Genomic DNA, 72,089 nt, shown 5'->3' with positions numbered 1-72,089 from the left:
TAACACAACTATAAAAGGATTCGATCCAATCAGAGAAGAACTGAGAGCTGTAAGACTAATGGCTCTCCAGAACAGATATGTCCTGGATATGATTACAGCCATGGATGGAGGTGTTTGCGCCAACATTGCAGAATCATGTTGCACATTTATACCTTCTCTCGATGACGAGAATGGAACTTTGACAGAGGCCATAAACATGCTGACAAAACTCCATGGCCAGATGATAGAAGAAGTAGAAGATATTGCTGATGACTGCTGGTTTGGAAATCTTTTTTCATGGGCTCAACAATGGATGACAGATATGTTCACACTTCTTGGAGCCTTGCTATTATTAGTAATGCTTGGATTTTTTGTGATAAAGATAATAATCTCACAATGCAAGAAGACAACAAAGAAAGCCATAGGGATGAAGATCATGATCAGTGTTCAACCAGGATGGACGCCGAAAGACTTGACTGATGAAGACATCAGAGACTTTGTGAAGTGTAGCATCCATACACCCGAGGGAATGAAGTTTCTGTATCCAAAGGACCCCAGAAAATATGTGGGAAGATAGATATACTGCAGTTCAAGCGGACAGTGCACGCTCATGATGTGGAACAAAGATGAACATGTGAAGTCAGCTGGATGCCTGAAGGGAGTCATAAAAATATGGTCCCTAAGAGGCACTTTTTCAGACCAGGATATCTGGATGTGGAAGAAGATGTGAGAGTGGTCGATAAATTGCCCAGAGGGGGGAGTGTAGAGGAGAAGCCAAGTACCCCCACTCTACCTGCCCCGCCTACATTTCCTGAGAAGTATGAACCAAAGTATGTGACGTATACTACACCAATCAGAAAGCAGGAAGAAGAGAAACAACTCTGTGCAGTACCCATAACAATACCCATACCTAAGAGAATATGGGAAGTGAAGTACCCATTGAGGAAACTTTACCTACATCCAAGACAATATGATGGACATTTGAATGCGATTCCTGATGAAACAAAGAAACTGAATGATCAGGATGAATGATGATGTCATACTAGACTGAATTGACTCCATATAAAAGATAACCAGACCAAAGAGGCAGACGGTTTATGAAGAACAAAGCAGTACCAAAGATAAATGACATCTTTGGATCAAGATGAAGGGATTCATGCCATAAGCATGATAACAATATTTAGTTACTTTAAATGAAACACAAGCAGCAAAGCAATGATGAAACTAGCCAAATGCTTATAGTAAATAGATTGCGGCAAGCACCAACGTATACATATATACTTCAAGATACAGATTAAATAAAGAATGTATGTTCCACTACGTATATAGCAGTCTTGAGCAACGAGGAAGGCCTCAATTTAGTGTTGCAGTTACAAAAGCAATTGAATTAAAAAGAATATATTTCAGCTAAGGTGTTGGATGAGCCAAGAGAGCCAAGGTCTTATCAGAACTAAAATGGGCTGACATTGGATACAATGAATGTGAAAGAACAGAAACTCCTGTTCAAGAAGGTTAAGTGAAAAAAAAGACATCAGAGGACTATAAGAAAATAAAATCAAATACACGAAAAGGCTCAAATCGTGGTGTCCAGTCATGTGATGGGAGAATGTTGGACGCATGAGGAGATCACACCAATACAAGGAAGCCACACAGTACCCATACTCCTTCCAAAATCCCAGAGAACAGTACAAACTCAAGGCCAACTCCAGACACTAATTGACACTGAACCATTGAGGTGATGATGGAGTGTACTTTTAATTGGTGGGAAGCAGGTATAGAGACAAGCTCATCCGCACCTGGTTGTTCAGTCTGCATGCTGCTCATGTAGGTGGAAAGTTATTGACGATAGTTAGTAGGCAACCTATTGTAGAGGACCACATAGTTGGGGCTCCTATAGTTGTGTAGCCAATTGGTGACGTTCATAGTGGCCATTTTGAAGGGAGGGCTTAGTTGCCCCACCTGTTGTTGACTATCCAATTATTTCTCTCTGTTACTATATACAGATATTACACCTATACTTCAAGAAGTTTGCCATGCAGAATGACATTGGTAAAGACGCAGGTCAACACGTCAGCGATGACCAATTGAGGGTTTAAGAACCCAGCATTTTTATGAAATGATTGAGAGTTCAGTATCGAGCCATTGCTGATGTTTGTTGTACTCCCTGTTTTACTTACTTACATTAAAACAGACAAACCTTTTGCCAAACTATTTGTGTTGTCTGAATTATTGATGTTTGATTAAAATATGCATCCCCATCTATCTCCAGGGTATTGCTACTCAGCTGGAAGTCTCCAGTTCAGTCAAATATGTCTATTTTCAAATGATACTCCTGAAACCTATTTTACCTCTGGTCTCTGAATCAGATTGTGCAACAATTGTGGGTAGTATGGTAAACTCCAGATTGGACTACTGTGGCACACTGCTATTTTGAGCCTTGGATTATGAACTGCAACGACTCCAGGTAGCTCAGAACACTGCAATTCATTTAGTGTGCAACCTCAGGATTTTCCATTTCCAAGTACCGTCAAAAATTGCACTAGTTGCCACTACTGTGCCTTATTTTCAGGTGAATTCAAGGAACTGCACCCAGGTATCTGATTTCAAAAATTAAGATCTGTCAGTCAGCGCATACTTTGTGCTCTTCCTGAAAAAATCTCTTGGCTGTCGCCTCACCCAAATACATCTTGCGGGGAGACTGATGAATCAGGGGCCCCCAACTCTTGAATGCTCTTCCAGCAGAACTACGGAATATGTCATCTATTATTCCCTTTCAGAAAAAAAACAAAAAAACATATCTATTCCAGTGATTGATGTGTTCTGTCACTGTGTCCAGATGTGAGCAAAGGATTTCAACATCTGCGCCTAGATGTACTTCGAAAGGATATGCTCATTACCAATCTCAAATCCAATCTAGTATTCGCTGTCGACTCCCGCTCCCCTCACGTACCTCATTGTGCCTCCAGCCCCTGATTCCTTTAAATTGTAATTACTTGCTGGTCAGAAGCACAGCATTTCCATTGCTGTGTTTGTACCTGCTGAGTCCTACACGAGCAGCGCTTTCTGGCCCCTTCTGGCCTTATCTTACTTTATTTTTATCTCTTGTTCTTGTGTTGCTGCTCCGCAGTGTGTAGCCCCTTCCCCCTTGAACCTTCTTCCTGCATCCCTCCCGCCTCCTGCTCCACCACTAGTACCTGATAGGGCCTCCAGCCACTGATTCCTTGCAAGTGTAATCACTTGCTGGGCTGAGGCACAACAATTCCATTGCCGTGTTTGTTCTTGGTGAGACCTCCTGAGCAGCACTTTCTGGCCCCTTCTGGCCTCATTTTACTTATTTTTTATCTATGTTTCTTATGTTGACACACCGCAGCATTTGTAAAGGGCAGCCAGGCCCATGTAGTCCTTTCTCCCTTCCTCCCTGGACATTCCTCCTGCTTCCCTCCTGCCTCCTGCTCCATCCCTGGTACCTGATTGGGCTTCCAGACCTTGATTCCTTTCAAGGGTAATCACTTGCTGGACTGAGGCACATCATTTTCATTGCTGTTTTTGACCCTGGTGAGACGGCCTGAGCAGCTCTTTCTGGTCCGCTCTGGCCTTATTTTACTTTATACTTATCTATTTTTCCTGTGTTGCCACACTGCCGCGTGTAGCACCTTACCCCTTCCTCCCTGGACCGTCTTCCTGCTTCCCTCCTGCTTCCTGATCCACTCCTGGTACCTGATTGGGCCTTCAGCCCCATATAATCCTTGCCCACAGGGCAGCCCCCTGCCCGTTGCAGAACACTGTAGCGAAAGGCCTTGAGGCAAAGTGCAAATCCTGCAGTAGCGTGGGAACATGCAGTGCAGCCATCAACCAGCAGTGCTGACAAGGTTGTGAGGCCTAGACAGGGGGACTAGCTATTACTCCTCCACTATAGACGGTCCAACCCATCTTATTATCCTATTATCACATTATCTAAAAGCCTGTAGTTTTTTGTACATCCACATCTCTGCTGTATCCACGCCTAAACCAACTGTCACTTAGACATACAACGCACATAGGGAGACTGTGTTAATCAGCCATATCTCACATCTAGGAAGACTGTGTTATTCAGCCATATCTGACATTCAGACATATTGTGTCAGGTAGCAACATATCACATCTAGGCAAATTCTTCACTGTTTTACTCACCACAAAGGCATTTAACCCTCTGCCCCGGTATCCCAAACCTTGTAGTCACTGCATGCATTGTTAAACCCCCATTTAGTCGCCGACTGTTGTATCCCCATCTAGGTTTCTCTCCTTCTATCCAGGTATCCCAAATCTAGGTGCTACAGCATTTTACTGTCTACTGTTATATCCCCATCTAGGTGTCTCTCCATCTATCCAGGTGTCCCACATCTAGGTGCTACTACATTTTACTGTCTACTTTATTATCCCCATCTAGGCGTCTCTCCCTCTATAAAGATGTTATATCCCCATCTATGCGTCTCTCCCGCTTTGCAGCTGTACAAAATCTAGGTGCTACTGCATTTTACTCTCTACTGTTGTATCGCGATCTAGGCGTCTCTCCCTCTATCCAGTCCATTGCTAGTTACTACTGCATTTTACTGGCTACTGTTGTATCCCCATTTATGCGTCCCTTAGGCGCTGATCATCTGGAACTCCCTACCCCAGCACATTTGCAATATAGACAATCACCTGCAATTCAGAAAGGCCCTCAAAACCTTATGTTTCTGTCCTCCCCTAGAAACCCTCTCACACTCTTCACCCTCGATAGGTGCACAGAACTGTACACCCAAACACAACAGCACTCCCACTCACTAATATCCCATGGGTGCCGACGGCATTCACATAGGCACAATGCAACAAGCTATCGTCCTCCCCTCACCCCCATTGTCCCAGTCCCACTGGGCCCCTCCCCCACTGATATGAAATTTGTTCTAGGGAGGCCATGAATAGCGAGACAAGCCAATCGCATTGCACCAAGAAAAAAGAACACTGCAATGAAACTCCATCCAACCGTACGGTACGTATACCAACACTCCGTCTGTGGACACAGGCATGGCCACCCATCATGCACCCTAAAATGCAGCTATTGCTATGCTATTCTGGTCTAGCTGCACACATAGCCGTCCACACTGACACCCCTGAAGTACGTCAGCACCCTGCCATTAGTAAACAGCAGCAGCCAACAAAAAGAATTTGGTTTAGCTGGGCACACATTGAATCTTCAGCACTTGCAATCGATCTCAAACCATCCAACAGCACCCACCCACGTGCCTGACTTCAAGGCTGCTTACTGGAACGTAACCAGCCCACCTGAGTACTAACCCGCCAAAAAAACACACAAACATCTTTTAATTAAATCTCCTAGAACCTCCTACACATGAATTGCGTTCACTAAGGGCATTCCAACCACAAAGCGCATTGAGGCCATAAAAATGGGGAAGGGTGCTATATAAATGACTAATACAATACAATACAATATACATAACTGGCGGCTCATGTCCTAAACTACTGTAAAAAAGCGACAGATTCACTGAAACGTTACATTTCACCGAAGTCGGTGAACCTACCAGGATTTACTGTATGAGAGGGACCGAATAGGCCAGCCTCTTGTACGCAATGCACACAGTACGCATAGGCATGGATGGAAGAAAATAATCTTTCAGCACATCAGTTGCATATGTCACCAATTGAGGTTCCTTCCCTACACTAAATGCAAACTTTACACTTAGGATATTACTGGTGTAGATATGTGTGGCATATCCACTGGAACATTCTGGTGATTATACATGAAAGTTACAAATGTATGCATGTCAATCAATATTTTTTTCATTTCTATTCCGGATTCCACACAAAGGAACATGAGATTACAGCTGGGGTGATAGGAATGTATTTATCTGGGTTGTGTGAGAATAAATTAGTATTATATATGGGTAGATGTCCACCACCGGGATAAATTCCAGCTTGGGGTTCCAAGTGACATCTTATAGAGAATGATAGGCAAGTTTGAGTTGCATATGATGCCACTCCGAACTCCGAAGTGGAATACACCGGGTAGTTGAAAGCTACCCACCTGTTTTTGAACTAGTGTGAAACCTTGTGTTCCTGCTTTCTCCCTTATTTACTGGAATTGCAGGTGGTGCAGAGTGGAGACACAGCAGAGCATACACAACAGAAAAAATACAAAGATCCCTATTCCCTCTGCTACCCCCAAAAAAACAATACCCGGCATGGAAAATGCTATATCTGCTGCAGGGATATCATAGAAAATCATTATGAATTACATAATTATTTGTGATGAGGTTACAGTAGGAGGATACCGCCTTCATCAAAATAGTTGAAAATGCATAACAGTATCAGATATACTAGAAGCAGCATTCATGTTCCCAACATAAACTATCCTTCTAGAAATAAAATATATCGGGCAGGCGGGTCACAAAAAAATAGTTATGGTCCGAAAAAGTTCTTCTGAATCCATCTAAAAAATCATTATCACCTTTAACATCCATTATCACAATCTTCTTCTCCAATCAAAAACATTTTCTGGGACTGGCAAATAAAGAATATTAGCACCCTCTGCAAATGTGGGAGCCAATCAGGTTGCTCCGAGCCTGGGCTGAATCTACCAATGCAAGCCCGGAGTCGGAGCAACCTGATTGCTCTGTGCATCCGCCCTCCATTGGTGCTACTGTTTTCCCTCCATCTGCCCCCAAATCCAGCCCCTCAACACCCCCATCCCACCCTACCTACCTTAACTGGCCTCCTCTGCCCAGTTCCTCAGTGCAGTCATTTTATTTTCAATTACTATTAGCTATTCAAGGGATTGCCTCGCGGTGCTAATAGCAATAATCCTGCATTCTGCTGACTTCACTGGCCTGGTAATGGCACCAGGGCACAGTGTGTAACTTGAGCTCTGGGCAGTTACCAGCCAGTGAAGGGTGCAGGACACGGGATTATTGCTTAAAAAAAAAAAAAAACCTGCATCACTTCGACAATGACATGTGGCCATTAGTCCTCCAACACCATGGCTCTTCTGGAATTATCTGCTAGTTTAAATATTTCAGTGATATAAATAACGAAAGGCCAAGGTATCATGCACATATGAAACACACAGAGCCTCAATTTTAAGTGCGGTGTAAAATCCGATGAAATGAGAAATCCGCTACGATCTGTGGACAGGTTTGGACTTTGTGGCAGACTTTGGACACTTAACATTCAATGCTCATTTTCCATATGGCGCTATGTAACCACATGAACATTCTTCATGTCACAATTACAACACATAGGGCCTGACTTACAAAACCTTTGCACTGAGAAAAGTGACATGCTGCTGAGAAAGTTCACTTTGCATGGCATACAAATTCTGAATGCAATTCACTAAAGCCACTTTGCGCTCACCCTTTCCCCCTTGCTCCTTGCCCAAGTACACTGCACTCCACAGCATTAGCGTTGCATTAGCACAAAGACAGGGCCTTCTCAAAAGGGAACAACGGGCAGAATTTGAGAGTGACATGGGCATGTGCAGATCGGCACTGGGAAAACTCACAAACATGCCAGAGTGCAAAACAACCTAATTCACAAAAAATGTGATCCCATTGTGCAAACATCAAAGGCCCAGAAACTTACCACCAACCTGAGCAGGCATCAACTATACAAGTGCCACTCAATCATAGTAAAAGTCAATGGGCCTCATTACAAGTGGTGCAGAATTCGTTTAATGGTGCCAGTAATGGTGCTGGTGTCATTAAACGCATTCCGCACTATTACGAGGTTCCCTCGCGGTACCCGATGTGGATGTCTGGTTTATCCAGACGTCCATAGCGGGTCCCGCGAGAGATCCAGGGAGCTAACAACGGGCCCTCTTGTAATGGGCCGGTTCTTAGCTCCCTCCCCATTCCCATTGAGCCCTATGGGGGCTCGAATGGGAATGGGGAAGGTCCGGGTCCGGGTTCCCTGAATGGGGAAATACCGGGCCCTCCATACTCGGAATATCCCGTTATTTCCCCATTCAGAGAACCCGGACCCGGACACGGTTTTGGAGGAAGCCATGGCGCCAATAGTGCCATGGCTACCTCCAAAGTCGTAATGAGGCCAAATGACAATGACTGACCACCATTGCTCACACCTGCTTTGGCAAAAGCAAGGAGGAGGATGTGGAGTACATTTAGGTCCTTGCAGATATCCCCGTCAAACAAAAACTGCATGGAAATAATACGGAAAAACAGCTGGGCTTTTCCTTCCATGGCGCATATGTGTGGCGAGCACTAAACACAAGAATACCACCAAAAGAAGTGCCCTGCATTGTTTTACCTCCAATTGAAAGCATCTGAAAATGTCCGGCATACACAACGGCTCCACATTTGCTGTTCTATTTTCTGAATACTAAAGCAGCACACATGACCTCCACGACGGCTTTGCAATTTGCTCTTGATTTGGTGCTCTTCTTGAAAAGCCAAGCTGGCATGCTTCAATTTTGCTGAATATTAAGAATTGAGGCAACACATTTCCAGGACAGCTGATGTATTCGGAAATTACGTGAAAGGCAAAGAATTTGGTTTTCCACTTAAACATGGTTGTGTTTTCTTTTTCTATTGACCATTGCACACAAACTGCAGTAAATGAAAGAAATAACACAGTATTTATTTTTCTCATGTCAATTTCAAAGAAATGATTGGAAGTATATCTCTCTGTGTCCAGAAACTGACATTATCTGTAAAAGCACTCCAGAAGGTTAATTAACAAGGAACTGTGTGCTGAAAAACCTGCATTGGTAAACTCAAAATTAACTGAAATAAACACACGTGTGAATTTATTCTTCTGAAAATCAGGGAAATGCTTTTTAAAAGTAAGATGACAAATAACAGTGTTGCTTGCACAGAAACAGTATTGTATATGAAGGGGGGGTTGCAGTGACATGGCAACCTAAAAAGGACATTATATTAATTCCTAAAAAGACTTAATTTCTGTTGAAGGAAAGAAAAAAAAATGAAAACGAGCAGAACAGGTTGGGCCTAGGCACTTACTTCAAAGGTGCTGTGCCTGCCCATGGAAAAAAAATTACCTCCACAAGTGAACCAGCCCCGATGTGCACATGAAAGGGCCAAAGTGTGGGAGTTCGCAGACTCGTCAGACTGGCCGGCATCTTTACCAAAAGGAACAAAGGGCCCAAGGGAAACTAGCATTTTCACCCAGGTGTGATTTCGTTTGACACTTCTCACCAGCCCAACAGCATGGACTCAAAGGGCGTCATGGACACCCTTTGTTCAGACTAACCCAGGGGAAGAAAGTTGCTGTGGGGGTTTATAGCACCGCCCACAAATCTGCACCATTGACAATAAAGGACATTTGTACTTTAAGAGATTTTTACCGGCAACCTGAATAGCAGTAATGTGATATTATGACAGTTTTCAGGTGATTGTTAAACAAGCAAAATGAGACTAAGCATATGTTCCTAGCATGTGAGGAACTGAAACGGCCATGGAAAATGCATTTTGGGATGCATTATAAATGGCAAACTTATGAAAGTTGGTGAAAATATGCAAAATAGTTATGGGAATATGTTTAGCCATTTGCAGAATTTTAGATATGCTTCTCCTAAAAATGGCAAATTTGTGCCAAAAAGTGATGCAACATCACAGAGAGTTGGCGATTGGACTGTATGATTCCCTGTGAAATATGGAATCTGCATATCTGTTTGTTATGATAGTGGCTAGGATGGATTTGAAGTTTTGCTCCATAACTTATTTTTGTGAAAAGTAACTCTTGGGAGACAAAGGAAGTCATAAAATCGCACACATAAAATGATGTCCATAGGACTTCCGCTCAGATTGTAAAATTCCCTGATGTCACTTTGCCAATATAAGCAGTAGACAGGGAAACCCTAGGGACAAGCAACTGAAAACCAGACCCTACGATCCAGGAAAGTAGAGACCCATCCCACTATCCAGATTCAAAATTCAAAAACCAGATCCAGAGGCAGCTGATCCAGATAAAAGCAGAACAACCCCACCAGATCCAGCCATACCTAATAATCCAGTGAGAAAAAAGGCAAGGCAGCTGACCTATCCCGCTGTCCACAGTGACCAGACCTTGCTCAGCTGATCCCCTGCGAGAGCCCAGCTGTCCTAGTGACCAGATCTCTTGACTCTGCTGTCCACAGTAACCTGAGCCCTGGGACCCGCTGTCCAGTGACCTCACAGGCTGCCCATAATCCCAAACCCAAGCTTACCTTATAAGTATCACATCACACCATCCCAAAAACTGCATATCCTGCTCTTTTAATTTTGCATACTATAGAAAATCCCATTGAAAGTCCCATATTGCATACCCCTCTCTTTTGAATCCTGCGTCTCCTTTTCAAATACTATTGATATCCCATACAAAATCCCAAATTGCCAGTATCATCTATTCACCTTTCCATTAGAAGAATCTGTGCTAGTCCATATCTGTTAGCGTATTCCTTTTATACTTCTTTCCATTATCTGTGTAAATCCCTAGTACCATTTAAAAATAAATGAATTAAATCCCCTATAAAGAGATCCACGGGAGCTGGTTGCAATTCAAACCCAACCACCTCATGTGAAGTGCCTTTCTTTGATAACTATAGTCCTTAAAATATAGACTCAGTAGAACTAGTGATTGTGCTAACAAAACTTTATTTGCCCGTGTGTAGCACTTTTCTTTAAAATCCGACTTGCATTTCCCATAGAAAAACCCACACCATCATCCTATTAAGAGTAATCCCTTCCCCTCAGTATCCTATCTGTTCTCTGCCTTTGTTTCTCATCCCAAAAAACGATTTCCGATTTTGACTGCTAAGCCTCTTTTCTTAGCTGCTTGTCATTTTAAAGCCTGGCTAAAATAAGAAATTGAAATTCTGCTAGGTGTGTTTCTTCTCTATTGTTTTCCTCCCAACACTGATTTCCTTACCTGTGTCACGTTGCTTTGGTGCCCTGCTCAGTAGTCTGTAGGCTTCCTTGTTTCTTAAGTACAGCCACACAAATGTCTGTCCTAGCATTCCCACTGCAATAGTAAACTGATATACAAGTAACTAGTAAAATCTGATTATGCCATTTTGCTCCTTTTGAAGGTTTTCATTTCATTTCTGGCCTTCCATCCTGGGTTGATGGGTTGAATTTAAAAATCGATTTTTTGCTCTTTATACTGACTCCTTGCCACTACTTCCACCAACAAAGAATTTCGTTAGTAGGTGTTTGGGGGAAGTGTTGCAGGGGGCGTGCATAAACTGTGTGCCATCTGTCATTTTGAAGAAAAGTAATTTTGCTCCTGTTTTCTATTAAAGGTTAATGTAGATGATGTTAGGAATTTGAATTAATTGTGTTGTAGTATTTTTACATTGTATAGCTACAGTAGTGGTGACTACTGGCCTAAATTTTGATTTGCTTGATTTTCTTTGAATTATAAAAATGAATAAATGTTTCATTGTTACACACCAGCCTGGTTCATGGTCTATTGTGACACAGGGTATTTGAGACGGGTTGGGTGCCTTCTCAAAGTAGAACCCGAGAATCAATAAAGATAAAAAGTGTTTTTAGCATGCCCCACATTCATTGACATTGTAAAGAGTCGCTGGCTGGATGTGCCATGTTCTAAATCCATTACAAGGAGGAGGAGGAGGAGGAGGAAGAGGAAGCCCAGGATATTTCAAATCAGTACCAATATTTTTGGGATGCCGGATGAGGAGTCTTATGGCACATACTAATTTCACCCTTGTCATCCTCAAATTGGTTATCATGTACCATCTGCTCCCATGCAGTATCTTCACATGTGAACATCTTATCTGCCCTTCCCTTCATAACCACTGTGCCATTCCAGAGGTGAACAGCCATTTTAGGGGGCATATCACAGCTCATCCCAATGCATGTATCAGGTTTTGTAGTGCATTACTGCATTGGCTGCATAGCCACATAGACATTCTCCACAATCAGCAGGCAAGGCAAAGTTTTCCCCAAGGGGTCCTATGGTGATGCATAGTTTCCCATGGTCTTTGAAGTCATTAATTGCACGTATGTCACACTGCAATACCATTGAGAGACAGAGCACACATACCAAAATAGGAAAACATGGCATTCCATCATTATGAAGATCATCTGTGATGCAAATGACCACAACATACATGTAACTGCCAATTTCCACTGGATCCTGCATGACAGTTACATCCTTTGCCATTCCCCTATCCATCAGGATCAGGATCTGGCATCTGGATGTTTTGGCAACATGTACCTCCTTGGTGAATATCACCCAACCCAACATTTAACTGCACATACAAACAACCACATGCAAAACATGCACCTGCCACAGGACCCAAACTAAACTATTTGCACAATTTACCCATTCACAGGGGATAGTGCCCACTCACTATTGCCATTTTTCTTGAAAACCGTCAAAAATCCTGCAAACCCAGTGGAGGTAAACACAAGGGGCATAATGGGGCGCACATTCAGAGTGTTCAACTCGCGGTTCTGCTTCCTTGTGTGGTCTTGCTATATACACCCCCTGTGGTATGTACAATCACAGTGGCATAACATCACTACATGCCATGTAAGGGGCTCAATCCACAGGCCCAACCCGTATCCCCTGCAGGGCAAAGGGTTCAAGGGCAGGCCACCTGCAACCATGTGGTGCAAACCTTTTTTGCCATAAACCATATAATGTGTTGTGGACGTGCTACAAATATACATCCCAGAGAAGCTTGAATGATGAATGAGGGCAAGTCCTGTATGCCCAAACATAACACCCTGAGAATGGTTGTCTTGGAGCGGCACTGAGTCTGTGCAGCATAACAAAAACAAGACACTGTAAGCCCATCTACCTTGACGTGCTGCAAGCATACACAAAATCACACAGGGCACCAATATCAAATGCCTTATGACATCACTACCCAGAAAAAATATTTTGGCTACACACAAAGCCATCATCACTTGCATGTTTGACCTACTTAAAGGGCTGATTTGCCGAACATACAAACGATTGTACAGGCAGTCTTTCTGCAACATGTAATCATTTCTTCTATGAATATCAGTTAATGGTTGAGGCTGTACCTTCCTGCTGCATGAGACCTCCTATGAGGAGCAGCTCACACCTTGTGCATGTGATAATCCCAGACAGCTCCTCCCTTCTTTCGGAATGATACCCCCTAAATATAATAATAATAATAATTTGGCATTTATATAGCGCTACGAGCCCTCAGGTATCTGAGCGCTGCTTATTATTACCCACGGTGTGTGGTGCTCATTTTTCGACCTCGGAAGGATGAAAGTCTGAGTTTGGCCCTGCCGGGATCCGAACCTGTGTTAGCAGGATCTGCACGAATGTCAAAGTGAGCTGAGCGCTCTACTCGCTGTGCCACTTGACCGGCTGTCAACATGTGGATAAAGAAAGCTTGGCAGTTCTTGCCCTGGCTCCATCCTTTAGGAATGGTGCAAAACATTGAAAGGACATTGAAAGGACATTAGACACAGACCCTTACCAAACAAGGAGCCTGAGAGATGCAAATGGGAGGAACCAGTGTCTTTGGACTGTCTATCCTGTCAACCCTGCCCCTTCTGCTTTTTTTTTCAAAACTCCACATTCCAACTCCTACCTTAACTGCTCCATGTTCCATTGTCAAGAACCCCCTGCAGTCCTCAGCATCACAGTGATACTGAGGTTCTGGTGCCTCCTATGCATTTGGTGAGTTCTTGTTGAGGGCAGAGGAAATGTCTTTTTGGCCCGTGTGACAGGTGTTTTGGGGATTCTGGGAGACAGCAGTGTAGACCGCCAGGAGGAAAGATCAGTGATTCGGGGCCCTGCTCTGATTGCCCAATAAATACATGACAAATGCCTTCTTACCCTGCCCCTGATGGACAGTAGGGCCAGCTGGCCACTGAATGCAGCACCTGTGGTTTGAGGCATCCATCTGCATGCCAACCAGCTTTCTAAAAGAGAGGCAAAGAATGTGACGTAGCCCAAATTTCAACTTGCCTTTTCTAAAAACCAAACTTTCCTCACCGACATAACCCTTAGCATGGAGCTTATGGCAATTGAGTGAAGTTCTCAGATTGTCATCACTCCCACATCTGCCAACCTGCCAATGTTTTGTTTTGTTGGATACAGGATTAAATGTAATGATTATAGAGAAAGACATTGAAATGCAATGTGAGCTACTGATAAAAGATACCTGGCTGTAAGAGAGTGTTGGTAAGAGTGCAGAGTTGCAGGTTGAATTGCCTTGTAAGGCCTACTCACTTGACTAACCAACTCCCCTCATAGATCTACTCAGTCCTTACTTCACACACACATCCCCCCTCGGTCCCTTGATGGCAGCTACAGGTCTAGCCATGAGCTCATTAATACTAACAGAATGATGACTAAGCCCTCATCATTAGCTCTGACCATATCTCCCACATAATCAGCTAACGATACCCACAGCGCAGTAGCCTATCAGAACTTGGCCTCTATCCCTATGACTAGCATACTCCAAAATGACAGGCCAAAACCATAGAAAACACATTTGCATACAGGAACTGGGGGCTTCCAACTTGCACCCATCAACAACACTGGTTTTGCAACTGCCTCTCGCAATGTCTGGCTAAAGTCCACCCCTCCTTTATCTTACAGAGCCAAGAGCATGGAGGCCCCAAAAGTGACAGAAGGGCTGTATACAAGACACTTTAGTATAATGGCACCACATGCTGAGTTGCACCTATGTAATGGTGTTGCGTAGACCTATTTTCATAGGTTTGGGATATCAATTAAATGATGTGTTTATGAGATTTGGGACCGTTGCTTGAGGTGTGGGGGAGAACAATGCAGCACAGAAAGCTGCTACTGTGATTGAGAAAGAGGCAAGGGGTTTATTAAAGAAGATAGAAACTCTGTGACAGCTGGAGGGAGTGTTTCTGTGACACTCAGCTGTGTGCTATGGGTCAGAGTGCTCCATGCAGCATTCATGCACACTGAAGGTTATGTCTTCACATGCAATAGAAATGTAACATTTCCATGCCCTTGGTTCAGCAGTGCTATTGCGGGCATGGCACACCTTATTGTGTATCAGCAACACTACCCTCACCGTGTGGCACCTCACATGTGTTAGTGTCCTATAATGAAGGACACCCCCGTCCCCTGCACACTCTTAGAAAACACAGTCAATGTTTGTAATTTGATGTAGTTAGTTATGACTACTAAATACAGCTCAACTAGTATCTGAGGAGCCAACGATAGCCAGTGAATCAGTCATATAAATGTACTTATAAAACTTTCAAAAAAGAACATTCAACAATAAGGTATTCAACAAAAAATATATAAAGTGGTGAGCTCTACGTGTTTTGAGTATACACCCTTCTTCGGGAGCCAACATATGTGCATCATACGTGCAGATTCGTCAATAATCTATCACAGGCTTCTACAAATTGGGCTCATTCTATCCTCCCATTTGGCTGAGTAATCAATCACCTGAACACTTGCCAAGAGTCATATGGACTTCTCCATGCACTTAAGGTGTGTTGAGGGACACAGTATGTAAAGTATGGCCACACTGCAAACATAGGAGTGTTGAACACATGATCAGAAGATGAAACTATGTTCTGATAGCTAAATGTATGCTTGTTAGAGGCAAACTCCCTTACCTTCAAGTCTCAAGTCGGTAGAATGTGGGGCAACTGATTTCAAAACAGCCAAGTTAATTTGATGTTGTCTATTAAATACTGAAATGTCATTGGTTGAGGAACTCTAGATGAAAGCAAAGGTTTGTCTTACTATGGAGTCAGAAGGTTGACTCCAGTTTAAAAAGGTTCTGTCCAAATGAAAAAAATTATTCTCAGTCCTGGGCTTACCTTCCTGTAGCTCGCAGAATTCCCAAAACAATATCCCGGCTGTTCGCGAACGCGATAGCCGGCATATAAAAAATAGCTGCTGTATAATGTGCATGCCTAAATTAGAGACGTCATCACGTATAACTGCAATGATGTCACATCATAGCACCTACTCCTCATCCTAGCTGAGTTGAGGCCCATGCATGCGTTCTTCAAATAAGTCATCCACATCGGTTTGCACATTCTCTGAGGAGGAAGAGTACTGGGCCTGCTCACTCTTGCTTGCAAACACTCTAGATTTTCAACAGACACAGCTAGCTGCACGGTGCTGGTCAACTGTCTAGCCTGATATTCCTCTGGGGAATCCTCACCTGCAAAATAACAGAAATCGGCTTTCAGATACCTCAACCTTAACGCACATTAAGCTGCAATAACCATACAATGTCCCACAATGCCCCAGCATAGCATGCATTCTAACACCCTACTGGCCCTTACTACTTTCTCATACGACCTATTCACAGAACACACCAAATACTGAATTTGTTTTATGTATTTGAGCACAATGGTGTTTCAAGACGAATCAAGTCAAGTGTGGAGGAGGTACAGGTACGAAAAAACAAAACAGTAACGTTCCTACTAGGTCTTGAGACATTCAGATTCTGCAAGTGCAGTAACAGAAATGAGGGAATGGGGAGGTGAAGGTAGGGGGTGTAGAGGGAAGAAGACAAACAATAACGTGGCAACTAGGTCATGAGACAATTTGCAGCGTGTAATTACAGTAACACAGTCAACGGGTGGATTACTACAATGGCAGGTAGGTTACTAGTGATGTGGGTACATGTACTGGTCATCATGTAATACCCTCCCAAAGAAACGGAGCAAATGTGCTACACACTGTGGAGAGAATTACATTCAAAGAAAGACTGCCTGGATTGAGAGCATAAGGTGTGAAAAGATGCACTGCTTCTTCAAGTTTGATTCAACTTTTGTGAAATATTGCATTGACAAAGCAGGTAATGAAAACCCACCTTTTGTAATGAACAGCACACAACAGATGACATGAACACTATTTAAGGTTTAAGTGAAAGATGCACAATAAAAATGCATCACTTTAGTTATGATTTTTGCCTTTTAATCGCTACCACAACAACGGTGCATATGCAGGATGTGGGTAATCACTTGTGCACCTGAGAGATAGCACACTACACATTAGGCATCTGAGTAAATTTCACCCAAAGAATAACTTTGAATGACTTTAAATGAAATCTCTATGCATGAAAAATGTGTCTGCAGAGATGGAACTGCACAACCAAAAATATCATGGGCAAAGTGTGAAAACCTAAATCATCAGGGAAGTAAACCCAGCCTGCAGTATGATATTTTTATTTATTTATTTTGCATTTTTAAAGCGCTCACACAGCCTGCAGTGATTGAGGCGCTGTTACAGGAATTGTTTTTTTTTTTAAAGATGTTTAATTGTTTTTGTGTTAGTTGCATATTGATAAGGCGCTTAATCACCCAAAGGTTTCTAAGCGAGGACCCGGGCATCAAACCAGTGTTGCTATGTGTCGTCTTGCATCCAAGGCACACACATTGCCGCTGAGCTATCCTCACAGGACATTATATGCTATGATATGATGTGGAATTTATAAAAGGCCTATACATAAGTGTTTCATTGCTCGACGAGGCAAGGGAGGGCAAACTGAGGGAAGACAGAGACAGCGATCCTACTAGGATAGGTGACATTGAGATTGCGCAAGTGCAGGGGATGGGGGAACGGGAAAAGTGCAAAGGGGAGGGGGCAGTGCCATACATAGGATAGCAGTAAAACTAACATGGACATTTTTATGTCAAACAATACATCCACCAATGTCCCCATCTGTTATTTTGTAAACTCACTTGTTATATGCTTTCAAAAGGAGGCAAACTAACTGATAAGTAGATTGTATCCTATAATATTTGATTGAAATCATGTGAAATAATGTTGAAAGTAAAAATTATTCAACTGTAAATTAAGAACCGAAAGATGCAATAGTTGTTTTTATTTGGAGAAACTGTATTAAAATCAGCCGACATTGTGCTGTCTTTAAGTTAACCTTCATTTGAATTCAGAGCAAAATACATTCCACCTCTGGAAGTCTTCAAGAGAACAGTGTAAAGAAATAGTTTAGAATTCGAAGAATATAAAATATATGGGCATCAGACAAGATTGAGATCTATGATTACCAGATGGTTGGAGCCTATCATATTTTATGGCCAGCTTCAAAGCCAAAACAGTGCATTAGTTGGCAACCTATTAACCCTGTTCACAATAAAATACAATATGTGTGTTGGATTAATATAAGCAGAACACAAAGAACCCTGTCAACTGACTTACATTAACCAAGGTCTCACAAAGAGCTGTTCCCTGGTACTCAGAATAAGGTTTCCAGGGGAATTACAAGGCAATTGTAGGCATGTACATTCCCTTGATTTAAAGCAGTGCACAATGACCATTGATTTTGCATGCAGTAAGCGATTAACCGAAATCAAGTGGATATTAAAGAACACAGAATCATCTGAATACTGATACCGCTTTTGCATTGTCTGTGATTTTTTATTATTAATACAAATATTAATATTTTATAAAATTATGACGCAATATGCCAAACAGTTGTATCACATAAACATGCATGTGTCTTTGGTGTGACATTATAAAATGTATTAATGTGTCATATGTCTGAATTTATTTATGTGGGAACAACTGATTTTGCCTCCAGGAAAATTGAGAGCACATCTGTGATACCAGGCCTCGCGGAAGAAGTCCTAATAGGTACAGATGTTTCTTCCTTCAAGTCCCTACTAATTCCTTTACCTCCTCTTATAGAACCTTCAAAGACATATTCCACCGTGACCCCCTGGGAATCCTTTACCAAAAGTGAAGAACCCTCATTATGGGTCTGGGAAAATCTGAATGCCAGGGGCACTTTAGAATCAGAAGAGGAGAGTATTGCTTTAATGGGAGGGTTAAGTGACAAATCTAGAGGTTTTGTCCCTTCTGCCCTGGGAGGAGCCACCCCCTTTGGGGCTAGGGAGGTGAGCCCACTGAACAAAACTGCTCCTAGGGATTTTGGGAAGCATGAGTTCACTGGGAGGGACGCACCTCAAGGGGATATGGACTTTCATTCCCATTAGAAAATCTCTACAGCTAAGACAATTTCTGCATAGATGGGAAAGCGAGAAATGAATCTTACATTCAACTGTGGGACTCAAAATAATGTTGAAAGGGCATTTGGATGTTTGCCTCAAGACAATGCTCATCTCTCTGTGAGCTTGACAATTGAACATCAAAAACATGCCCCTTTTGTGTCATGGAGCATAAATAAAAGCACTATTCAACTTGAATGGAGGAGAACCAGAAAAAGCAATAGTCAGAGGTGAGCCGCCAATGTGCCAACATCATTGAGAGGTGGATACGCACTGCACACCAGAGCCAGCTGTGGCACACAGAGAGAAGGTGAGATGCCACCAACCAGTCACTGGGCAGAGCACAGTTGGCAAAGCCAATGCTGAGCGTAGCCAGCCTTATCTGAAGGCTTGACCACACAGATGACATGGTGGGCCTGGGGCTGAGGAAACAACGCCAAACTCAGAGAGCAAGGGTGGAATGAATCCTCTGCTCACATCGAAGGAAGCGAGCCGTGGAGACGTACTAAGATGAGCGGAGCGGCAAACCCGCACATCCATAAGGGAACACCAGGAAGCTGTGTAGAATACCACCGCTACTGAGCTGCCAACACCTCTCTGGAGCAAACCCTGCAATGGAGAAGATACACAGGTTGCTCATATTGGAGGGGGCAGAGAGACCAGAGATTGAAAGCAGGAGAAGGAAGGAATATTCAGAAACATCACAAGGGGCATCAAGGCCCAGAGAGAGAACGAAACAAGTAATACGGGTTATGGGAGCCCAAGAAACCCGAATAGTGCAACCAGCCAAAGGACTCACCACATCTCCTGAGAATCAAGGGAGGTATATGAAAAAAGGGTGTTTTGATACCCCTGGGAGAAAAGTGGAATATTGGGACAGAAAACCTAAGAGAAAAAGTACTAGAGAAAGAAGCAAGTAGCAATACAGGTTACCAGAGCCCAAGAAATCCAAATATTATAATCAGGCAAACGGCTAACTAACATTCCCGATAGACATATATAAAGAGGGGATAACAATACTCATAGGAGATGAGGGAGACACGGGGATCAAGAAACCTCAGAGAAATAACTGAAACATTGAAACAAAAAGATTTAAGGAATCTACACATTGCCAGATGGCTCACCAAAGCCCTCCTTTATGAGATGAGAGAACCATATAAGAAAAGTGGGTTATACATAACACAGATAGAAAAGAGAGCTACTGAAACACAGGGAGTTCCAGAGTTACAGAAACCCAGGAAAGCTATAAAATGTAATCAGCCAAACCCCTCCAGGAAGCTTACGTGAGGCACACATAAAGATAAGGCTCGAATACCCCTGGGAGACGCTTGAGAGATTGCGACAAACTAAATCAAGAGAGCCAAATCAGTCTAGTAAGACAAGTAAGAAACACATACAAGGGTAACCAAGAAACTAGTAAAATGTGAACATAATGGGTCCACTTAAGAGGCACAAAGGAATTAAGGAGATATCCCCCAACCTGCAACAACTGGGAGAGTTGATCTTTTTGAACTTGAGAATTAACTTATAAACATGAGAAACCTTTGGAACTTTTAAACCAGGGAAATATGTTTTCTATTGGAAAGCTGTGGACCTGAAACCAGGAGAGATTCCTGAAAACCCTGTGAGTGTTCAGGCTGAACTAATCTGAATGCAGGTCCTATTGGCCAACTTTCTGTTTTGTTTTTCAAAGTGGTAGGGCTAGTTTAGAGGAAAGGAGTTCAATGGAAGACTATATTTGTTTGTTGTTTTTGCAGTTGATGAGCACCTTTAGTATAATTTATTAGGAGGGGAGCTCGCCTTTTAGCCGTAAGGTCAGAAAGGCATTTTGTTTAAGTTAAATAAAACCCTTTAAGAAACATTTCATCTGGCCCAAGTCCTTCTTCTGACGTGCCACACATGGCACATTTTATTGGGCTTTTATAATAAATCAGGCTTGTTAAAGTTATTATGTAGCTAGACTGGCATGGTGGTACAGCCACTCTGGCAATTTCTTACTATGACTTGGCATTTGTACTGACCATATATGACAAAGCAAGCACAATGTATTACTACGTGGCTAGACTGGAATTTTGGAAAACAAAAGAAAAGACTAGAAGATTCCTGTTGCATTGCAAAAGTGGTGAAGGTGTTAAATACAGTGATGTCACAACAACATTAAATGTTGTACCTGCGTTTAGATACAGCAATATAAAGAACACATCCTGTAGACAATACCATTCTGTTATGGTGAACATTATTTATTGTAAATAAAGTATAAATAAAGGATATATGTCCAACGTAACATGCCCAGAAGGTTAATCGATCTCATTAGAAAGCCTATTGCAACCATTTTCATGAAACACATTCTAATTTACCAATATAGTTAATTATATACAATTCAGCATGAAAAAAAAAATCATGAGGGTTGTATAAAGCCAGTATGAGAAATGTAAAAAAGGGGTAGGAACATATCATTATTGAACAATCCAGGAAATAACAATACATCAAGAAAATAAACAAAATACACACAGGAATCATATAATGTCATATGTGGCTGGACTGGCATTTTGATACAAAGTTATTTCTTAATATGATATAGTGTTTTTTACTCAGCATTTATGATAAAGCAAGCATGATGTCTTCTACTGGTTAGACTGGCATTTTGGTGCAGAGAGTCTAGCTATTTATTATTATGTCATGGCATTTAATACTGGACAACTACGATAAAGCAAGCATGATGTGTCCTTCCCCCTGCACTTCCTGCTTGCTGCACTTGCATAATCCGAATGTCACAAAGTCTAGTAGGAGTGTTTACTGCTGTTTATCCTCCTCTGTTTCCCCTTCCCCCTTAGTCTTGCGGTGCGTGGAAACACTTTCTGATGTATAGGTGCCATACAAATGTTCAATAAATAAATAAAGTAGATAGGCTGTACTTTTGGTGTAGCCAGTTTGAACACGTTTTTATATTGCGGCATAGTATTTTTAATTTCAAAGACAACTGCAGAATGTTCTTATGTGGCGATCCTGCCATGTTTTGGCAGAACCAGCATGGACATGTTTTCCTATAGTATATTTACTGGCTTTATGCACAAAGCAAATATGAGTATATTCTTATACAGGAATACAGCCAGCATGGAAATATATACAACCAGCATGAACATGTTTTTATACTGGCAGATATCGTGAGCAAAGGCATCACAAAAATGTATTTGGAAATGCTCATTTGCACTGTTGGTGACTTGCATCTATTGGACTATTTAATGAGTTATCTCACTAAATCAATTGCAAACTGCCTAGCTTTTTACACAATTGTTCACTTAAAGTGTACTGTAAAATGTACCATTTTAATCCATTATTCAAAAATGCTTCTGGGAAACCCATTGGTTTGTTCGGGCTTCCTCGCTACACTCAGTTGCTCAGGTATATTGGGAAATGTTTATGCCTCTGCAATAAAACAAATCACCAGCCGCCACTGCTGCATTTTCTTAACCCCACCGCCCTGAAAAAAAGCATCCACAGAAGCATTAGAAGGGAAATTCATGGGGTCCTTGTTAGGAATGGTTCCCATATATGTGTAATTTTCCCTCCAGTTGTGTACCCCCAACTGTTTGCTGTGGTCTGACAAGCCTAGCCTGACGTTTCCCAGTGGAACACAGCCTTCTGCTGCACTCCGCTGGGTTTTCGCTCACTTAGTTATGGGGAAACTGACATGCCCTCAAAGACAGTCAGTAATGGGAGACTATGTTTCCCTTAATCCTTTCCTATGTTGCAACTTTTCTGCAACATGTTACAAGTGCAAAAAATACCGTTACAGTGCAGTGCACTTGGTTCTTCCTTTCATTTCCAAAGGCCCTAGACTCCCTCAAAGGATTTTTTAGGAGAAGTACAGATGTACCTTTGACAGTGCTGGTGGCAACTTTTTTTAAACCACCACCGTTTTCGAGTGGACACTTGAAAATTGGTAGATCGTAAGCTCTGGATTCACAGCACTCTCACACCGAATTTCCTACACTTGGCATTCCTAGGTCTGGAATAAAAAGAGAATGCGGTCACTGTATCACCCAGCCGTGGTGACAAACTTCGCAGGTGCCTTGTTGCTGTGCCCGTCTGTTCCCTGAATCCTGCTGCATTGAAACTGGCCTGATCCTTTCACCAAGAGCGAAGAATTCGCCACTGTCCTGTCATGTAATCATTGCTGTAACTCAGCCGCTGGAAGCCGCAGAGCAGCACAATTGCTGCATTTGAACCGAAGTGGACTAGCCTGCTGATGTTTGGTCCGGAGCGTGCCGGGGGTCGGTGAGTACTTGCAACCCTTGCCGGTCACGCATCCATCCATTTTTACGCATGAGTGTCCCCTGAGGGCCACTGACCTTTCCACAGGTAGCCTGAGCTACAACCCTATTTCCAACTCCTGGAACCTGTTCTTCCCGTTTGGGGAGATCCTCTGGAATAGTGGGAACCTATTCTTCATCGCCTCACCCACATTCCTGAGCTGCTACAGCCTCTGCAAGAGACCCCATTTTCGCTCTTCTGCACCATCGCGTGCACCATCACTGGAAGGTACTTTTGAGCATTAGGCTCCACTCTTCGTAGGGACCCGACTACCTCTTAGTTAGGAATTGATTGATGAAGTTCTGCCTAAAGTCTATTTGCACTGCTTTCTCCCTTTTCTGGTAGGTTGTGGACCCATTCTGTACACTAATCCTTTAGGCCACTTGGTATTGTATATATGTATTATAGTGGTGCTGTATTGGTTTGAATTATTACTGTTGATATTTGCTTTGTGTTTGATTTCAAAAGCTTTGAATGCATATATATGCATGTTTAATATATACACCTGATTGGGAGGGATTTGTAGTGTCCTTTACTGTGTGTGCTCATTGTGGGCTTTCAGTCACCCTCACCCCTCCTGAAACCTAGTCTCGAGCGCAGCCAATGCTACTTTGATTGGTCTAGCTTGTCCAGAAGGTTACCATGTTCCAAGAAACTAGGCTGGCTTCTGAACCTCTGCCCACCAGGTCGGAGTTCAGAAATCCATCTTAACAGTCCACATCTGAAATAAAGCAGAAACAGCTGTGGTCTCCAGCAATCAATATATTGTTGGAATTACAAGCCAACTGCCAACTATCTTCACCAAACTCTTCAAATAGGTATACTTGGTAAATGCAGAGGGTATTCCAGTAAATATTAATTAATAAGGACATATTCTGCATTGAATGGCTAGTCTCATCCAATTTTAATTCAACTGTGCGAATGTATGCATTGGGGTCTGACCAAATAGATGCATTTACTACAATACCATTTCGGATATCAGAAGGTCTAAAGAGACTCTTGACTATGTCATTTTTAGACAGCTCAGTTTGGAAAGCTTTGGCCAACCATTGCCAGTTCTGAGCATGGCTAGCAGTTCAGCATTGTCAGTGCTCTCGTAAAACACATTTCTATTATGGCAGCCAATATTGTCATATATAATCTGAAGGGGTATTTCTCTTGATATTGAGCTGCAGGTTCTATATTGGGGTGTGTTTGTTAGTCGCAATGAACTATGATCCATATCGATATGTTTTACAATCAATTCATAGCCCATAGATAATAATTTAGAAGCAGAGGATAAAAGTGTTTCAGCGATGAACCTCAATCGTAGATGTAATATTACACAGTCCGTAGCAGCTTCATTACAAAACTTGACATGATCAATATCACTTGAAGCATCTTTAAACATGGGATAGAACCAAACAGAGCCAAATTATTTGATCTATTGACTATTACTTTGTCGGTCGATACTAGGATCCTTTCTAGATTAAGACAAACAGAAGAAGACTGGGAAAAATGATCTGTTCTTAGACAGCCCTGTTTGAACCTTTGCGCCCACTTGTCACAAGAGTAAGATGATACGTGGTTCCTCCTCTATTCTAGCATGACAAATTCATGTTTACTAACTGCAATGGGAGCAGCCAGATTCTTCTTCAAATCCACTATTTCAGATTCTCCAACAATTCTGTCACCACTTTTCTCATGGGAATAGGTTGTCATATTAGATAAAAGATCCAAATCCACCACATCCTGATTGGGGTCACTTAGCTCATTAGTCTCATCATTTGGCTCCCCTTGTTGATCTTTATTTTATCCTACTGTATTTGGAAGCATAGTATATTTGGAAGTGTAGTCTTTTGACCCTTAGTCATATTCTTTTTATGTTTCAATTTCTTAGTAAAAGGAGCAGGATATTCTAGATTTTTCTTAGAGCAACTGAACCATAATGTGCCTTTAACAACATTTTTTCACTGAATTTGATAGGTTTTTAGTAGCGCAACTTCACCATGACGTCCCCTTAACAAAGTTTTTTCACAGAATTGTATAGGGTTTTACCAGTATACCTGTCTGCATGCCGATGGGAAAAGTAAACACGGACTGTGCGTCTGTTCATGGATAGCGGCTTGCATTTAAACTGCTCAAAAAGGCAGGGATTCTTTTAAATAGTGGTACCATTCAGCAAAACAAGGAACATATACAAAGAGCACCATGTTTGTGCATTCCAAAGAAAATGGAGTAGGTCTGCAAACTCTGTACTTGTGAAACAAACAGAGCAAAGGCATAGAGTATACACCATAATGGAATGCACCAATAAGCAAAATAACGTCTGCGTCCAACAAAATTACTTCACTGCGTTTTTACATAGGAACAAAGATGGAAATGGCAGAGTAAGGACTGCAAAGTATTGAGAGCAGCATGTCACTACAATGCAGTAAGTACACTGAAGTTTCTTCTATAATTGCACAGCTTGTGCCATGTACAATAGAGGAAAACCATGATTTTATTTGTGTACGCAGCAATGCCAAGCACCTTGGAATGGCTAGAAGAGAATTTCCCTTATGACGAAATGAGTAATGATAGTAACCTCATTGGTACACAGCATAGTCTGAAAAGTAAGACAGTTAATATGTACTGCTTCATATACACCTAACAGATATAACAGAACATACTGGAAATTAAAGGAATGCACCACAAGTGGCAACGCTTCCACGACAGCATACGGCCACACGAAATGAAGGAAACTGTAAAAAACGCCAAAATGGAACAATTATTAAACAATTTAGTGGCCTTAAAAGATTTTTTACAAGGACATATTATGGGAAAAATAAAATACCACTGCCCCACCTTCATGTGTACCCCTTCCCCATTTCCCAGCCCACCATGCCCAACAAAATCCCTGTGAGTAGAAACGTTACGATGAGACCTCAATCCTTGGCTCCCCTCATGACGAACTTGTACAAATCCCCAATTCCCTGTGTATGTATCCATTTCTGCTACCCCTTCCCTTTCCTAATAGTGTCTATGTATGTCAGAAATAAAAAAAGGTGCAGATATAAAGTGTTGCTGAGTGGCTTTTCCTTTTATTTTAAAATTCCAGTATGAGTCTGTGACGCACAGTACTGTCTGGGATGGCTGTGGTAAGCAAAACAGAGGTTTAGTACAGACACCGCACCTGCCCAGCCTATGCGCAATCACAATGCAGGTATCCATAGGATGCCAGTACTGGCTGCATGTCCGCATCTTGTGATGCACCTTTAATTAGTTGTGAGGGCGCACGTCTGTCCTTTCCACAGCTATGCACATGCATTTGTCATCCTCTGTGTCCTGGTAAAACTGCCTCCGTCCAGCATGGTGGGAAAAAGTTGCAACATACTTTCAGTAGTTCAGGTGTCCACACACTTCATATGGACAGCTGTGCTAACAAACGTTGCACTTGCTGTAGCTTACAAACGCTCAGCTTGTGCAAAAATGGTCGCCAACTACGTGTCACACTTTTAATGAGTTTAGGTGGCCAACCCTGTTTGTAGGACACCTATGCACATGCGCACAAACTATTCCACCCAATACCAGTCCTGCGGAGAGCCGTGCCATTCAAGAACATTTGCAACGTCACTATATAACTGCATCCACACTGTGCGTGGGTTTTTATTTGCCGGACACGATCTGGGCCCCCGGACATCGGAAAAGTACTTGTAATGTAAGGAGTGTTATTGTGAAAGTACACCCTTACAAACGTCCCACACTGTACCATTATCCATGTAACTATTATTTTGAACGATATAGACCCGCTTTCCGGTTTCAAGTTCTCCACAGCAGTCCTACAAAAGGCCACCCTCCAGAGCTGCTCCACATTCTGTTTTTGCCTTTGCAAAGCAGAGTAGCAACCACATTGCTTTGTGCTGAAATCGCTTTCTGATCAATTCTGCTGTGCTATATTAACTTTTCAACTAATGGCAACCATGGCTGTTGCTACTGCCTTTAAGACAGCAGCACCCACACCCTCACCCTCACCACCACCACCTTCTTCTTAAGGGCCTGGACAAGGGAACAGACGTGGTGATATAACAAGAGGAGAACGAGGATAAAGTGGAACAAATCCCCAATGCCTGCAGCCAGCATGAGTGGTCGGTGTGGAAACTGTTTTCCAGCATAGGAGACGTGCCGAAATGTCATGCTAACCAGGTGAGATACACTGACTCAGTCGCAGAAAACCTGGCTTGTACAGCTACAGCACCACCTCCGTGCAGCGACATCTCAGATCGAACTACAAGGAAGCAGTTCAGAGGGTAGTGCCCTTCTAACAAGGCAGTAGGTGACTTTCCTCTACAGCATTCTCTGCATCTGCTCAGGCCACAACCAGGGACACTCCAGTGGGGCAGCAAATCCCTAAACCAGCCTTGCAGGCCATATGCACATCTGCAGACCCTTACCTTTCAAATGTCGTTGTATTGTGTACATACTGCAATGCGGTACTCTGCAGGGGGTAGCAACTTTGAAGTGCTTTCGAGAGTTAGATCTGGGAGCATGAGAATGACTGCCCCTACCTAAGTGAGAGCCACCCAATATCTTCCTCTCTCTGCACTTTCCCTATATTATCCCTGTGGTTAGTGCCTCCTCTGTAGCCTCCCTTACCAAACTTTCCTTCTGTGTCATGTGTTACAAGACCGAGAAAGATAAAAAACAACGAAAAAAGAAAAAAAGTAAAAAAAAGACTCTCAGAGCCACCTTTCAGAGTTCAAAAATGGAATTGCCAATGAAAGGATGCAAGTCGCCACGCACCCTATAAACTCTGCCGATTGCACGCTAAATAATGGGAGGGGTGTCTCCGTCAAAAACATTGCAGTAGTTTCTGTGAGAAAGTGCTGGCTCTAAAAAGAGGCTTTTGTGGTGTTTGTTTGTGTTTTGAAGGGTTGAAATGGTCAACACCTACTACAATGAACTCATCTGTGGGAAAAATCTTTGTGCTACTAAATGTAGTATTTGCATTGTGGAAGTAGGACATGCCAACATCACTGAAAAAGGCACAAACAGCCTTCTTGACATTGGGTCTCACTTTCTCCAATTGCGGACCAAATGAAGAAGAACATAGCCACATCTGTGTCTGAGCAATGTGAGAAAAAATTACTCAGGAGTTCGGAAACATACCCATGACCTGGCCATGTGCCTCCTTCATCACAAACTGCAGAGAAATTCAGGTAACATTTCCTAAACTGTTCCCTCCGCAATGAAGAATAATAATGTCTGGATGATCAAGCATCACCAAAGTGGCACAAAGAGGAACCAAAATCAGCCACTTCATTGCATGTACTCCATACCAGTGCACTTCTACATGATAGAATCCAAAATGTGCAGCCACTCCACAGTGTTTTGCATGCACTTTCAACCAATGCATCTAGGAATCCCACAAAATACATACACTCTGTCTCCTGAATGACCCAGCCATAACCATAGGCTTCTGCATTCCTCTCTACAAACAGACCTTCTGCCACAGTCTCTGCATACACACCACACCCAGAAACCTTATTGACCAATCCCTTAGCCTCCACAGTCCCATTTCCAGGCCTGCCTTCCTCAAAAGCCCTGGATGTGGCATTTCCGATCCTGGAACTACCGCGGTGTCACTCAGACCTACTGTGCTGTGTACGGGAGTGTGGGAACAAATTTCAACCAATGTTGGGGATTTTGTCTTTAGTGGTGGCTCTGGAAAGAGGTTTTTTTTGTAGGTGCTTGTAAACAAAGACCTTTTTTTGTTTTTTATAGGGGTTTTTGTTTTCTTCTCCTCCTTACATTCTTACAGGAACCTCTTCAAAGCATCCTGTAGATTGTAAAACAAAATAGCATTTCCAGTGGTGGACAAATAATTCCAGTTGCATGGAAAAAGTACACATTCCTGGAAATAAGGATTGTCACAGGAGAACATCCCAGCAGTGCACAAACATGCACACATGCCTCTGTTTATAAGACACCTTCCGACCTCTGGCTGGCAAAAAAGTGCATTGGGGTAGTCCCATACTTTTCTTGGAGGTATGCATGAGAAAACCACCTTGGCAGTGTGAAAAATCTGCATCACTGCTTTCACCAACTTCTTCAGTCGACAGAGCAAACATGCACAAGGGATGTAACCCAAATACCATTCTCCATAATGCACCACGACAACATGAACAGTAGTGACAGTGGCCACATCTGTGCAAACTGCAACTACAGTGGTGAAACTGCACACATCCACACTGCGCCACAAAGACTTTCCTGGGCATACTTGTGCAGATCATGCACAAAGGCATCACCATCTCTGCCAGCCTCACTACATAGAGCAATGAAAAAAAGTATTACCACCCCTTCCTCTGAAGCACACCCTCAACACTTTATTGGATAATCCCACAGTCCTATTTACATGCCCAGTATGCTGAGAAGGGCAGGATGTGGCACGTGTGCTTCCCCAAATACTGCGAGGGCCGCGCCCCAGTAAAGCTTGGGCAGTGCTTCTTCCCTTTCCACTGCTCTTTTGCCAGCTCTCCCTCATTGGGTACTGTTAAATAGTCACACACGCATCCAGCAATCACATCACATCCATCACATCACATCCAAGACCTCTGGATCTAACACTATCATTTCTGTACAACACTCCATATGAACCGTTAAACACTCAGAGTACACGTCTTGTGTGATTCAAAAGCACCTTCAGTAGAAAGGTCTGTGAAACTTTCCAACATTTGTTCATCCAGATTCATCCACATTGGCACCCATCATCACAAAGTACAGGTATCAATATTGTTTGTACAGCATTTTTGCAGCTCTGTTATAAGTGCCTCTGAGCAGGGTACCTGCCACTGAACCTCCATAACGTACTCAAAACAGCATACTGTAATTTCTCCCATCATCTACTGTCAGACTTCCTTCTTCTCAACGCAGAGGCAGCTCAAACGCGGCTAGAACGCCTCCCTCCCCGTCGGGTCTTGGTACCTGGGAGCAAGTAACACCGGCCGCCTTGACCCTTGGGGGAAAGAGGGTTAGGGTCCGATGGTTGGATGGGTAGAGGTTGTTTGGGAACACTGGAAAGAAGGAAAGGGAGAGGTTATGGATGGGGATGGGGAAGAACAGGGTAACATGCTCCTCAGCTCCGGCTCCTGTATCTGGAGTTCTCCGCCCTAGCGCTTTTGCATTCACTAGCAATCTTGCTAATGCCAGATGAAATGGGCCTTTGTACTGGAGCCCCAGACCAGTTACTATGTTCAATTCACATTCAACAATGCACACGTATGCCAGATGAAATTAGGCCTTTGTACTGGAGCCCTCAACCAGTTACTGGACTTAATGATCTACCTCTATCCACCCATTACTTCATGGAGGAAAGCTGTGTCTGCATTATCACCATACAGAATGAAAACACCGTCTGCATTTACATCATACAGAATGTAACATTCAATACCCAGTTTCTAAACGTGCCCTACATTAACAATGGAAATTGCACTTAGCTTCGGCACTGCTGTGTAGTCTTTTGGTCTCTTTATGCTGCTAGACCCCTATGACGTTCTGTACCTCACATGCACTGCAAGAGGCAAGAATAAAGTCAGAATGAAAGTGTATATATAAGCGGAGTCGCTGTTTAGGGATTAATAGTTCTGAATTAGCAATTCTGCTCTGCAGTCTTTCCGGTCTAAACACATATAGGAAGCATGCTTCGTCTAGGAACACAATCGCGTGTTAATGGTGTCTCATGTTGGGTTATTGGACGGAGCGCCATGCATTCCTAAACCGCTTCGGGCGCGGTTCCAGTTCGGAAATCCAAGCGCGACTTCCTCTAAATAAACTGTCTCAAGAATGCTGCCGGAACGTGCACGCTTTACTCTGCACTTATCTTATCAGTCACGTGGGGCCTGGGGTGGCTAACAGGCGGCGGGGTGCCCCGCGTAGGCTTGCCGCCAGGAGCTCTGTCTCTACACGTCCTTCCTCTCTGCTGGCCGGAATCACAAGCGTGGGGCTTCGGGCGCGGCTCAGGCATGCGCATTCGCGCGGGCGTGGCTGACTCCATCCCAGCAGGTCTGTGCCATGCTCGGCCTGCTGGGAAACGTAGTTCCTGGGCTGTCCTTCTTCCCGGAAGCTGTTTCCTGAAAAAGGGATGAAGGACACGCCTGGGGAATAATGTAGGATGAATCCTACGCCCCATTAGGGCACCTGCCACACTGCTAGAGCCCCCACCAGCCTCAATCCTGACACCTACCATCAAATGCCACTTGCAATGGTATGTGCTTTGAACATTTTCATTTACCCGTATCAGCCATTATAATATCCAAACAGTTGCTCAAAAAAGGAGCACTGAATGTATCCTACCAACCTAAACCAATTACATACATTGCATGCATGAGAAGAGAGTGCCTGCCACTTACCTTTCACACTTCACAGAACATAACATTACTTAGAAAGTCAAAAAAATGTATGTGTGCATTGACAACAGTACCAATCATAAATGTGGATACATAAATCCAACGAGTGAATTGATTGCTCTACTCATGTAGGAAGCATATATGTGCAGAAAAGTTAATGGAATTTCACACACAAAAACATTTTCCTTTCCAAGCTGTACACCTTTCTGAACCTTTTTGTCACCATTCTACAACTAGGACTAATCCATTTGCAAAGTAAATACTCCTTCACCAATGTACCCACTTGCAAAACCGCACGTCATTCGGCACACTTACAAATGAACCACTTACCCCCTTACTAACAATGCTGATGCTCCCAAATCCCCATTGATATACAACGCCATCCAATTACACACACACACACAATAGGTCTTTCTACCAACACATCCCCCTACCCTTTTATGTAATGTATTCTCCAAATGCAGCCAGTATGCCATTAACAAACATGTTTTCTTACAATCTTCTTTGACAGTTGCAGTAACCACCTTTGTCCTGAAAGCCAGTGGCATGGTAACTTGAAAATGCAACCCTGGGTAAGCCTACTCTCGACAGCCATCAAAGTAAGTGCAATGCTATTGCAGAGTTTCACCTCTTACTGAGATAGTGCAGTGTTCTTGTATATTAAGGTACACAATTGCATCAACCCACTGGTATTTGCTTCATTCTTACTTATTGCACCACAGCAGTTGTTCACTTTGTGTTATCATGTTGCCGCCATTATATTAACTCCCAAATAGCAATATGGCATTCCCTCCGTACACTAACACACCATTACACAATCACACTACACAATCACACACCTCTATCTGTATTCCTACTCTCATATTCATCCATTCATGCACAGCTGCACACATATACATCACAAAATGTGCATACCCACACTTTCCTTTTTTCTCCAACAGCTGCTACAGAATGCCTAGCATAAAGGAACTATGTAGAAAACAACGCAGAAATAGACCAGCTCTACATAAAAGCATAGAAAGTAGCCATCCACCCCTAGCAGATTTAGTACCGAAAGCTGAAAGAGAACAGCTAATACAGTCACTAAGGAAAACAAAAGCACCTACCAGGAAGGAGGACGTAATGTCTCTGTCAAAATTAAGAAATGAAAAGAAAGGTAGTAAAATGAGTGCAGCTGTCACTACTGGTAATAGAGCATGTACCAATACTATTGTCACGACAAGTAAGCATTCATAAAAGTAATTTTACAAAAAGAATTCCATCACAGAGTCCTTCAGATCCTTATAGGTAGAGGGGAGAAATCACGCTCAACCCTTAAACTTTACTGCATAAAAGTAATCCTGGAAGCTCGTGTAGACAGTGCAATGCTCTTGAAATGAAAATTATTTCTATTAATTTTAAAGAGAATCAAATCACTAACAAAATTAATTTGTAACAAACAACCACTACTTCAAAACAAATGCAATATCATCATAGATCAGTATAAGTGAGTGGAGTCACACCACCAGCACAGAGCCATACTACAATGAAGAATCATACAAGCAAGAGCAAAGAAACCAAATTGCCATATATAGCACTGTACAAGGGTATGTAAAGGTAGACAATAGCATAATGGAAGAAGAAACGCAGCTTTCACAAATATCCCCCCATAAAACTTAAATGCCACTCTCCATGGTACCGAACCAATATGGCCCATCTACAAATGGGCTTGCACATCAATGTGTAACTGTCGCCACAAGTCTATCAAGTCATTGCAGCAGTTCCTCAAGCACCATGTGAAAGGAAAGGACAAAGGAAAAAGTAAAAAACTACAAACTATGAACTCCTATCCAGTGCGCAAATACACAGGAGTATGAGGAAATTTGTTAGCCGGCATTTCTGGACCTGCTTGCAAAAGGACCTTCCACCATATCAAAATGTTAGCAACATACCATTGTAGAGTAAGAAATATTGTTTACAAAGTGTATGTACTAAGCAAAAACCACTCAGACACAAAACTGCCTGGTCCATTCACATTTTGCAATACAAGTGGTGTAAATTGCTATGCAAATGTAGCAATCAATGGTGTTTTGCAAATGACAGCAATTGTTGAAAAGATTTATTTAAACGGCTCAGACCAGTTGTGTTTATAAATGATAGTCCTGCACAGAAATGCTGCAAACAATCCTGGAAACAGTTACATTTGGGCCTCATTACGAGTATGGCGGTAAGGCAACAATGGTGCTGGTATCGCTACCGGCACTGTTGGCACTGTACTGCCATACTAGGGGTTCTGCTCGCAGGTGCCCTTGCAGCCACCAGGTCTGACCTGGTGGCCGTACCGGCACCTGCGAGCAGAACGTGAAGCTAGCAACGGTACCATTATTGACGGTACAGTTGCTACCACCCTCCCCATTCCCATTGAGCCCTATTCTCAGATGGGAATGGGGATGTACCGGGCCTGGCGACCCACACAAGGGGAATTACTGGGTCTGCCGAGGTTGGAATGATCCGGTGATTCCCCTTTTGCAGGTGCCAGACTCATATGCAAGTTTGGAGGTAGCCTTGCTGGTATAACCGGCAAGGCTACCTCCAACCTCGTAATGAGGCCCATTATTGTTTCAGGAATAAGTCAGGAATTGAACTACTGAATATAAAATTCATGTTAAACACACATGGAGATCCACAGGAAGTTGTACTTACAACAAGTATTAGAAAGCAAAAACCTACCAATAAATTAAATCTTTCAGATTTCCTACATGTGGAAACATACATGCACTCTCTGCAATCATGTCATTCAGGAGGAAGTCCCTAACAAGCGCTTTCTCTATGTATCTATACCTAACTGTGATTCCATTCCATTTCAGCAAGTGATAAAAAATGCAAACCGTAGCATATTGTGTAGGCCTTGCAATTCTGAAAATTGTTCCACCTTACATATTCAGTCACATAGGCAATATGTAATATGAATGATTTCAACATACAATGCAGATGGAAACAAAAATAACTGCAAGCTTACTACCTTCACACATGGACAGGTATCACTTGGCAACAAAACCATCACACCAATAGCTATAATCTACCGCACAGGTGACACAACCAGTTCAGGTCACCATACTGCATCCATTAGAAAGCACATACAATATTTGAAGAAGTTGTAAAAGAATTTGTTTCCTTTTATGAAGGAGAGGCACACAAATCTCCTTGCCCAAAGGCACTTAAGTGCGTAAGATGTCCCTGCCACCCACGTATGCGCAGCCATAGCACACACAGTCTGCAACATACACCATTGATTCATAAGACACTGCACAATATAAATAGTAGATAAGACCCGTAAAAGTACATTTATAGATTGCGTCAGCTGTACATTTATTGCACCATGTATAAGGTACCAGCATGTCTCCATGTCTGTAAAAGTAAGTTCTATGTAACTGCAGTACTTAGAATCAGAATAGCATGATGAAATGGTAACACGTTGTCGCCTGATTTTGTTTTTGTTGCTGCATGGTGGCCGGAAATCGAAATCTATAATACCTCTCTATCAACTGGGGAAATGTTCATTGTAAAATTGGCTTTAGTGGTACGCATGAATCGCTCCAAATGTAGACATCCTATGAAATTTAAAAAGAAAATGAAAGCGAACTTAGTGTTGTTGCACCGCACATTTTCCATAATGGTAGTCTGCAAGTGTTTAGTACACCGTACAGTGTGATTTCCTGGAGACACAGTATAATCACGGAAATTGCAGAAATTATGTAAGTACAACTGTACATTACATGTGTATAAGGATTACAATGTAGTAGGATACAGTTCTTGTGCATAACTATTAACGTACCATCCCGTACACTTTGTCCGTTTGCAATGTAGTGGGTTTTGTAAGAATATTCATGCACTCTGCATTACAGTACCATCTCTGCAGCATTCAACCTAAATGAGTACTATGATTGGTGTTTGGTTTGTTCACATTGTTCTGCAGGCCAATAAAACCTATATATGGAGCACAACAGTGAAAATGAACGCAACTCCTGCACTGAAACAGTACACCATATGTTCAATCGTGTGCTAAAAGATTGACTGTATAGTCCTTACAATGACCTTTCAAACACTTAACAGTTTTACGCACCTTTATCGTATTAAAAATAATTACAGTCAGAGGCATATATAGCACTCACTTGGCACACAAACATTGACAGCTGATATTTTATTGTTCATTGGTTTGGAAAAATACCTCCTGCATTGTCCTGCAGTCGGAGTGATGCCGTAGCAGAATGATTTTGTTTTGTATATTTGTTTGGGCACACACAAACAGAATGTGCCCTGGGTCTGATGACACTCGCAGCCAATGACATCTGTTGTAAAAAGAAAACACATGATAGAAGGGTCTGTTGGCAACGTTTGAAAGACGAAGGGAATGGTGTAGCCATGGAAGGAGAGTGGCACCTACAAAACAGAAAGCAAGCCTGTGGGTGAACATCCAACGGTACACATTAACACATAGTAGCTCACCCTAAGGTGCATGAACAGGTCTTCTAGGGCCCTGTGTGACATCCTCCCCTCAGAGCGCTTGTCCTTTATGCTGCCACTGATAATGGCTACTGAAATGTATTCTTAATCTTCTTCGTTCGCAGATGCCTGATACCTTACTGCATGTGTCACTCCTTCCACATGGCAACAAACGTATTGTGGAACAATCATTACAAGATTACCATAAGCGGTGTGTAGACGCTCATCGTTGTTTGGAGGATTGCTGTGGCCCTTTATGTCCATTTGCATTTCTGGCAATGAGAAGCAACATGCATAGCTGTATGATGTAAGACATCACAAAGACACCAACTGCACCTTTCCTAACCTAAAAAGAAAGTGTGTTCTCCCACACAAACCACCAAGGACCATAAATGAATCCTTTTGCTGCTTTCCCAGATGACAAAAGAAGGACAAAAAAGCACACACAGCATTCCACACTGGAGGATACCCGCTAATGGAAAAAGCATGCGTTTCAGGCAGCTTACACTTTCTTGTGAACATTCCATTAAAAATTAAACCACTGGCGACAATACAGAGTGTTGTTCACAAATTATGCAAATATTCTCTGACCAACTACTGTATGTAGGAAGACAGGAACCAAACGTGTGTGCATGTCTGTTTTACCTTGTGTTTATTTTCCTGTTGTCTAGACGTAGGTGCTCACATGACATGTTGGGCTACACTGGGCACAAACGCTATGAAAATAGTAGTAGTACACAGTTTGAGCTACTACTGTCTACAACTAATGTCGCCTATGCGAGCGAGTGTTGAGATGTAGTGGCATGCCCTCACTGAAAGTTAGTGCAAGTAATGCACACATAGCAGTAGCACAAAATGGCAACACCAAGCGTGTTCTTAGCACATTTGGAAAAGTACACAAAACAAAGGTAATTGTAAAATAGCCAACCGTCCTGTATTTTGCGGGAGTTTCCCGCATTAATGGGTTTGGCCGGTGATTTGTTGGCACTCTCTGCGGACCTGTAAACATGCCGCATTTGCCTTCACCCCCTGCTGGATGAAAGCCTTTTGTGCCCTGAGCGCACACTTCTGTGTAATAATGGAACGGCAGGGCAGAAAGGCAGTAGGGGAAATCTGCCTAGATATGAGGCATGCAGCTCTCCCAGGATGTGCAGCATTTGAAGATGTTGCTCTGTGCAAACAGAGCATGGCAATGGCTACAGAGAAACATCAATAGGGGGCAGGGGGGATATTAGCAAGCACTATTGTCCTTTAAGAAATGTGACATTGGAGTGAGTACAAGCGGAAGTGCAGCATGTTGTCTTTCAAGTAAGACTGTAATTGTCAGAGTGAAGTGTACCGTAGTATAATTTAGTGTGTTTTGGAGTACAGCGCCACTGCATATGATCACATTTTTGCTGTAATATGGTACACATATAGCCAACATATGCTGCCAGTGTAACATAAGGATATGCAAATGAAGACAGGTTGCAAATTTAAAAACACCAGAATTATTTTTTCTTTTTCTTTTCTCACTTCAAATGTCTCATTCAGAGGAGACCACATTAGCTATCTAATTGACTAACTTAATTAACAAATACTAACAATAATTCTAACTGAATAACATTATAATGTGCTCTCCATGTAGATAAAAGAGGCTGGAAAGACTTGTTCTGAGATTCAGTTTAAACGTGAAATTCACAGATTTATTTCCTGGCTGTGCTGAGATGTGAAGGACGGAAGAGCAGCAGGAAACAGAAAAAGAAACAGTTATTACAGGATGAAGATTCCATTGTTTATGAAACAGGGGTGGCAACCTAATAGACTTTCTGTTAATATGATTGGAGGGAAGAATATCTGAAGATAGGCTACGTAAGCCTAGGGGATGTAACAGAGGTTTTTTGGAGTAGCTCTGACAGAATTGAAGGGAGAAGACATTTTGCAGAGCTGTAGGGAGGTCGCATTTGCTGGGCTGCTGTGAGGAGCCGGACTGCTGTCTTTCGGAGACTGGATATTTTGGTCTCACTTGGCACAGGCTGGAAAACTGTGTGTTTCTGCCGTGCTCTTCAAATTGAAAGCTTACGAGGGCAACCCTGGGTCCCTTCGCGTAGGTGGCAAGCCAAGGGATTTTGTGTGCCAGAGAGCTACAAATAACTGGCAATTATCACGTAACATTGAAGGAATACCGCGTGGATGAAGTTTGAGCTACTGTCTACAACTAATGTCGCCTATGTGGGCGAGTGTTGAGATGTAGTGGCATGCCCTCACTGAAAGTTAGTGCAAGTAATGCACACATAGCAGTAGCACAAAATGGCAACGCCAAGTGTGTTCTTAGCACATTTGGATAAGTACACAAAACAAAGGTAATAGTAAATTAGCCAACCGTCCTGTATTTTGCGGGAGTTTCCCGCATTGATGGGTTTGGCCGGTGATTTGTTGGCACTCTCTGCGGACCTGTAAACATGCCGCATTTGCCTTCACCCCCTGCTGGATGAAAGCCTTTTGTGCCCTGAGCGCACACTTCTGTGTAATAATGGAACGGCAGGGCAGAAAGGCAGTAGGGGAAATCTGCCTAGATATGAGGCATGCAGCTCTCCCAGGATGTGCAGCATTTGAAGATGTTGCTCTGTGCAAACAGAGCATGGCAATGGCTACAGAGAAACATCAATAGGGGGCAGGGGGGATATTAGCAAGCACTATTGTCCTTTAAGAAATGTGACATTGGAGTGAGTACAAGCGGAAGTGCAGCATGTTGTCTTTCAAGTAAGACTGTAATTGTCAGAGTGAAGTGTACCGTAGTATAATTTAGTGTGTTTTGGAGTACAGAGCCACTGCATATGATCACATTATTGCTGTAATATGGTACACATATAGCCAACATATGCTGCCAGTGTAACATAAGGATATGCAAATGAAGACAGGTTGCAAATTTAAAAACACCAGAATTATTTTTTCTTTTTCTTTTCTCACTTCAAATGTCTCATTCAGAGGAGACCACATTAGCTATCTAATTGACTAACTTAATTAACAAATACTAACAATAATTCTAACTGAATAACATTATCATGTGCTCTCCATGTAGATAAAAGAGGCTGGAAAGACTTGTTCTGAGATTCAGTTTAAACGTGAAATTCACAGATTTATTTCCTGGCTGTGCTGAGATGTGAAGGACGGAAGAGCAGCAGGAAACAGAAAAAGAAACAGTTATTACAGGATGAAGATTCCATTGTTTATGAAACAGGGGTGGCAACCTAATAGACTTTCTGTTAATATGATTGGAGGGAAGAATATCTGAAGATAGGCTACGTAAGCCTAGGGGATGTAACAGAGGTTTTTTGGAGTAGCTCTGACAGAATTGAAGGGAGAAGACATTTTGCAGAGCTGTAGGGAGGTCGCATTTGCTGGGCTGCTGTGAGGAGCCGGACTGCTGTCCTTCGGAGACTGGATATTTTGGTCTCACTTGGCACAGGCTGGAAAACTGTGTGTTTCTGCCGTGCCCTTCAAATTGAAAGCTTACGAGGGCAACCCTGGGTCACTTCGCGTAGGTGGCAAGCCAAGGGATTTCGTGTGCCAGAGAGCTACAAATAACTGGCAATTATCACGTAACATCGAAGGAATGCCGCGTGGATGAAGTTTGAGCTACTGTCTACAACTAATGTCGCCTATGTGGGCGAGTGTTGAGATGTAGTGGCATGCCCTCACTGAAAGTTAGTGCAAGTAATGCACACATAGCAGTAGCACAAAATGGCAACGCCAAGTGTGTTCTTAGCACATTTGGATAAGTACACAAAACAAAGGTAATAGTAAATTAGCCAACCGTCCTGTATTTTGCGGGAGTTTCCCGCATTGATGGGTTTGGCCGGTGGTTTGTTGGCACTCTCTGCGGACCTGTAAACATGCCACATTTGCCTTCACCCCCTGCTGGATTAAAGCCTTTTGTGCCCTGAGCACACACTTCTGTGTAATAATGGAACGGCAGGGCAGAAAGGCAGTAGGGGAAATCTGCCTAGATATGAGGCATGCAGCTCTCCCAGGATGTGCAGCATTTGAAGATGTTGCTCTGTGCAAACAGAGCATGGCAATGGCTGCAGAGAAACATCAATAGGAGGCAGGGGGGATATTAGCAAGCACTATTGTCCTTTAAGAAATGTGACATTGGAGTGAGTACAAGCGGAAGTGCAGCATGTTGTCTTTCAAGTAAGACTATAATTGTCAGAGTGAAGTGTACTGTAGTATAATTTAGTGTGTTTTGGAGTACAGCGCCACTCCATATTATCACATTATTGCTGTAATATGGTACACATATAGCCAACATATGCTGCCAGTGTAACATATGGATATGCAAATGAAGACAGGTTGCAAATTTAAAAACACGAGAATTTTTTTTTTCTTTTTCTTTTCTCACTTGAAATGCCTCATTCACAGGAGACCACATTAGCTATCTAATTGACTAACTTAATTAACACATACTAACACTAATTCTAACTGAATAACATTATAATGTGCTCTCCATGTAGATAAAAGAGGCTGGAAAGACTTGTTCTGAGATTCAGTTTAAATGTGAAATTCACAGATTCTTTTTCCTGGCTGTGCTGAGATGTGAAGGACGGAAAAGCAGCAGGAAACAGAAAAAGAAACAGTTATTACAGGATGAAGATTCCATTGTTTATGAAACAGGGGTGGCAACCTAATAGACTTTCTGTTAATATGATTGGAGGGAAGTATATCTGAAGATAGGCTATGTAAGCCTAGGGGATGTAACAGAGGTTTTTTGGAGTAGCTCTGACAGAATTGAAGGGAGAAGACATTTTGCAGAGCTGCAGGGAGGTCGCATTTGCTGGGCTGCTGTGAGGAGCCGGACTGCTGCCCTTCGGAGACTGGATATTTTGGTCTCACTTGGCGCAGGCTGGAAAACTGTGTGTTTCTGTCGTGCCCTTCAAATTGTAAGCTTACGAGGGCAACCCTGGGTCACTTCTCGGAGGTGGCAAGCCAAGGGATTTCGTGTGCCAGAGAGCTACAGATAACTGGCAATTATCACGTAACATTGAAGGAATGCTGCATGGATGAAGTTTTTTTTTTTTCAGGCAGGATAGATAGCGAAAGGGAATCACTTTGTTTAACTGCCACGTTATAATGTTGCAATTCAAATGCTGTCATATTGATGCAACTTTCATTTTTATGGTTGCAAATGTAAAGTGAAATTCGTTGTATTATTGCATTTGTTTCTCTTCTGTTTATTTCAGAAAGAACTGTTTCACCAGAATGGTAATGTATTAGTTTGAAATGAAACTATTATAACACACAGCCTGTGTAAGGTTGTTTTTGCTTCTGTTTTTTTCTTTGGTAAATCTAAATAATATCCAACAGGGAAGGGAATGATATTTAAATAATACCTGTGCCAAGTTTTCTATACAGATGAAGCAATGTCATTAGCAAATATAAATAGCTGTGTGCGTGATTCCACTCAGTATATGAGTGTGTGTGGCTTCTGAGTGGAATATAATACAATAGTTCCTGCTGAGCGTACATGAATCAGCAGAGAGAGGCCTCTGGAAACATAATCTCCCTAATGTAAATAAATTAGTGACAATAGCACAGGGGTTTGTGAATGCTATTTGTGAAAATTGTGGTATCTGTGAATGCAGGTCCGACGCCTCTAGTGATCACATGAACTGTCTAAGCAAAAAGAAGGGGGTTTGTATATTGGGGCCACAAATAGAACAGAAAATTATGCTCACCAAAATACCACCAACAAAATGCATACCAACAAAATGTATTTGTGTACTGAAATAATGCATAGCCACTATACCACTATGAAGCCAAACCCAATCTAAATACAAGGAGTAGCCATTGCTAAATTACCTTTATTTTTGGTGGTAAGAAGATACTGACGGGCCCCAAATCAACACAAAATACCCTAAAGTACATTATTTCTCCCACCGAAGTGATTACAAGCGGAAGTGCAGCATGTTGTCTTTCAAGTAAGACTGCAATTGTCAGAGTGATTACATTACATTATTTCTCCCACAGTAGTGTGTGCAGTACTAATGTACCTTCCTTGCTGGATGGGGGAGAAAATAATAATAGCATACGCATGTAGCTGAAGAGATTTGTATAACCAATTATGTAGTGCAAGGGTAGGTCATTGTGAAATGCTCCTTTTGTTGTAATGGGATATGTTTGTTTCTAAACCATTTCTATAAAGAAAACATCTCATAAATACATATGTAAAGTACACCTTCAACTGTATGTGGGTGTCTGTGTACACTGTCCTATTTTAAATGTGTGATTTTGAGGAATTCCTTTCATGTCACAATATCTTACTGCACTTCCTAAACAAAGGGTCTAACCTGGGGCAAACCATAGCAAACTCAAATGGTGGTATATCACTCCCCAATGTGCAACAAGTGCAATAACCTACACCATATGGAAGTGTACGCATGTCAGCTCACTTCTGGTGCCCTACTAAGTCTAAAATATCCTCCACAACCATTCTGTAAAGGTGACCACCCTCGGAGAGGTGCATAGTTAAAACTGTGAACGATGCAGCAACGTCTGGTTATAACAACTTACCCTAAGGAACAAAGGGGGAAAAATATTACCCTGTACACATATTTGTGGCATCCATATACCAGTATCAGAGTGTTGGCATGCATGGCTGCATTACTTTGCGGTGGGTGTGGCCAAGGTCTAGGCTCTTGGGTGCATGGCCTATGGCCTACGGCCTTTGACCATGCACCCAAGAGCCTAGGCCTTGGCCACGCCCACCACAACATAACGCAGCCATGCATGCGAACATGTGGCCAGGTACCACAACTCACAAGTGTAATACAGCCACTGGCAGTCCTACCAAACTCCTGCACCATAATACACTCATGCATGCAAACATCTAACCAGTTAGCAGAATCCACAAACATAACACTGCCTCTGGCACCTCTACCCACTTCGATTCACATAGTATTTTACTACTTCCCACCAAACCACAACATCTTCAGAAAATTGCCCCTGCCCCCAGCACTCTATTAACTACAAAGAACCAATACATCATAATACAGTACAGTACTCAGTAATCTAATCTGCGTAATGGCAACCCTATGCACTTCTATACACACAGTATTCCAACACTTCACCCAGTGGACACACTGCAGGACTGTTGACTCCATCATCTCCAGCCATGCACCCAAAACTGTAGGACATGCTAACAATCACCACACACATGCAACCAACAATGTGTACAATGCTGATAAACCACACATACAAGGCAACAATGTGAAACCTACTTGCAACCAGTGGACATACTTTTCGGTGCAAGGCCTCCAGCCATGCATCCAAAGCCCTAGGGGCTTACCACTCACAACACAGCATACTACACCCTATGTAAAAATATACATAAAAATGCTCCTGTCATGTGCAATCCACTCATCTGCAAATGAGCCTGCCACCAGTCACCACAGAAATAAGTTGGCTCAGGACGTATCGTGCCATAACAAAGGCGCCTGCACTCACCACACAAGCTAGTCACCTAAGGAGGTACCGGCAAATTGGCGCAGTAGGCACGGATACCTCTGGCACACCACGGTCTTCTTCCACCTTCTTCCACCTAATGAAATATATCAGATGAACGACTTCTCACTCCCCTACCCTTTCCATCCCCTTTTCCCACCACCAAATGCCGCAATACATGTTTTCGAGTCCCTTTAGGCAAAGCACTATCCTCGGATGCAGCATGGTGGCGTTACCCAAAATTATGATGCAGATCACGCTTCTCGCAGCCAACCACTGGACGGGTCCAATGTCCGCCGACATCACGCCACACTCCAGGCAAACAGACTTTTGACCGCAGAGCGAACAGGGAAATGGGACCGTAGAGCCAAATATCACTAATTTTTTGAGACGTACATTTTACCTGCTTTCAAAGTGCAGGACGGATTATCACCAAATTTACAAAAGCACACTTTCAGGACCAAGCGGAAACTCCTGCCGCAAATTTGATGAAAATCGGTCCAACGCTTTGGGCTGTACGCATGCGCAAAATCTTTCTCCATTCAGTATATGGAACAAAAAAAAATTGGGACCCCCCTATAACTTTGGTCCCCCTGGGAGAAACCTCTTCAAACTTACCAAAGAAATTCAGAGTGTGCCATTTACTTATTTTGCCAAAGTTTGATGCAAATTCGTCCAGGGGGTCTTGAAGTTATGAGCCTCCCAAAAAGTGGTCTTCCTATGGGTTGAGCAACCTAACTACAACTATAAGGCCGCTATCACAGGCCGTGTAATATATGTATATATATATATATATATATGAGAAGAATGCCTTTTAAAAAAAAGACAGCAGGTGGAATGCACTCCAGAGAGCAGCTGCAATCGAGAACCAGTATTCTTGCAGCAAAAGAAAGTGGAAAGAAACTCCTCAGCACTCCTGGCAACACATTTTCTTTATTGGTGTGAGTACATCAGGAAGGAAAACAAAGAACGACGCGTTTCGCGGTGCACAGACCGCTTGATCACGTGGGTTTACCAACAACACAGAGAATGGACTGCAATTTATCCCCAGGCTGACTCTCTGATTTCACATAGAGAGTGTCCTCCTGCTATGGACTGTTCGTTCATCATGTTTTGTAAGGTAGCCATATTGGAACGATTCGACAGTATGTGATTACTCATGGAGGAGTTCTAACTTTGTCCTCTAATATGTGCCACATGAATTACTTTCATAATTTGTAAGCGCATAATAGACACACAGTATGTGATATAAAAAAATGCATTATTTTCACAAACCAATCATGTATTTTTCAATTTCAGCAATATGCCATAGTTTTTGGACATAATTTATATGTCTAAGAATGCGTTTGTCAATGCATCAAAAAAGGCGGAATTAGTCAGATGTGACTCCTAGCTACATGATCATAAATTAGCAATGGTAACCTATGCAAAGTAGAATCTAGCGTACTCAAATGAACCTCGGACTAGGTGCATACAGACGGTATATGATATGTGCAAAATTGCCAAGTATGAAACATTTGGATGTCTGTGCAAAAATAGCATTCCAGCAGCGAAATTACATGCATAGCAGCAATAAAATAAAGTGCATAGTGCTCTCCGTCCATGCACATACCTCTCTTATTCATATAAGTCTCTCGGCTTTATGCTTTACTAAATGGATACATTATCCAATATATGTCAAATGAAGCGAATCTCTATAAGTTTAGATTTTTTCACATTCTGAGGTATGTGCATGGACGTCTGCTCTGTTCATCATTCCGCAAAAATTTCCTTTTTATAAAGTGCAAAGTGCGTGCAAACAATTGCTAGATCATAAAGTGCATAGTGCATAAAACGTCCAAATTCATAATACTAAAAAGAGAACCATATTGGTCGTATAAAAGGTAAAAAATGTGTCTCTTTCATATAAATCTATATATTTGCACCAAAGATTTTATAGAGGTAAGAATGTATCGGCAATAGAGTATAGATAAAACCCTTCTGTTATAGAGTCCGCATAGGATTATCATTATCATTATTATGTAATTTATATGTAATATATATAAAATAAAGAGGACAATTTTTTGAGAAACTACTGAGTTCCTGGTGTTTCTTCACAAAACGGGGGAGTGCCTCTCACTCTGGCTGCAAGAAAAAACAGTCTCAAGACATATATTCAAATGTTGTGGCATGACAACGTAGAGAGTGCACCGGTGGAAGCTGAGACAGCAGAGCGCGCGGTTTTTCGTGTTGAAGATACTTTCAGTGCCGCTGCAGCGCGGATTGCTTCTAATCACTTTGCTAATCGCTGTGAATTGTTGGGAAGTTGAGCCGTGATGACACGCGGCACTGCGGAGTGGAGAAAAGCTGCTTCATCACAGCTGAGGTGCCGAAGTCGAGTGAATGTGCCGGCCGACTTTCACAGCTGTGTAATATTGCTGAGATAACGCAGCATGCAATCTTTTGTCACCCACGACTTACGCAGTACACTGGTAAATGTGCTATAATGTCCCCGCTCATTCTGAAAAATTGAGAAATTTAAAACATTTAAGCTAAAACACTAAGTAAATTGAATTGGAATTTGTACGTCGAATACACGGCGGACCAACCAGGACTTAACTAATTTTAAATTTTGAACCTTGCACAACCATGGCAAGATCCAGGGCCAACAAAGAAGCAACCACAGTGGCACAGGCTGCCTCTCTTTTTAATGAAACTCTTAAACAGAGCAAAACGGCTCCCAGCACCAGCAAAATAGCAGAAAGTAATAGCGAAATTGGGCTTCTTAAAGAAATTGAAAAACTTCATAAAAAAGAAGTGAGCAAATGGTGGGTGGAGCATTCCCTAAAAAATTATATAGAAGTGGGAAGAATTCCATGAGGCCTCAGGATACTAACCATTCCATCTTTTGAGGAACAAGACCCCGAAATTCTCAGAGAATGGGGAGAAGCCACAAACACATGCTCAAATATGTTTCTGCAGCTGTTAGTTAAATATGCAGGAGCTGACAGAAAGAAAATTCTAGAGAGGATTGAAGAGGTTGAAAACAAGCTGATGGAGATGCCTGAAAGTAAGGAGGGGAAGAAACTAAAGATTAACATGGAAAAAAATCTAATGAGCTATGAGGATGAAATAAAACAATGAAAGAAACGCAAATTCCTACGTGACAAGGAGGATTATGAGAGAGGGATTGTTTATACATTTGCTCGCAGATTTGAGCAATTACGACTAACCTCAATACCCCTATACCTGTGAATGACAGTGCGAAAGATGGAAATATAGAATCTTCAGCATCTGAGTCGGATGCCACGGTGAGGGAAAATGACGAGCCAACTGTACGTCTAAATTTTTTAGACGAGATGAGACTTTTGCGCCAAGATGGCAAAAAACAAAAACAGGCAAGAGGAGGAAACCAGAGTCGGGGTAGAAGCAGAGGCGGCCGGGCAAAACGAGGAGGGGGCAGAGAGGCAACCAATGCCACGAACAATATCCCGGACAGATTGCTAGGCTCTGGAAAGTAGACGATACAATCAAAAATGGGGGCCAGAAAATTATCAATCTGTCAGACCACACCCTAACTAGCCATCAGGAGAGGGTATTAAATCTTGGTCTGAATTTCTGCCCAGCTGCTACCTTTAATTATGTTCAAACCCGCATTGACCTCGACCACTTTGTGCGCAAACTACGTCTGAGGAAATTTTTCACAATCAATCAATTTGCCACCAAAAAGACACACACAGAAGGAGGCAAAACAGATTTAACCATCAATGACTTGGAAGCGTTAACCACGTTGGCATGTCTTGAGAATGAGAGTGAGCACAAAAACAAATGTGAAGACAATATTATAGACCTCGAAGATCTTGATATAAGGACAGACTGGACCACTAAAAGTAAGCTCAAATTGAAATCGAAATTCAACCCTATGGCAAACCTAGGGAACAACATTGAGGCATTCCAAACTTTGGTGATTGAAGACCTGAAACACTATCGAAAGGCAAAGAAACCGAGACTCAAAGACAACTTGACAAAGAAAGAGAGGATAGCCTTGAACGAACTACAAACTCTCACCAAATGCGTCATCAAGCCCTCGGATAAAGGACGTAATATTGTCCTTATGAACAAGGCGGATTATATCAAAGGGGCATACAAACAGCTCAATGATAGAAAATGTTATGAAAGAATTGGAAGAAATCCCACCAAAGAGCTGGAGAATAAAGTGAACGCATTTCTGAGAGTGGGAGAGCAAAAGCATCCTCACTGAGGACAATTGCAAGTTCTTGTCCACAACCAACTCAGTTATACCCACAATATACTTTCTCCCCAAAATACATAAAGATGTAAAAAAAAACACCAGAGAGACCGATAGTTTCATCAATGGGTTCAGCATTGGAAAATATGTCCAAGTACATAGATGATGTGCTTTTTCCTTTTGTCTCTTCTCTTCCCTCGTATCTCAAACACACAACTGATTTTTTGAAACACATTGAAAATATGCCATGGGAACAGGTTTATATCATGGCGTCAATGGATGTGGTGTCATTGTATACTTCCATTGGGCATGAATATGGTAAGCAAGCATGTGAGAGGTTTTTAAAGTCAAGATCACTTAACTATTTAGAACACACACAAATGGTTTTAGAGATGATTGACTTGTGTTTAACTAATAATGTATTTATTTTTAACAATGAGTTTTTCAGACAAGTGCAAGGCACTGCGATGGGCACTACATTTGCCCCATCGTATGCCAATCTTACAATGGGAGCTTGGGAGGCTTCCGATGTCTGGCTGACCAAAATCATATGTTTACTGAGAATGTTGTACTTTGGCTAAGATACATTGATAACCTTTTTATAATTTGGAAGGGGTCAGAGAAAGCATGGGTCAATTTTGTAAAGCTCCTTAATGATAATGAACACAATCTTAAATTCACAGAGACACATAGTTGTACTTTTTTAAACTTTTTAGATGTGAATGTTAGAATTGTGGATCATATTGTGACAACAGAATTGCACAGAAAACCAACTGGAACTATTACACCTTTGCATGCAACAAGTGGCCACTGTAAAACTCTAATTTGGAGCATACCTTATGGTGAATTCATAAGGATCAGAAGGAATAGCTTGACATTCAGGGGCTATGACCAAGAAAGCAAAATTGCAGCAAATGGATTTTCTGAGCAATGCTATCCAAAGAAGGTCATTGAAAAAGCTTATATAAAAGCTAGGAAGCAGGAAAGATCAAACCTTCTCACAGGATCCAAAACATTAGCCAAAACAGATAAAGAAACAACAAGATTGATTTTAACGTTTGACAATGAAACACACGAAATCAAATGTATACTTCAGAGACATTGGAAGATTCTCTTGGCCGATAAAGACCTTGCCAGCAATCTGAAACTGTACCCAGAAATAAGTCTCCGACGTAACTGCTCTTTGAAGGACACCCTGGTCTAAAGTTTTATGAGTAATGATGCAACCCCGACAAAAGGGATGTGGCTTTCTACACAAAAATTGGGTTTCTATAAATGTACAAAATGCAACATTTGCAGGTATGCCAAAAACTGTACAACCTACAAGCATCCAATTTTGGGAAACACAATCAAGATAATGGATGCAATTACGTGTGAGACAGAGTATGTGGTGTATGCATTGGGATGCACCTACCAGAAATGGTATATAGGCATCACCAAATGCAAGCTGAAGATACGGATTCAGCAACACGTAAGGGCTATCCGACACCAAGACCCAAATTACCCAATGGCCAAACACTTTAAGGACCATCATGCCAATAACTTGCAGAGTTTCTATTTCTTTGGCATTCACAAGATTGACAAAGAACCAAGAGGAGGTGACCGTGAAAAAAGACTTCATAAGAAAGAGACATGTTGCATATTAGACTTCGAAACAAAACATCCATTCGGCCATAACATGGACGAGGAAATGTATACATTTTTGGGAGGGTAGAATTGTGTCACTAAGTCAATCTAGAATATTCCTTATCAGCTCAATAGTGTGTTCTTCGGATCTCTTAACCTCTCACTTTATGTCCTGTAGAGAGGGCATATGTTCATGCCCATATGGCTGACACTATTTCTATTACTATTTCCATTCCATTATTATTTCATCCTATTCTATTTTATTCTGTACTCTCCTCCTTTCTATGTGTCTTTCCTTTCATCTTGTTATTCTTTTCTCTTCTTATATATATATATATATATATATATATATATATATATATATATATATATATATATATATACATATATATATATATATATATATGTATATATATATATATATATATATATATATATATATATATATATATATATATATATATATATACCTTTCTCTCTTTCTCTTCCCAAAACATCATGGTTTGAGATAAAAGGCAGCTGTCCAACATGAAGGCCAAGTATGGGACCTTCTCTCTCAGTTGTATGCACTCAGGGTGATTCTTAAATAATGTTTTTATTGGTGAGTCATGTGTCAGGACATTTTTTAACGATAAGGAAAGGTGATGCCTACAGTGCATTTTGGTAAGAGGAGCTGGTAGATTCCAACATTGAGAACGGTTTACAGTCTATTGTTCACGAAGTACGAACATCTTGAAAACATCAGCATGAATTGACTATCCAATACCCATATAGGTTCTTGAAATATGTTTAATAATGAATTTTATTTGTATTAACAATAATTTTAATCAATTCTAGTATGCTTCAAAAGCGACCGCAAACATAAATACAACATTTTAAAGCTGCAATTTTATTTCTAAGTTTTCCGGGCTCCTCCAGCCCAGAAAACTTAGAAAAAAAACGCAGCTAGTGCTTATTTTTTTTTTAAATAAATAGCACTTACCGAGATTCAGCTGCAGCTTTCCTGCTCTGGTCTCCGGTCCCCGTCCTCCGCATACAGCACTAATGAAGGGAAAGCCACCCAGCGGTAGCTTTTGTTTACTACAGCTGGCTGGCTTTTCCTTCATTAGTGCCGCAAAAGCAAAAGCCAGCACAGGAGGGCATCCATTTCACAAAATGGATGCACCCATGTGCTTGCTTTTGCGAATTTTGAGCTTGAATAGCTCAAAATTTTACATAGGAAGTTTTAAAAAAGAGAATGCTAGGATTGTTTTTTTTATGTTGCCTATCTATTTTTTAAATATGTTTTTTTACTAGACATGCCTTTAACTAAGTGTCACTAATTGCAGACATTATGTCTTTTACACCTATAAAAAAGTGAAAATGATACTATACGATGCCTCGATGTTACCGGCTGGAATTCTACTAAGATGTTTAAATATGGCTAAATGTAAAAAGACTGGCATTCTATATAGACCATGATACAGGTACACAAGATTAGTGATCATATGCTGTGTGTTACACCTTAATTTTTAATTTTGCTGATGGGGTCAAGGTAGAAATATCTCCCGGAACCCACTATGATTATGCTAGAAATTAAATAATGTGAATCGATAGACAGCATGGATGCACTAAGCATTTTATGTATGAATACAGTAGCATGATGCACTTCAATAATACCAATTTGCACTTTAATATTGCAGTATTTGCACATGGGCAGAGCCCACTCAATTATATGAGGTTGGGAAGCTCCAAAGGCACTAGGCACTTTAATGAACTGTTTGCATATTGCACTTTATACTGTTTTCATGATGATCAATATGTAATGGCATGAACACATAAATAGTGGGTTTTCGAATGCGAATTTTAAATGTAAACGTGACATCAACTACTAGCGAATCAATTAACAAGTTCCAAGATGGCCGATTTTTAAAACATTTGGCCACTCAGTCTTTTTTCCATGTTAAACTTCCTGTCACATGGGGTGTTTTTAAACAGCATTGATTGTATGGATCACTTGTTGTGAACAAGCGGTGAGGTAACCGCGAAACGCGTCAATTGGGGCCATACATTTTTGGAGCACCACACTTCAGGTTGTTTTTACTAATAGTCATGTGTTGTGCATGGTCTATAAATAAAGAGGACAGTTTTTTGAGAAACTACTGAGTTCCTGGTGTTTCTTCACAAGAAAAAACAGTCTCAAGACAAATATATATATATATGGTTAGCTGGCAGGCCTCTTTTGATTGCAAAGCATTTCATTAGTTCCAAAAGGTCGATTGTCTGGGAGGCCTTCAGAGTTTGGAATTTTAAAAGCAATAATCTTCCTTTAAAGTACCAGGGTTGGATTTTGGGGCTGGTCATCATGTGATCTGTCCAGAGTTTTGGCAGTCTACTGATGAGGTCCAACCAGACCAAAGCACATGTCTGGGGTTGCTGTTGGTAGTCTTGTTCAATGGAGAATTGCCTAGCAGTTCGGTGCTGGACTGCCCCAGGGCAGGACAAAGACTGATATGTTTGGGATATTTCTTCTCTGTGAAAGATAGTGAGCTAAAGACTCTGGGTAAGTCTCTCGTAACCAGCACTAATGTCTGGCAGAGGGACTCCCAGGAGCCCCTTGTCAATTTGCATATTTAAGTAACTTTGGGTCTCACCCTAAGTTACATGGGGAATCCAGACGCTGACCCCTTGCTCACTATTCTTAGAGAGGCACAGCTCCATCCTTCTGATGAGGTCCAACCAGACCGAAACACGTCTCTGGGGTTGCTGTTGGTAGTATTGTTCAGAGGAGAATTGCCTAGCATTTCAGTGATAGACTGCCCCAGGGCAGGGCAAAGACTGATATGTTTAGGATATGTCTTCTCTGTGAAAGATAGTGAGCTAAAGACTATGGGTAAGTCTCTCATAGCCAGGACTAATGTCTGGCAGAGGGACTCACAGGACCCCTCTTGTTAATATGGCTATTTAAGTAACTTTGGGTCTCACCCTAAATTACTAGGGGAATCCAGACGTGGACCCCTTACTCACTATTCTTAGAGAGGCACAGCTCCACCCTCCTGATGAGGTCCAACCAGACAGAAACACGTGTCTGGGGTTGCTGTTGATACTCTTGTTTGGAGGAGAATCGCCTAGCATTTCGGTGCTGGACTGCCCCAGGGCAGGTCAACGACTGATATATTTAGGATATTTCTTCTTTGTGAAAGATAGAGAGCTAAAGACTTTGGGTAAGTCTCTCGTAACCAGGACTAATGTCTGGCAGAGGGACTCCCAGGATCCCCCCTTGTTAATTTGCATACTTAAGTAACTTTGGGTCTCACCCTAATTTGCTAGGGGAATCCAGACATGGGCCCCTTGCTCACTATTCTTAGAGAGGAACTTCTCCACCCTACTGATGAAGTCCAACCAGACCAAAACATGTGTCTGGGGTTGCTGTTGGTCTTCTAGTTCAGAGGAGAATTGCCTAGCATTTCGGTGCTGGACTGGCCCAGGGCAGGACACAGACTGATATGTTTGCGATATTTCTTTTCTGTGAAAGATAGTGAGCTAAAGACTCTGCGCAAGTCTCTCGTAACCAGGACTAATGTCTGGCAGAGGACTCCCAGGACCCCCCTTGTTAATTTGCATATTTAAGTAACTTTGGGTCTCACCCTAAATTACAAGGGGAATCCAGACATGGACCCCTTACTCACTATTCTTAGAGAGGCACAGCTCCACACTGCTGATGAGATCCAACAAGACCGAAACACGTGTCTGGGGTTGCTGTTGATACTCTTGTTCAGAAGAGAATTGCCTACCATTTCGTTGCTGGACTGCCCCAGGACAGGGCAAAGACTGATATGTTTCGGATATTTCTTCTCTGTGAAAGATAGTGAGCTAAAGACTCTGGGTAAGTCTCACATAACCAGGAATAATGTCTGGCGGAGGGGCTCCCAGGACCCCCCTTGTTAATTTGCATGTTTAAGTAACTTTGGGTCTCATCCCAAGTTACTAGGGGAATCCAGATGTGGACCCCTTGCTCACTATTCTTTGAGAGGCACAGCTCCACCCTCCTGATGAGGTCCAACCAGACAGAAACACGTTTCTGGGGTTTCTGTTGATACTCTTGTTCAGAGGAGAATCACCTAGCATTTTGGTGCTGCACTGCCCCAGGGCAGGACAACGACTGATATGTTTAGGATATTTCTTCTCTGTGAAAGATAGAGAGGTAAAGGCTTTGGGTAAGTCTCTCGTAACCAGGACTAATGTCTGGCAGAGGGACTCCAGATTCCCCCCTTGTTAATTTGCATACTTAAGTAACTTTGGGTCTCACCCTAAGTTACTAGGGGAATCCAGACTTGGACCACTTGCTTACTATTCTTAGAGAGGCACAGCTCCACCCTACTGATGAGGTCCAACCAGACTGAAACATGTGTCTGGGGTTGCTGTTGGTCTCCTAGTTCAGAGGAGAATTGCCTAGAATTTCGGTGCTGGACTGCCCCAGAGCAGGAGAAAGACTGATATGTTTGGGATATTTCTTCTCTGTGAAAGATCGTGAGCTAAAGACTCTGAGTAAGTCTCTCGTAACCAGGACTAATGTCTGGCAGAGGACTCCCAGGACCCCCTTGTTAATTTGCATATTTAAGTAACTTTGGGTCTCACCCTAAATTACTGGGGGAATCCAGACGTGGACCCCTTGCTCACTATTCTTAGAGAGGCACAGCTCCACCCTACTGATGAGGTCCAACCAGACCGAAACACGTGTCTGGGGTTTCTGATGGTACTCTTGTTCAGAGGAGAATTGCCTATCAATTCCGTGCTGGACTGCCCCAGGGCAGGACAAAGACTGATGTGTTTGGGATATTTCTTCTCTGTGAAAGATAGTGAGCTAAAGACTCTGGGTAAGTCTCTCGTAACCAGCACTAATGTCTGGCAGAGGGACTCCCAGGAGCCCCTTGTCAATTTGCATATTTAAGTAACTTTGGGTCTCACCCTAAGTTACAAGGTGAATCCAGACGCTGACCCCTTGCTCACAATTCTTAGAGAGGCACAGCTCCATCCTTCTGATGAGGTCCAACCAGACCGAAACACGTCCCTGGGGTTGCTGTTGGTAGTCTTGTTCAGAGGAGAATTGCCTAGCATTTCGGTGCTAGACTGCCCCAGGGCAGGGCAAAGACTGATATGTTTAGGATATTTCTTCTCTGTGAAAGATAGTGAGCTAAAGACTCTGGGTAAGTCTCTCACAGCCAGGACTAATGTCTGGCAGAGGGACTCACAGGACCCCTCTTGTTAATATGCCTATTTAAGTAACTTTGGGTCTCACCCTAAATTACTAGGGGAATCCAGACGTGGACCCCTTACTCACTATTCTTAGAGAGGCACACCTCCACCCTCCTGATGAGGTCCAACCAGACAGAAACACGTGTCTGGGGTTGCTGTTGATACTCTTGTTTGGAGGAGAATCGCCTAGCATTTTGGTGCTGGACTGCCCCAGGGCAGGTCAACGACTGATATATTTAGGATATTTCTTCTTTGTGAAAGATAGAGAGCTAAAGACTTTGGTAAGTCTCTCGTAACCAGGACTAATGTCTGGCAGAGGGACTCCCAGGATCCCCCCTTGTTAATTTGCATACTTAAGTAACTTTGGGTCTCACCCTAATTTGCTAGGGGAATCCAGACATGGACCCCTTACTCACTATTATTAGAGAGGCACAGCTCCACACTGCTGATGAGATCCAACAAGACCAAAACACGTGTCTGGGGTTGCTGTTGATAGTCTTGTTCAGAGGAGAATTGCCTACCATTTCGGTGCTAGACTGCCCTCAGGGCAGGGCAAAGACTGACATGTTTAGGATATTTCTTCTCTGTGAAAGATAGTGAGCTAAAGACTCTGGGTAAGTCTCTCATAGCCAGGACTAATGTCTGGCAGAGGGACTCACAGGACCCCTCTTGTTAATATGCCTATTTAAGTAACTTTGGGTCTCACCCTAAATTACTAGGGGAATCCAGACGTGGACCCCTTACTCACTATTCTTAGAGAGGCACAGCTCCACCCTCCTGATGAGGTCCAACCAGACAGAAACACGTGTCTGGGGGTGCTGTTGATACACTTGTTTGGAGGAGAATCGCCTAGCATTTCGGTGCTGGACTGCCCCAGGGCAGGTCAACGACTGATATATTTAGGATATTTCTTCTTTGTGAAAGATAGAGAGCTAAAGACTTTGGGGAAGTCTCTCGTAACCAGGACTAATGTCTGGCAGAGGGACTCCCAGGATCCCCCCTTGTTAATTTGCATACTTAAGTAACTTTAGGTCTCACCCTAATTTGCTAGGGGAATACAGACGTGGACCCCTTGCTCACTATTCTTAGGGAGGCACTTCTCCACCCTACTGATAAAGTCCAACCAGACCAAAACATGTGTCTGGGGTTACTGTTGGTCTTCTAGTTCAGAGGAGAATTGCCTAGCATTTCGGTGCTGGACTGGCCCAGGGCAGGACACAGACTGATATGTTTGCGATATTTCTTTTCTGTGAAAGATAGTGAGCTAAAGACTCTGCGTAAGTCTCTCGTAACCAGGACTAATGTCTGGCAGAGGACTCCCAGGACCCCCCTTGTTAATTTGCATATTTAAGTAACTTTGGGTCTCACCCTAAATTACAAGGGGAATCCAGACATGGACCCCTTACTCACTATTCTTAGAGAGGCACAGCTCCACACTGCTGATGAGATCCAACAAGACCGAAACACGTGTCTGGGGTTGCTGTTGATACTCTTGTTCAGAAGAGAATTGCCTACCATTTCGTTGCTGGACTGCCCCAGGACAAGGCAAAGACTGATATGTTTCGGATATTTCTTCTTTGTGAAAGATAGTGAGCTAAAGACTCTGGGTAAGTCTCACATAACCAGGAATAATGTCTGGCAGAGGGGCTCCCAGGACCCCCCTTGTTAATTTGCATATTTAAGTAACTTTGGGTCTCACCCTAAGTTACTAGGGCAATCCAGACATGGACCCCTTGCTCACTATTCTTAGAGAGGCACATCTCCACCCTCCTGATGAGGTCCAACCAGACAGAAAAACGTTTCTGGGGTTGCTGTTGATACTCTTGTTCAGAGGAGAATCGCCTAGCATTTTGGTGCTGCACTGCCCCAGGGCAGGACAACGACTGATATGTTTAGGATATTTCTTCTCTGTGAAAGATAGAGAGGTAAAGGCTTTGGGTAAGTCTCTCGTAACCAGGACTAATGTCTGGCAGAGGGACTCCAGATTCCCCCCTTGTTAATTTGCATAATTAAGTAACTTTGGGTCTCACCCTAAGTTACTAGGGGAATCCAGACCTGGACCACTTGCTCACTATTCTTAGAGAGGCACAGCTCCACCCTACTGATGAGGTCCAACCAGACTGAAACATGTGTCTGGGGTTGCTGTTGGTCTTCTAATTCAGAGGAGAATTGCCTAGCATTTCGGTGCTGGACTGCCCCAGAGCAAGAGAAAGACTGATATGTTTGGGATATTTCTTCTCTGTGAAAGATCGTGAGCTAAAGACTCTGAGTAAGTCTCTCGTAACCAGGACTAATGTCTGGCAGAGGACTCCCAGGACCCCCCTTGTTAATTTGCATATTTAAGTAACTTTGGGTCTCACCCTAAATTACTAGGGGAATCCAGACGTGGACCCCTTGCTCACTATTCTTAGGGAGGCACAGCTCCACCCTACTGATGAGGTCCAACCAGACCGAATCACGTGTCTGGGGTTTCTGATGGTACTCTTGTTCAGAGGAGAATTGCCTATCAATTCCGTGCTGGACTGCCCCAGGGCAGGACAAAGACTGATGTGTTTGGGATATTTCTTCTTTGTGAAAGATAGTGAGCTAAAGACTCTGGGTAAGCCTCTCGTAACCAGGACTAATGTCTGGCAGAGGGACTCCGAGGACCCTCGTGTTAATTTGCACATTTAAGTAACTTTGGGTCTCACCCTGAGTTACTAGGAATCCAGACATGGACCCCTTGCTTACTGTTTCTAGAGATGCACAGCTCCACCCGACTGATGAAGTCCAACCAGAACGAAACATGTGTCTGGGGATGCTGTTGGTCTTCCAGTTCAGAGGAGAATTGCCTAGCATTTCCGTGCTGGACTGCCCCAGGGCAGGACAAAGACTGATATGTTTGGGATATCTCTTCTCTGTGAAAGATGGTGAGCTAAAGACTCTGAGTAAGGCTCTCGTAACCAGGACTAATGTATGCAGAGGACTCCCAGGACCCCCCTTGTTAATTTGCATATTTAAGTAACTTTGGGTCTCACCCTAAGTTACTAGGGGAACCAAGACGTGGACCCCTTGCTCACTATTCCTAGAGAGGCACAGCTCCACACTACTGATGATGTCCAACCAGACCAAGACACATGTCTGGGGTTTCTGTAGGTACTCTTGTTCAGAGGAGAATTGCCTATCGATTCCGTGCTGGACTGCCCCAGGGCAGGACAAATATTGATATGTGTAGGATATTCTGTGTGAAAGATAGAGAGCTAAAGACTTTGGGTAAGTCTCTCGTAACCAGGACTAAAGTCTGGCAGAGGGACTCCCAGGACTCCTCTTGTTAATTTGCGTATTTAAGTAACTTTGGGTCTCACCCTAAATTACTAGGGGAATCCAGACGTGGACCCCTTACTCACTATTCTTAGAGAGGCACAGCTCCACCCTACTAAGGAGGTCCAACCTGACCGAAACACGTGTCTTGGGTTTCTGATGGTACTCTTGTTCAGAGGAGAATTGCCTATCGATTCCGTGATGGACTGCCCCAGGGCAGGACAGAGACTGATATGTTTGGGATATTTCTTCTGTGTGAAAGATAGTGAGCTAAAGACTCTGGGTAAGTCTCTCGTAACCAGGACTAATGTCTGGCAGAGGGACTCTGAGGACCTCGTGTTAATTTGCACATTTAAGTAACTTTGGGTCTCAACCTGAGTAACTCGGAATCCAGACATGGACCCCTTGCTCACTATTTCTAGAGAGGCACAGCTCCACCCTACTGATGAAGTCCAACCAGAACTAAACATGTGTCTGGGGATGCTGTTGGTCTTCTAGTTCAGAGGAAAATTGCCTAGCATTTCGGTGCTGGACTGCCACAGGGAAGGACAAAGACTAATATGTTTGGGATATGTCTTCTCTGTGAAAGATGGTGAGCTAAAGACTCTGAGTAAGTCTCTCATAACCAGGACTAATATATGCAGAGGACTCCCAGGACCCCCCTTGTTAATTTGCATATTTAAATAACTTTGGCTCTCACCCTAAGTTACTAGGGGAATCCAGACATGGACCCCTTGCTGACTATTCTTAGAGAGGCACAGCTCCACCCTACTGATGATGTCCAACCAGACCAAGACACGTGTCTGGGGTTGCTGTAGGTACTCTTGTTCAGAGCAGAATTGCCTAGCATTTCAGTGCTGGACTGCCACAGGGCAGGACAAAGATTGATATGTGTAGGATATTTCTTCTTTGTGAAAGATGGAGAGCTAAAGACTTTGGGTAAGTCTCTGGTAACCAGGACAAATGTCTGGCAGAGGCAATCCTAGGATCCCCCCTTGTTAATTTGCATATTTAAGTAACTTTGGGTCTCACCCTAAGTTACTAGGGGAATCCAGACATGGACCCCTTGCTCACTATTCTTAGAGAGGCACAGCTCCACCCTACTAATGAGGTCCAACCAGACCGAAACACATGTCTGGGATTTCTGTTGGTACTCTTGTTCAGAGGAGAATTGCCTATCATTTCAGTGCTGGACTGCCCCAGGTCAGGACAAAGACTGATATGTTTGGGATATTTCTTCTCTGTGAAAGATAGTGGGCAAAAGACTCTGGGTAAGTCTCTCATAGCCAGGACTAATGTCTGGCAGAGGGACTCCCAGGACCCCTCTTGTTAATTTGCACATTTAAGTAACTTTGGGTCTCACCCTAAGTTACTAGGGCAATCCAGACATGGACCCCTTGCTCACTTTTCTTAGAGAGGCACAGTTCCACCCTATTGATAAGGTCCAACCAAACCGAAACAAGTGTCTGGGGTTGTTGTTGGTCTTCTAGTTCAGAGGAGAATTGCCTAGCATTTCGGTGCTAGACTGCCCCAGGGCAGGGCAAAGACTGATATGTTTAGGATATTTCTTCTCTGTGAAAGATAGTGAGCTAAAGACTCTGGGTAAGTCTCTCATAGCCAGGACTAATGTCTGGCAGAGGGACTCACAGGACCCCTCTTGTTAATATGCCTATTTAAGTAACTTTGGGTCTCACCCTAAATTACTAGGGGAATCCAGACGTGGACCCCTTACTCACTATTCTTAGAGAGGCACAGCTCCACCCTCCTGATGAGGTCCAACCAGACAGAAACACGTGTCTGGGGTTGCTGTTGATACTCTTGTTTGGAGGAGAATCGCCTAGCATTTCGGTGCTGGACTGCCCCAGGGCAGGTCAACGACTGATATATTTAGGATATTTCTTCTTTGTGAAAGATAGAGAGCTAAAGACTTTGGGTAAGTCTCTCGTAACCAGGACTAATGTCTGGCAGAGGGACTCCCAGGATCCCCCCTTGTTAATTTGCATACTTAAGTAACTTTGGGTCTCACCCTAATTTGCTAGGGGAATCCAGACGTGGACCCCTTGCTCACTATTCTTAGAGAGGCACTTCTCCACCCTACTGATGAAGTCCAACCAGACCAAAACATGTGTCTGGGGTTGCTGTTGGTCTTCTAGTTCAGAGGAGAATTGCCTAGCATTTCGGTGCTGGACTGGCCCAGGGCAGGACACAGACTGATATGTTTGCGATATTTCTTTTCTGTGAAAGATAGTGAGCTAAAGACTCTGCGCAAGTCTCTCGTAACCAGGACTAATGCCTGGCAGAGGACTCCCAGGACCCCCCTTGTTAATTTGCATATTTAAGTAACTTTGGGTCTCACCCTAAATTACAAGGGGAATCCAGACATGGACCCCTTACTCACTATTCTTAGAGAGGCACAGCTCCACACTGCTGATGAGATCCAACAAGACCGAAACACGTGTCTGGGGTTGCTGTTGATACTCTTGTTCAGAAGAGAATTGCCTACTATTTCGTTGCTGGACTGCCCCAGGACAGGGCAAAAACTGATATGTTTCGGATATTTCTTCTCTGTGAAAGATAGTGAGCTAAAGACTCTGGGTAAGTCTCACATAACCAGGAATAATGTCTGGCAGAGGGGCTCCCAGGACCCCCCCTTGTTAATTTGCATATTTAAGTAACTTTGGGTCTCACCCCAAGTTACTAGGGGAATCCAGATGTGGACCCCTTGCTCACTATTCTTTGAGAGGCACAGCTCCACCCTCCTGATGAGGTCCAACCTGACAGAAACACGTTTCTGGGGATGCTGTTGATACTCTTGTTCAGAGGAGCATCGCCTAGCATTTTGGTGCTGCACTGCCCCAGGGCAGGACAACGACTGATATGTTTAGGATATTTCTTCTCTGTGAAAGATAGAGAGGTAAAGGCTTTGGTTAAGTCTCTCGTAACCAGGACTAATGTCTGGCAGAGGGACTCCAGATTCCCCCCTTGTTAATTTTCATACTTAAGTAACTTTGGGTCTCATCCTAAGTTACTAGGGGAATCCAGACCTGGACCACTTGCTCACTATTCTTAGAGAGGCACAGCTCCACCCTACTGATGAGGTCCAACCAGACTGAAACATGTGTCTGGGGTTGCTTTTGGTCTTCTAGTTCAGAGGAGAATTCCTAGAATTTCGGTGCTGGACTGCCCCAGAGCAGGAGAAAGACTGATATGTTTGGGATATTTCTTCTCTGTGAAAGATCGTGAGCTAAAGACTCTGAGTAAGTCTCTCGTAACCAGGACTAATGTCTGGCAGAGGACTCCCAGGACCCCCCTTGTTAATTTGCATATTTAAGTAACTTTGGGTCTCACCCTAAATTACTAGGGGAATCCAGACGTGGACCCCTTGCTCACTATTCTTAGAGAGGCACAGCTCCACCCTACTGATGAGGTCCAACCAGACCGAAACACGTGTCTGGGGTTTCTGATGGTACTCTTGTTCAGAGGAGAATTGCCTATCAATTCCGTGCTGGACTGCCCCAGGGCAGGACAAAGACTGATGTGTTTTGGATATTTCTTCTCTGTGAAAGATAGTGAGCTAAAGACTCTGGGTAAGTCTCTCGTAACCAGCACTAATGTCTGGCAGAGGGACTCCCAGGAGCCCCTTGTCAATTTGCATATTTAAGTAACTTTGGGTCTCACCCTAAGTTACAAGGGGAATCCAGACATGGACCCCTTACTCACTATTCTTAGAGAGGCACAGCTCCACACTGCTGATGAGATCCAACCAGACCGAAACACGTGTCTGGGGTTGCTGTTGATACTCTTGTTCAGAAGAGAATTGCCTACCATTTCGTTGCTGGACTGCCCCAGGACAGGGCAAAGACTGATATGTTTCGGATATTTCTTCTTTGTGAAAGATAGTGAGCTAAAGACTCTGGGTAAGTCTCACATAACCAGGAATAATGTCTGGCAGAGGGACTCCCAGGATTCCCCCTTGTTAATTTGCATACTTAAGTAACTTTGGGTCTCACCCTAATTTGCTAGGGGAATCCAGACATGGACCCCTTACTCACTATTCTTAGAGAGGCACAGCTCCACACTGCTGATGAGATCCAACAAGACCAAAACACGTGTCTGGGGTTGCTGTTGATAGTCTTGTTCAGAGGAGAATTGCCTACCATTTCGGTGCTAGACTGCCCTCAGGGCAGGGCAAAGACTGATATGTTTAGGATATTTCTTCTCTGTGAAAGATAGTGAGCTAAAGACTCTGGGTAAGTCTCTCATAGCCACGACTAATGTCTGGCAGAGGGACTCACAGGACCCCTCTTGTTAATATGCCTATTTAAGTAACTTTGGGTCTCACCTTAAATTACTAGGGGAATCCAGACGTGGACCCCTTACTCACTATTCTTAGAGAGGCACAGCTCCACCCTCCTGATGAGGTCCAACCAGACAGAAACACGTGTCTGGGGTTGCTGTTGATACTCTTGTTTGGAGGAGAATCGCCTAGCATTTCGGTGCTGGACTGTCCCAGGGCAGGTCAACGACTGATATATTTAGGATATTTCTTCTTTGTGAAAGATAGAGAGCTAAAGACTTTGGGTAAGTCTCTCGTAACCAGGACTAATGTCTGGCAGAGGGACTCCCAGGATCCCCCCTTGTTAATTTGCATACTTAAGTAACTTTGGGTCTCACCCTAATTTGCTAGGGGAATCCAGACGTGGACCCCTTGCTCACTATTCTTAGAGAGGCACTTCTCCACCCTACTGATGAAGTCCAACCAGACCAAAACATGTGTCTGGGGTTGCTGTTGGTCTTCTAGTTCAGAGGAGAATTGCCTAGCATTTCGGTGCTGGACTGGCCCAGGGCAGGACACAGACTGATATGTTTGCGATATTTCTTTTCTGTGAAAGATAGTGAGCTAAAGACTCTGCGTAAGTCTCTCGTAACCAGGAATAATGTCTGGCAGAGGGGCTACCAGGACCCCCCTTGTTAATTTGCATATTTAAGTAACTTTGGGTCTCACCCTAAGTTACTAGGGCAATCCAGACATGGACCCCTTGCTCACTATTCTTAGAGAGGCACAGCTCCACCCTCCTGATGAGGTCCAACCAGACAGAAAAACGTTTCTGGGGTTGCTGTTGATACTCTTGTTCAGAGGAGAATCGCCTAGCATTTTGGTGCTGCACTGCCCCAGGGCAGGACAACGACTGATATGTTTAGGATATTTCTTCTCTGTAAAAGATAGAGAGGTAAAGGCTTTGGGTAAGTCTCTCGTAACCAGGACTAATGTCTGGCAGAGGGACTCCAGATTCCCCCCTTGTTAATTTGCATACTTAAGTAACTTTGGGTCTCACCCTAAGTTACTAGGGGAATCCAGACCTGGACCACTTGCTCACTATTCTTAGAGAGGCACAGCTCCACCCTACTGATGAGGTCCAACCAGACTGAAACATGTGTCTGGGGTTGCTGTTGGTCTTCTAGTTCAGAGGAGAATTGCCTAGCATTTCGGTGCTGGACTGCCCCAGAGCAGGAGAAAGACTGATATGTTTGGGATATTTCTTCTCTGTGAAAGATCGTGAGCTAAAGTTTCTGAGTAAGTCTCTCGTAACCAGGACTAATGTCTGGCAGAGGACTCCCAGGACCCCCCTTGTTAATTTGCATATTTAAGTAACTTTGGGTCTCACCCTAAATTACTAGGGGAATCCAGACGTGGACCCCTTACTCACTATTCTTAGAGAGGCACAGCTCCACCAAACTGATGAGGTCCAACCAGACCGAAACACGTGTCTGGGGTTTCTGATGGTACTCTTGTTCAGAGGAGAATTGCCTATCAATTCCGTGCTGGACTGCCCCAGGGCAGGACAAAGACTGATGTGTTTGGGATATTTCTTCTGTGTGAAAGATAGTGAGCTAAAGACTCTGGGTAAGCCTCTCGTAACAAGGACTAATGTCTGGCAGAGGGACTCTGAGGACCCTCGTGTTAATTTGCACATTTAAGTAACTTTGGGTCTCACCCTGAGTTACTAGGAATCCAGACATGGACCCCTTGCTCACTTTTCTTAGAGAGGCACAGTTCCACCCTATTGATAAGGTCCAACCAAACCGAAACAAGTGTCTGGGGTTGTTGTTGGTCTTCTAGTTCAGAGGAGAATTTCCTAGCATTTCTGTTCTGGACTGCCCCAGGGCAAGACAAAGACTGATATGTTTGGGATATTTCTTCTCTGTGAAAGATAGTGAGCTAAAGTGTCTGAGTAAGTCTCTCGTAACCAGGACTAATGTCTGGCAGAGGACTCCCAGGACCCCCCCTTGTTAATTTGCATATTTAAGTAACATTGGGTCTCACCCTAAATTACTAGGGGAACCAAGACGTGGACCCCTTGCTCACTATTCCTAGAGAGGCACAGCTCCACCCTACTGATGATGTCCAACCAGACCAAGACACATGTCTGGGGTTTCTGTAGGTACTCTTGTTCAGAGGAGAATTGCCTAGCATTTCGGTGCTGGACTGCCACAGGGCAGGACAAATATTGATATGTGTAGGATATTCTGTGTGAAAGATAGAGAGCTAAAGACTTTGGGTAAGTCTCTCGTAACCAGGACGAAAGTCTGGCAGAGGGACTCCCAGGACTCCTCTTGTTAATTTGCGTATTTAAGTAACTTTGGGTCTCACCCTAAATTACTAGGGGAATCCAGACGTGGACCCCTTACTCACTATTCTTAGAGAGGCACAGCTCCACCCTACTAAGGAGGTCCAACCTGACCGAAACACGTGTCTTGGGTTTCTGATGGTACTCTTGTTCAGAGGAGAATTTGCTCACTATTCCTAGAGAGGCAATGGTCAATTCCGTGCTGGACTGCCCCAGGGCAGGACAGAGACTGATATGTTTGGGATATTTCTTTTCTTTGAAATATAGTGAGCCAAAGACTCTGAGTAAGTCTCTCGTAACCAGGACTAATGTCTGGCAGAGGACTCCCAGGACCCCCCTTGTTAATTTGCATATTTAAGTAACTTTGGATCTCACCCTAAATTACTAGGGGAATCCAGACGTGGACCCCTTACTCACTATTCTTATAGAGGCACAGCTCCACCCTACTGATGAGGTCCAACAAGACCGAAACACGTGTCTGGGTTTGCTGTTGATACTCTTGTTCAGAGGAGAATTGCCTACCATTTCGGTTCTGCACTGCCCCAGGGCAGGACAACGACTGATATGTTTAGGATATTTCTTCTCTGTGAAAGATAGAGAGGTAAAGGCTTTGGGTAACTCTCTCGTAACCAGGACTAATGTCTGGCAGAGGGACTCCAGATTCCCCCCTTGTTAATTTGCATACTTAAGTAACTTTGGGTCTCACCCTAAGTTACTAGGGGAATCCAGACCTGGACCACTTGCTCACTATTCTTAGAGAGGCACTTCTCCACCCTACTGATGAAGTCCAACCAGACCAAAACATGTGTCTGGGGTTGCTGTTGGTCTTCTAGTTCAGAGGAGAATTGCCTAGCATTTCGGTGCTGGACTGGCCCAGGGCAGGACACAGACTGATATGTTTGCGATATTTCTTTTCTGTGAAAGATAGTGAGCTAAAGACTCTGCGTAAGTCTCTCGTAACCAGGAATAATGTCTGGCAGAGGGGCTACCAGGACCCCCCTTGTTAATTTGCATATTTAAGTAACTTTGGGTCTCACCCTAAGTTACTAGGGCAATCCAGACATGGACCCCTTGCTCACTATTCTTAGAGAGGCACAGCTCCACCCTCCTGATGAGGTCCAACCAGACAGAAAAACGTTTCTGGGGTTGCTGTTGAAACTCTTGTTCAGAGGAGAATCGCCTAGCATTTTGGTGCTGCACTGCCCCAGGGCAGGACAACGACTGATATGTTTAGGATATTTCTTCTCTGTAAAAGATAGAGAGGTAAAGGCTTTGGGTAAGTCTCTCGTAACCAGGACTAATGTCTGGCAGAGGGACTCCAGATTCCCCCCTTGTTAATTTGCATACTTAAGTAACTTTGGGTCTCACCCTAAGTTACTAGGGGAATCCAGACCTGGACCACTTGCTCACTATTCTTAGAGAGGCACAGCTCCACCCTACTGATGAGGTCCAACCAGACTGAAACATGTGTCTGGGGTTGCTGTTGGTCTTCTAGTTCAGAGGAGAATTGCCTAGCATTTCGGTGCTGGACTGCCCCAGAGCAGGAGAAAGACTGATATGTTTGGGATATTTCTTCTCTGTGAAAGATCGTGAGCTAAAGTTTCTGAGTAAGTCTCTCGTAACCAGGACTAATGTCTGGCAGAGGACTCCCAGGACCCCCCTTGTTAATTTGCATATTTAAGTAACTTTGGGTCTCACCCTAAATTACTAGGGGAATCCAGACGTGGACCCCTTACTCACTATTCTTAGAGAGGCACAGCTCCACCAAACTGATGAGGTCCAACCAGACCGAAACACGTGTCTGGGGTTTCTGATGGTACTCTTGTTCAGAGGAGAATTGCCTATCAATTCCGTGCTGGACTGCCCCAGGGCAGGACAAAGACTGATGTGTTTGGGATATTTCTTCTGTGTGAAAGATAGTGAGCTAAAGACTCTGGGTAAGCCTCTCGTAACAAGGACTAATGTCTGGCAGAGGGACTCTGAGGACCCTCGTGTTAATTTGCACATTTAAGTAACTTTGGGTCTCACCCTGAGTTACTAGGAATCCAGACATGGACCCCTTGCTCACTTTTCTTAGAGAGGCACAGTTCCACCCTATTGATAAGGTCCAACCAAACCGAAACAAGTGTCTGGGGTTGTTGTTGGTCTTCTAGTTCAGAGGAGAATTTCCTAGCATTTCTGTTCTGGACTGCCCCAGTGCAAGACAAAGACTGATATGTTTGGGATATTTCTTCTCTGTGAAAGATAGTGATCTAAAGTGTCTGAGTAAGTCTCTCGTAACCAGGACTAATGTCTGGCAGAGGACTCCCAGGACCCCCCCTTGTTAATTTGCATATTTAAGTAACATTGGGTCTCACCCTAAATTACTAGGGGAACCAAGACGTGGACCCCTTGCTCACTATTCCTAGAGAGGCACAGCTCCACCCTACTGATGATGTCCAACCAGACCAAGACACATGTCTGGGGTTTCTGTAGGTACTCTTGTTCAGAGGAGAATTGCCTAGCATTTCGGTGCTGGACTGCCACAGGGCAGGACAAATATTGATATGTGTAGGATATTCTGTGTGAAAGATAGAGAGCTAAAGACTTTGGGTAAGTCTCTCGTAACCAGGACGAAAGTCTGGCAGAGGGACTCCCAGGACTCCTCTTGTTAATTTGCGTATTTAAGTAACTTTGGGTCTCACCCTAAATTACTAGGGGAATCCAGACGTGGACCCCTTACTCACTATTCTTAGAGAGGCACAGCTCCACCCTACTAAGGAGGTCCAACCTGACCGAAACACGTGTCTTGGGTTTCTGATGGTACTCTTGTTCAGAGGAGAATTTGCTCACTATTCCTAGAGAGGCAATGGTCAATTCCGTGCTGGACTGCCCCAGGGCAGGACAGAGACTGATATGTTTGGGATATTTCTTTTCTTTGAAATATAGTGAGCCAAAGACTCTGAGTAAGTCTCTCGTAACCAGGACTAATGTCTGGCAGAGGACTCCCAGGACCCCCCTTGTTAATTTGCATATTTAAGTAACTTTGGATCTCACCCTAAATTACTAGGGGAATCCAGACGTGGACCCCTTACTCACTATTCTTATAGAGGCACAGCTCCACCCTACTGATGAGGTCCAACAAGACCGAAACACGTGTCTGGGTTTGCTGTTGATACTCTTGTTCAGAGGAGAATTGCCTACCATTTCGGTTCTGCACTGCCCCAGGGCAGGACAACGACTGATATGTTTAGGATATTTCTTCTCTGTGAAAGATAGAGAGGTAAAGGCTTTGGGTAACTCTCTCGTAACCAGGACTAATGTCTGGCAGAGGGACTCCAGATTCCCCCCTTGTTAATTTGCATACTTAAGTAACTTTGGGTCTCACCCTAAGTTACTAGGGGAATCCAGACCTGGACCACTTGCTCACTATTGTTAGAGAGGCACAGCTCCACCCTACTGATGAGGTCCAACCAGACTGAAACATGTGTCTGGGGTTGCTGTTGGTCTTCTAGTTCAGAGGAGAATTGCCTAGAATTTCGGTGCTGGACTGCCCCAGAGCAGGAGAAAGACTGATATGTTTGGGATATTTCTTCTCTGTGAAAGATCCTGAGCTAAAGACTCTGAGTAAGTCTCTCGTAACCAGGACTAATGTCTGGCAGAGGACTCCCAGGACCCCCCTTGTTAATTTGCATATTTAAGTAACTTTGGGTCTCACCCTAAATTACTAGGGGAATCCAGACGTGGACCCCTTGCTCACTATTCTTAGAGAGGCACTGCTCCACCCTACTGATGAGGTCCAACCAGACCGAAACACATGTCTGGGGTTTCTGATGGTACTCTTGTTCAGAGGAGAATTGCCTATCAATTCCGTGCTGGACTGCCCCAGGGCAGGACAAAGACTGATGTGTTTGGGATATTTCTTCTGTGTGAAAGATAGTGAGCTAAAGACTCTGAGTAAGTCTCTCGTAACCAGGACTAATGTCTGGCAGGGGACTCCCAGGACCCCCCCTTGTTAATTTACATATTTAAGTAACTTTGGGTCTCACCCTAAGTTACTAGGGCAATCCAGACATGGAACCCTTGCTCACTTTTCTTAGAGAGGCACAGTTCCACCCTATTGATAAGGTCCAACCAAACCGAAACAAGTGTCTGGGGTTGTTGTTGGTCTTCTAGTTCAGAGGAGAATTGCCTAGCATTTCTGTTCTGGACTGCCCCAGGGCAAGACAAAGACTGATATGTTTGGGATATTTCTTCTCTGTGAAAGATAGTGAGCTAAAGTCTCTGAGTAAGTCTCTCGTAACCAGGACTAATGTCTGGCAGAGGACTCCCAGGACCCCCCCTTGTTAATTTGCATATTTAAGTAACTTTGGGTCTCACCCTAAGTTACTAGGGGAATCCAGACATGGACCCCTTGCTCACTATTCTTAGAGAGGCACAGCTCCACCCTACTAATGAGGTCCAACCAGACCGAAACACATGTCTGGGATTTCTGTTGGTACTCTTGTTCAGAAGAGAATTGCCTATAATTTCAATGCTGGACTGCCCCAGGTCCGGACAAAGACTGATATGTTTGGGATATTTCTTCTCTGTGAAAGATAGTGAGCTAAAGACTCTGGGTAAGTCTCTCATAGCCAGGACAAATGTCTGGCAGAGGGACTCCCAGGACCCGTCTTGTTAATTTGCGCATTTAAGTAACTTTGGGTCTCACCCTAAATTACTAGGGGAATCCAGACGTGGACCCCTTACTCACTATTCTTAGAGAGGCACAGCTCCACCCTACTGATAAGGTCCAACCAGACTGAAACACGTGTCTGGGGTTTCTGTTGATACTCTTGTTCAGAGGAGAATTGCCTAGCGTTTTGGTGCTGGACTGCCCCTGGGCAGGACAAAGACTGGTGTGTTTGGGATATTTCTTCTCTGTGAAAGATAGTGAGCTAAAGACTCTGGGTAAGTCTCTCATGACCAGGACTAATGTCTGGCAGAGGGACTCCCAGGACCCCCCTTGTTTATTTGCATATTTAAGTACTTTGAGTCTCACCCTAAGTTACTAGAGGAATCCAGATGTGGACTCCTTGCTCACTACTCTTAGATAGGCACAGCTCCACCCTCCTGATGAGGTCCAACCAGACAGAAACACGTGTCTGGGGTTGCTGTTGATACTCTTGTTCGGAGGAGAATCGCCTAGCATTTCGGTGCTGGACTGCCCCAGGGCAGGTCAACGACTGATATATTTAAGATATTTCTTCTTTGTGAAAGATAGAGAGCTAAAGACTTTGGGTAAGTCTCTCGTAACCAGGACTAATGTTTGGCAGAGGGACTCCCAGGATCCCCCCTTGTTAATTTGCATACTTAACTAACTTTGGGTCTCACCCTAATTTGCTAGTGGAATCCAGACGTGAACTCCTTGCTCACTATTCTTAGAGAGGCACAGCTCCACCCTACTGATGAAGTCCAACCAGACCGAAACATGTGTCTGGGGTTGCTGTTGGTCTTCTAGTTCAGAGGAGAATTGCCTAGCATTTCCGTGCTGGACTGCCCCAGGGCAGGACACAGACTGATATGTTTGGGATATTTCTTTTCTGTGAAAAATAGTGAGCCAAAGACTCTGAGTAAGTCTCTCGTAACCAGGACTAATGTCTGGCAGAGGACTCCCAGGAGCCCCTTGTTAATTTGCATATATAAGTAACTTTGGATCTCACCCTAAATTACTAGGGGAATCCAGACGTGGACCCCTTACTCACTATTCTTAGAGAGGCACAGCTCCACCCTACTGATGAGGTCCAACAAGACTGAAACACGTGTCTGGGGGTGCTGTTGATACTCTTGTTCAGAGGTGAATTGCCTACCATTTCGGTTCTGGACTGCCCCAGGGCAGGGCAAAGACTGATATGTTTGGGATATTTCTTCTCTGTGAAAGATAGTGAGCTAAAGACTCTGGGTAAATCTCTCATAGCCAGGACAAATGTCTGGCAGAGGGACTCCCAGGACCCCTCTTGTTAATTTGCGCATTTAAGTAACTTTGGGTCTCACCCTAAATTACTAGGGGAATTCAGACGTGGACCCCTTACTCACTATTCTTAGAGAGGCACAGCTCCACCTTACTGATAAGGTCCAACCAGACTGAAACACGTGTCTGGGGTTTCTGTTGATACTCTTGTTCAGAGGAGAATTGCCTAGCGTTTTGGTGCTGGAGTGCCCCTGGGCAGGACAAAGACTGGTATGTTTGGGATATTTCTTCTCTGTGAAAGATAGTGAGCTAAATACTCTGGGTAAGTCTCTCATGACCAGGACTAATGTCTGGCAGAGGGACTCCCAGGACCCCCCTTGTTTATTTGCATATTTAAGTACTTTGAGTCTCACCCTAAATTACTAGAGGAATCCAGATGTGGACTCCTTGCTCACTACTCTTAGATAGGCACAGCTCCACCCTCCTGATGAGGTCCAACCAGACAGAAACACGTGTCTGGGGTTGCTGTTGATACTCTTGTTCGGAGGAGAATCGCCTAGCATTTCGGTGCTGGACTGCCCCAGGGCAGGTCAACGACTGATATATTTAAGATATTTCTTCTTTGTGAAAGATAGAGAGCTAAAGACTTTGGGTAAGTCTCTCGTAACCAGGACTAATGTCTGGCAGAGGGACTCCAGATTCCCCCCTTGTTAATTTACATAATTAAGTAACTTTGGGTCTCACCCTAAGTTACTAGGGGAATCCAGACGTGGACCCCTTGCTCACTATTCTTAGAGAGGCACAGTTCCACCCTACTGATGAGGTCCAACAAGACCGAAACATGTGTCTTGGGTTGCTGTTGGTCTTCTAGTTCAGAGAAGAATTGCCTAGCATTTCGGTGCTGGACTGCCCCAGGGCAGGACAAAGACTGATATGTTTGGGATATTTCTTCTCTGTGAAAGATAGTGAGCTAAAGACTCTGAGTAAGTCTCTCGTAACCAGGACTAATGTCTGGCAGAGGACTCCCAGGATCCCCCTTGTTAATTTGCATATTTAAGTAACTTTGGATCTCACCCTAACTTACTAGGGGGATCCAGACGTGGACCCCTTGCTCACTATTCTTAGAGAGGCACAGCTCCACCCTACTGATGAGGTCCAAGCAGACCGAAACATATGTCTGGGGTTTCTGATGGTACTCTTGTTCAGAGGAGAATTGCCTATCAATTCCGTGCTGGACTGCCCCAGGGCAGGATAAAGACTGATATGTTTGGGATATTTCTTCTCTGTGAAAGATAGTGATCTAAAGAATCTGGGTAAGTCTCTCATAGCCAGGACTAATGTCTGGCAGAGGGACTTCCATTACCCCTCTTGTTAATTTGCGTATTTAAGTAACTTTGGTCTCACCCTAAATTACTAGGGGAATCCAGACGTGGACCCCTTACTCACTATTCTGAGAGAGGCACAGCTCCAGCCTACTGATGAGGTCCAACAAGACCGAAACACGTGTCTGGGGTGGCTGTTGATACTCTTGTTCAG

This window comes from Ambystoma mexicanum, chromosome 5q (genome assembly GCF_040938575.1).
Source record: "Ambystoma mexicanum isolate Mex_15411 chromosome 5q, UKY_AmexF1_1, whole genome shotgun sequence".
Classification (NCBI taxonomy): domain Eukaryota; kingdom Metazoa; phylum Chordata; class Amphibia; order Caudata; family Ambystomatidae; genus Ambystoma; species Ambystoma mexicanum.
Note: the sequence above shows the minus strand (reverse complement) of the source record.